At 38.9% G+C, this 72,089-nt stretch overlaps 3 protein-coding genes across 5 annotated transcripts; 1 reads left to right on the forward strand and 2 right to left on the reverse strand.

The window, feature by feature from the left end:
• The first annotated feature begins 355 nt into the window (after positions 1-355).
• Positions 356-4,454, forward strand: SPX (spexin hormone). Its single transcript, XM_052690514.1, has 6 exons — positions 356-361; positions 1,237-1,317; positions 1,443-1,500; positions 2,794-2,856; positions 3,521-3,604; positions 4,396-4,454. The coding sequence occupies exons 1-6, from the start codon at positions 356-358 to the stop codon at positions 4,452-4,454; spliced, it is 351 nt and encodes a 116-aa protein (XP_052546474.1).
• Positions 4,455-9,873: 5,419 nt separating this feature from the next.
• GYS2 (glycogen synthase 2) lies at positions 9,874-51,302 on the reverse strand. 3 transcript variants are annotated; one of them, XM_052690609.1, is made up of 18 exons: positions 51,205-51,265; positions 51,081-51,123; positions 50,706-50,935; positions 40,319-40,500; positions 37,889-38,080; positions 36,937-37,122; positions 27,085-27,229; positions 24,233-24,350; positions 23,711-23,831; positions 21,913-22,019; positions 19,008-19,067; positions 18,244-18,322; positions 17,481-17,594; positions 16,031-16,157; positions 14,072-14,167; positions 13,013-13,176; positions 11,834-11,914; positions 9,874-10,780 (listed from the first exon to the last, which is right to left on the reverse strand). In XM_052690609.1, exons 3-18 carry the CDS (start codon positions 50,824-50,826, stop codon positions 10,559-10,561), a joined length of 2,115 nt encoding a protein of 704 aa, XP_052546569.1. In that variant the 5' UTR covers positions 50,827-50,935; positions 51,081-51,123; positions 51,205-51,265; the 3' UTR covers positions 9,874-10,558. The 3 variants fall into 3 exon arrangements, with proteins under 3 accessions (XP_052546569.1, XP_052546570.1, XP_052546568.1); XM_052690610.1 differs by lacking the exon at positions 51,081-51,123 and having other exon boundaries at positions 51,205-51,302; XM_052690608.1 differs by having other exon boundaries at positions 51,081-51,249.
• An 8,954-nt stretch (positions 51,303-60,256) lies between these two features.
• LDHB (lactate dehydrogenase B) lies at positions 60,257-70,217 on the reverse strand. Its single transcript, XM_052690612.1, has 8 exons — positions 70,083-70,217; positions 69,691-69,822; positions 66,631-66,748; positions 65,991-66,164; positions 63,435-63,608; positions 61,990-62,107; positions 61,396-61,519; positions 60,257-60,603 (listed from the first exon to the last, which is right to left on the reverse strand). Exons 2-8 carry the CDS (start codon positions 69,814-69,816, stop codon positions 60,436-60,438), a joined length of 1,002 nt encoding a protein of 333 aa, XP_052546572.1. The 5' UTR covers positions 69,817-69,822; positions 70,083-70,217; the 3' UTR covers positions 60,257-60,435.
• Between the last annotated feature and the right edge of the window lie 1,872 nt (positions 70,218-72,089).

The following is a 72,089-nucleotide window of genomic DNA, read 5'->3' on the forward strand; positions in this document are numbered from 1 at the left end:
ATACTTATTGATCATCTGGCAAGAAGGTGACGTTGTACTGCAAATGCACGCAGCTGATGCTGATGCATTCAGAAAGTATTCACCTGGCTAATGGGGTGCATCTCCAAGTGCATCTGTCTTTCCATCATTTCCCTCACTTCCTGCAAGACTACAGGATTCCCTCAGGAGTCATTAGACCTTCTACTTCTCCATCTACAGAGCTGACAAAGAGATCCCTTTGGACTTCTCCAGCCCACCAGAGAAGGGGAGGGGACATTCACTCTGAAGATTTAAAAAGGTGCCCCCAAACCTTTAGGAGGTCTTGTGACACGTTATTCCAAGAAACGAAGACTGAAGATTTGCTACTGCAATAGGTATGAAGGTGAGTGAAACTCTTTTGGTGTGTGGGTAACATTTAGTTTGCAATTTAAGATTTTTCATGTGAGTATAATATTTCAGGGACTGCGGCTAGTAATTTTAACTTTGAAATAACAGCGAAGGCATATACACATAGTTGTGTTTAGTGTGTTTGAAACCACTGCATTAAAAACATGCTCTAAAAGACAGGATGGAATAAAACACTGTGAATCACAGAGCTAGATGCTCTCTGATGCCCGTCCCTGTTATCGATGCTCCACAAACAAGCAGACATGCAGTTTGTTCACAGAGGATTCATGCTTGGTGCTTTCATTTGCATGTGCTGCATCAGCAAACAAATTAAAAGGATCCAGCAAGCAATCCTCTTGAAGTGTATGTAATTTTGATTGAAGGAAATAGGCTGCTGAGTTTAAAAACTTTTGTTTCCTGAGGAAGTAGTGATGTGCTTTCCCTGCTTTTGTTTGTAGTGGCCAGCCCCTACATTTGCTTATTGTCTGATTTCTATCTTCAGACTTGGTAAAATCAAGATGTACTTTATAACATATTTCCCTGATAGTCTGTACATTATTCCTATTTCTGCAGGATCTAGAGTCCTTGCAAACAGAAGCACAAAAGGTGCTTAACTCAATGGCAGTTCTCACCTTCATGCACCTTTAAGAAGAATAGAGCAAAAAGAATAAGTGTGTTTGATTTAACATTCATCCTCCCATTAGATTGCTGAGTATTGAAGATGAGATAGCTAGAGATCATGGTGAGGTTGGGCAGCAAGACAGGGAGAAAGAAGGAAGAGGAAATACCTTCACATTTAGATTTGAAGTTGAGAAGATTTACAGATCTGAAAAGCTTTTCCTATATCTTGTGGTTCTTTGCTGTGCACAGGGACTGCGTAAACTGACAGCATCTGCATTGGCACTGTTCCTTACAGTGTCCTTCCTATCTTTTTCCTGGAGTGCTCCTCAGGTAAACAGTTGACTTGGGCTGAATGCACAGCTTCTATCTCACAGGTCGGTGCTATTTAATACTTGTAATTGCTAGTAATGTCATACAGTGCTGACATGTCTCTTTACTCTTTTTTTGTCATAAAGGCTCATTTCCAAAGGAGAAACTGGACTCCTCAGGCTATGCTCTATTTGAAGGGTGCACGTAAGTCCTAAGCTCTTTAAATTTTGAGGAGATAACTTGCTATACCGTTGGATTATTCCTGATCTGTTTGGCTGTACCCAAGCAGTAAATTCCTGACGATGCTGTGGAGGTAGAAGTTCTGAAGCCTGCCAAGATGCATTTATCGTTATCTCTTCTTGCCTTTGAAACAGTGGCATTGCCAGTACTATTATTAATTTTTAAAGGGATCCAACTGAAGAAGGCAACTATTGAAAGAATAAAAGCAAGCCAGAAACTACCGAAGATATACACAGTTGGAAGCTTGATTGTGAAACCTATTGGAAAGGCAACTTCCTTAACTGAAATAATCTCAAAGGAGATTTAATACGCACTTGATACATATCATTCCTCATCATTATTCAGGCTTTAATTAAAACATCTTCCCAAGCAATAGGATAACACATTCCTACTACAAGCATCTTGCATTATAGTCAGTATTCAGACCACAAGTGACCTTTTCTAAGAAGAAACTGGATGTCAGGCTTATCAATATTGTGGTATTAAGGTTGTGCAAATTAACTTCCGAGTTTCTGTTATTAGGACAGAGTTGAAGCAGCATTCAAAATAATGTTCTGAGTCTGAGAGACCTTGGTCTCTGATTCAGACCCAGAGCATTTAACAAAAACATTTCTAGTTTTAAAAATTCAATTCCAAATGGAATTGAAAGTTCAAAATGTACCAGGCAAAGCATATGTTAAGGGAGCAAGGTTCCTTCCAATTACAACCACGATATATATAGATATATAAACTACAAAGAACAGTGAGGTAACACCATGTGAAATAAATTCTGCTGACAATTTCTGTTCATGAAAGCAAATAATTCAGCCCCTTAATTTATTTTTTTTTCCAAACTGAGTAATGGATTGTATTGCTTGCATACCAGTCTTCTTCTAATTCTTTTTGAGTTCATGTAGAAAAATTCTTTTAAAAGCAATACCTCATAGGCCAGCAAAGAGACTGAAGGTTCTTGGCTAGCAGTTGAGGAATGACTGAAGAAAACTCTTCCAGACTGTATCTCCTTAAGCAGGATGATACAAGCATGGAAACTTTTGGAACAACACTTTCATGGAATAAAAGATGTTTTGAAGTGTTCTGGTTCAGGATGGGCTATTGCTCGTTTCAAAAGACCTCAGGAGGAATAAACACATCCAATTTTATGCTTGTAGAATTACTGCTGCAATTTTGTGTTTTGAAAACACTACTTTAGTGGTTATAAGGTACCAATTACATCAGATTTGGGAAGTTGTTTTCACTCTTTCCACACTGTTCTTTCAGAGGGACGTAGATTCATCTCAGATGAGAGCCAGCGAAAGGATCTGTATGGGAGAATGCAGCTTGGTAAGTACATGTGCACAGGTGTATATAACACCGATTTTTGCTCAGTTTAGGGGAGAAATCTTTGAGAACAGGAGAAATAATTTTGCTTTTCTGGAATCTTGGTCAAGGAAGCACTTATATGACTTCCTCTCATCATATATACTTTTCACTCCAAAAACCATGTGAAACACAAGACCGTTCTCCTGTGCCTGGTTCTCCTCTCTTGTATACCTATGTGACTTCACTTCCATAAGTGGTGATGTTCCACACAGACTGGGTGTAGAGAGGGATAAGAATCAGTCCCTTTGATTTTCTTTTTTCAGTGGAAAGAAAAATAAATCCAATTATTAATTATGCTGAACAGAAAAAATGACAAAAGTAGAGAACATTGTTCCACGTCAGACAAAGGAAATAACTGTAGCAAAATGAAGAATGCATGAAAAAAGTGAACATTTTTTTAACTTTCTGAAGAATGTTAAAATAACCTCCTTTAGCAAGAAATTGATAAGCTCTTATGTGTTACTCACTTACCAGCCTGACTTTGAGCACATAATGTTGTAAAGGAGAACACAATATATCTCCTTGGGTCTCTAGTTGTAAATACAAAAAAGAAAAGAGCAATATAAAGAAGTCCCAATAAATACAACAAACTGAATGTCTATGATTACTTTTTTTTTAATTCTAGAAACACGCAGCCAAAACACAAATCCTTTATCTCTTTCTGAAGCTGCAGCATTGTTCCTTAGTTCGTTATGGAAAGCTCAAGAAGGTAAACATATGTTTTATATTAAACTGAGCTTTTAAAGGGGAGTTATAAGTACTTTAAATGTACTTTTTAGTAAATGTACTTATAAATATGCTTTAGTATGTACATAACACTTTAATCTAAAAACTTGTCTTTAAATGAAATGTGATTCCAACAGAGTGAATCATATCAAGTTGTACATTTACAGAGTCAAGAACAAGAATAGGAGAAACAACAGTACGCAAACTTTTATGTATTCAGCTTTTCATCTGCTTTTCATATTTTTATTGGTCTAAACTCAAAGGAATGCCTATTCTAAATTAAGAAGTAGAATTAACAGAGAACATGGGGGTTTGGACGAAGTATATGAGCATTTCTGAAGATAAAACAGTGGAAGTGTCCTTTGTCTGTGCACCAAGAAAAAGAGAAAATTCTCTGAAGTTCACAATTCATAAATTTTAGTGATATTTTCCTACCTGCTGTTTCTGTTCCAAGAGAAAGGGGATGGAAACAGCCCCTTAAAAAAAAAGACATCTGAGAGATCTAAGCAAAACCAGCAGCTTGTTTGGACAGAACTCCATGGAATAACACTGAAATTGCAGTAGTAGCCTAACAAAATAATCAAATATATAATAATCAAAAATTGCTGCCTTTAAAATGACAGAAGGCATTATTATTTCAGTTTTCATGTCTTAGCTAATCAGTCACATTACACTAGGGCTGTCCCTGAGGTATATATATATCCTGGAAACTTGAAGTGATTGAACTTTTCCTTATCTACAATTTGTTTTTTCCCATTGTGTCTTGTCTTGCAGTGGAAGAAGAAAACAGTGATCATCCTGGCTACCTGATGGACAATCTATCAAACTGGTGAAATATTTGAAATTTCTTTAACATTTGTATTCCATCTACCCTGAAACCATGATCTGTGTAAACAGTGTTTAACCTCCACTTAAATGCCAAAAAGTTGATGTATATATTCATTGCAACATTTTGAATTTCAAACTGATTAAAACTTCAGCCAAAGAAATCATTTGTGAAGTTCCTGTCTTGTTTAGGTAATATTGTATGTCTCATCCAAAATTTAAGATCCACTGTACCATCTTAGCTGAAAGGATGAATGAATTGTCCTTTGGACAATTACTTCATTAATATCAATTTATCAATAGTTACAGGAAAACATTTTACACCCTTCCACCCAACTGTATATATTAAAGTCTTTTTATTGTTGATAAAGGTAGATTCCTTTACCACTTCACTGCTGGCCCTGTATGTCAACACAGGATCAGGGCATCAAGTAATGACCATGGCATACATACAGACACTTCTGTTGTCATGAGGCATGGTTCTGCTAGAGCTAGTGGAGCCACACTATTTACAAATCTAATGTCAAACATGATAACTGGCACATAGATTATTAATTGCATCATCATTGTACCATTTTGCCAGCCTGTTTTTTAAGCTTTGAAACTGAAATAAACTGAAATCATACATAAACTGGTTCCATGCTGATAAGGATGTATGGAACGTTATTTGCATAGCATTGAGGTCTTACTGGGAAGCCCTCTGTAGTTCTCATGTAATTGAAAAGTCACTACATGATCCCTGCGTCCAAGCAGTTATGTTTTATTTTGTTAGCACACATTAACTATGAGATTGTTTCTCCTCAACATAAAGACATGCATCTGAAGGTACAGGGAAATTAATTTCTACAACAGGCCACAGGCATTTTCAGTAGTTGCTTACAGTTAATATCATCTCAAATTCCCTTTCATCACAATTCCTTTAACATGATCATTTACAAGACGTATCTAGTGATCACATCTTCTAGCATTGCAGTGAAGCTGGGCCTGGAATGATGATAAATAGATGTCTACTAGCTTGATACTACTAGAACATTTTTAGGTAATGAAATGCTGGATCATCCTCAGATCATGTTAAAGCAATTGTGATGAAAGGAAATTTGAGGTGAGATGAGACTTCTTCAGTAAAGCAATGCACTGAAATGCAAGTAAAAATGCCAAGTTTCTTGAAATCAAATTTTTTTTTTTTTTTTTGGAAGAGAAGATCAACTTTCAATCATTATGACCTCTAAATGTTCTTTTGTTCAACTCTCAACCTTTGACTCTGCAAAGTAACTTTTAAAACCACTCCAAGGAAGAACATACACCTTTGAGCTCACAAAGTGCAGCTACTCTCCATTTAGTAAACTGTATGAACATTCGCCAGTACTTTTGCTTTCACTGCATTAATATGAAAAATACTCATTAATTGTAATTATTCGTTACTTTAAAATCATCTGGGACAGTAGAAACTCCTGTAAAATTCATTTCAGATACTGCAGTAAAGCTAGAACAAGGCTTCTGACACGGCATCTTTTTTCAGTGATCCAGATCAGCTTAAGAATGAAAATGCAATTTTAAAAATGATTTTACGTGGCCGAAGATACAGAGTGTGGCACTTAATCGCTTTTACTCTTAATAATCTGTGTAGGAGGACCAGTGCCATTCGGTGACAGTCAAGTGTTTGAAGGGTCAGCGTGTATTCAAAGTAGGCCATCTGACCCTACCTCGCCCCCAAAGAGCAGTGGAGGTAAACAACTCCAGAGGTCAGATCTTCCTACCTGATAAGGAAAAGGCTGAATCAAGTCCTGGAAGGGGCTTTTCTTGAACAGCGTGAGGATTCACAAAAAAGGAAAAATCTCCTTACTAATGTCTTTGTGTTGAAACCCACTTCTAAACATATTTATCCAGCCACTCTGTATCTATGTAAGTTACAGACAGTTGAAACTTGCCAGGCAAATCAGGTGTCTGTTTCTCATTCACAGATTCACTTCGTCCTCAATGCTTTTAAAAAGAAGCTTCATAATCTTTACCAAATGCCGTATGAGGAAAATATATGGATTTGGAATTATTGTAGGATTTTATTTAATGATTAGGTCTTGTCATGTTTTTGTGAGCCTTGTTATATCAGTATTCCGCGTAATAATATCACATAGTGCGCTGGGAGTTAAGTAGCTAGTAGTGCTGTTCTGTGGATTGTTGCTATTTCAGCCCTTCATCTACTGGCAGCACCGGGCCTCAGGCAGCCCAGGACACCATTCACCAAGGCAGCCTGGGCTCTTTGCTGCTTCAGCCTGGTGTCCAGCAGGACTCCTAGGTCCGCTCCAGCTGGCTAACCCCAGCTGTCATGTGCTCCGGGGATGTTCCCCCCAGGTGCAGAGATTTGCCCTTCCCCTGTCATGGGGTCCCTGTCTGGGATGCAACAGTGCCAGCAGTGGCTTGGCAGCAGGAGAAAGGGGAGAAAGCATCGAGGATGAGGAAGCAACAACGGCTGTGCCGTTAGCAATGCCAACACGTATTTTTGCGGTTTGTCTTTCTACTTTATTTGCATGGTGGAATTGGACACTGATGGCAAGGGTCCATTGGGGCCGGCGTGTGTCCCAGCTGTCAGATCATTATGATCCCTTTGATCATTATGGTCCCTTTCAACCCAGTCCATTTCCATGATTCTGTGATTCTGTGATTCTGTGAGTCTACAATTCTACGTTTCTGTGATTCTACGATTCCAGGATTCTATGATTCTGTGATTCTACGATTCTATGATTCTTTGATGGTTGGACTTGATGACCTCAGTGGTCATTTGCAACCTTAATGATTCTACAATTCCATCATTCTTAGGCTACAGGAGGAAGTCCGGCAGGCTCTCCACGTGCAATTCTGCTATTGTATGATATTCTATAGTTTTTAGGAAAGAAACTATTCATTCTAGAGTTGACTGTAAAATGGATTTGAAGAGTGCTACACTCCAACTGAGAAGGAGATTTTTGCTATGATGGGGATTGTGCTGCTTCCAAGGTAATCAGTAGTGAAATGCTGCTCCTTCCATTACCTTATCTGACAGTGCTAATCTGGATGTTTAAAGGAACAGGTCCCTCTACCCATTAGTCTACTGATTCCACTAGGATTAAGTGGTTTGTGTTGATTATACAATGACCTTGGATGGAGAACCTCAGTTTTTCAGGAATCTTAGTAGTGATCATGGATGGGCCTGAAAATAAAAATTTTGGAACATCACCAGGAGAATTATTGCGTGCTAAAGAGGTCCCATTATACAATAAACTACTAGAAAATGAAAAGAAATTTGCACTGTTCACAGATGGAACATGTTGTATTGTGGGGAAGCATCACAGATGGAAATCTTCTATATGGAGCCCTATGCAGCAGGTTGCAGAGGCCACCAATTTGCAGAGGTAAAGGCCATCCAGCTGGCCTTAGATATTGCTGAATGCGAGAGGTGGCCAGTGCTTTATCATTGTACTGACTCATGGACAGTGGTAAGTGCTTTATGGGAATAGTTATGGAAGTGGGAACAAAAAAACTGGCAACGGAGTAAACTTATTTGGGCAGCTGAATTGTGGAAAGACATTGCTGCCTGAATAAAGATTACTGTTGTAAAAGTGTGTCACGCAGATGCTCATGCGCCAAAGCACTGGGGTACTGAAAAACAACAAAATAACCATCAGATAGACTGAGCTGCCAAAACTGAGGTGGCTCAAATGGACTTAGACTGACAAAACAAGCATGAATTATTTCTAGTTATGTTGGCCCATGAAACCATCAAGGAAGAAATGCAACATGTAAATGGGGTAGAGACCAAGGAGTGGACTTAACTATGAACACTATTGCACGAGTTATTCAAGACTGTGAAACATGCACTGCAATTGAAGAAAACCAGGAGGATGAAACCTCTCTGGGGGTGAGGGCGATTCCAGAAGTATAAATATGGGGAGGCGTGGCAGCTTGATTGTATCACCTTGCCACGATCTTGCAGTGGTGTTATGTGCTTACCATGATGGAGGCAACCACTGGGTTGCTTGAAACATATGCAGTACCCCATGCTACCGCCTGAAACACCATATTGGGTCTTGAGAAACAAGTACTGTTGCAACATGGCACTCCAGAAAGAATTGAATCTGATAATGGGACTCATTTCAAAAATTCTCTTTAAATTCTTGGCCAAATATCATGGTATTGAGTGAATTTATCATGCACCTTTGTCATGCACCATCTTCTGGTAAAATCAAACTATACAATGTTATTAAAAAGTATGTTGAACATAATGGGTGATGAAACATTTAAGCATAGGGAGAATCATTTGACAGAAGCCACCTGGCTGATGGCTTGAGGATCTATGAATTGAGATGCTCCTGCCCAATCCAGTTCCCTACATACTGTAGAGTGAGATAAGGACTCTGTAGTACATGTAAAGAGCACGCTGGGAAAAGTGGTTTTGGTCTTTCCAGTTCCTGGGTCCACTTGGTGGGTGACACAGGAAAATCAGGATGTTCAATGTGTACCACAAGGGAATTTGATGTTGAGGGAGTGTAGTCAGTGATTCCACATACATATATATGTGTATATATATGTTTGTATGTGTGTAATGCATGTTAATCATTGTTTGTATATATATAGTAAGCATGATGTACTAATGTGGAATAAGGGGTGGAATGTCATGGGTTTATGATTTTTGTTATTGGCATTCCATATCATAACATCATATAGAGCACTGGGAGTTAAAGAGCGAATGCTCCAGTTTCATGGATTGTCGATAGTTCAGAGTATACCTGTCTCAGAAGAGAAAAAGAACTACATCTCCCAGAGGACTTTTTATTGTTCTGTTTCCATTTCCCATTTAGAGGGAACGATAAAACTGTTCACAAGTCGTGAGATGGTCCCCTTTCCTTTCTGCTCATCTCTGTGGTGTGTGCTCTCTAGCAGTCTTGCCTTCAGCATTAGAGTAAGGCCTTCAGTTTTTGGACACTCTCATTTCATTTGATTTATTAGCTTCAATTCCAATTATATTGTATTATATTGTGTCACCTTGCATTCCAGTATCTTATCTAGTAAATTAACTTGCATCCTCAGATCATTGCTGCTGTTCTCTTTTTGGTCCATCTCCCTACTTTTTCCCCTTTCTCACCCTCAGGTTGTGGTCCATGGGTTCCCCCGGCCCCATTAGTCACATAACTGGACCAAACTGACCCATAAACTGTTGGCAGATCTCTTCCAAGAAATAGAAATAGAGCCCAAACCAGCAGGCAATTGGAAGAACTAAAATTACACCGCTTTGAATTGTTCTGTGGCATATCTTTGTCTGCATGTGCAGCTGCTAATTAAGTTAATTTTCTCATTCTCTTTAGACAAGTCACATTCATTTCCTCTCTGAACTAGTTTGTTAACAAACTCAATGTAAAACATGATGAAAACAATTAAAGAGACATACCAGAGGAGTCAGAAAATAAACAATCTGCTGTTTATTGTGGGTCTAAAGGACTTCAAGAAGATGACTTCATTTGTATCTATAATTCAAATGACCACCTCATAAGACTTTAAATTGTTCCACAGTGTGTTTTAATCCAAGACACTTCCATGTGCTGTAAAAAATGTTTCAAATGATGCAAGTTTACAATAAGGTAAACAGCATAAGGAAAGATAAAGACCATTTTCTTCTCAGTTTTTTACCTCTGACAAGATTTCTCCAGTGTAACACTTTTTTTCTCTAAATTTTCTGAGCTCTGGCTTAAAGATTATGTTAGTTTGGGAGGAGGGAGTGAGGGACATAAATGAAGGAAGAATTCATTTGGAACAACCATTGCAGAACTATCAGCATGAACTAATATTAGTGTAGATGATTATGCAGACAAAGGTGTGATCTACACTTTAGATAAGCTTAAGGAGACTGTTACATTCTCTAAGTTTACTAAGCTTGATAAAATTCTTCTACTTCTGAGGAGCATAGAAGAATTGTCATTTAAACTACTTTCAAGATGAAGAAAAATTAGGCTTCCCAACAGTGTAGATCGTGTCATTTAAGATTCTCCTAAAATATAACATACTGTCCTTAATACAAAGCTTGCAATGCCTACTTTACTCTTAAATACATGGAGAGACTCTGCGTGGATGGAGAGTAACACATTCAGTTCCTGAACTCTCCATGCTGTTTCTTCTTTCCTTGTGGCAATACTCCAAGCGAAAATGGAGACTTGATATTTTGCCTATCCCTTTCAGCTTCCTCATCCTCATCGTATCTTTCATCCTCATCTTCATCTTCGGCTTCACTATGATGAGGGCTGGAATGCTGAGAGACAGAAGGCGATGGTGGCACTGATGAAGGTCTTGGGAACCTGAAACCTTCCGTCTGGCAGAGAGAGAATCAAATTGCATACAAATTACCACAGTGTTCCTTAATTGATTGTGTATAGCAATTTAAGACTGTCATTGCTACAAAGCAAATCATGGGTAATGGATGTAAACTAGACTGCTTTGCACTCCAAAAATAAATTCCCTTGAACACAGATCCCTTAAATCCTGCTCTGCTAGAAAGTGCTTGTATGCCAGTGATCTTTAGCTGGTGTCATAAAAGATAGGCTTTCTTTCCAGCATGGTTTCTTGTAAAATACGATAATCTTTACTGAGCTTTAAAATCCTCACTATTACATTAAATCCTTCTAAGTTCTGTAGTCAGAATGTGCTGAATTCAGAATCTGTCTGAAGTTTGAACAGTTTTCTAGTTATAATGCCAACATCTGCAGAACTAGAGCCAAACAAAGAGTTTTGGCCTAAGCCTCCTTTCTCATTCTCATTTCAAAATACAAGTTGCTCTGGTGGTTTCTGTAGATTTAGTTCAAATAGCATGGAATTTAGACTGGGTCCCTTTTCAAACTGATGCTATTATGCGTTATACATGAAGTGACTGGAAGTGTGCCTATAAACTGACCCCTTGAAATTACAGCCAGTCTCCTCCTCACATCCTCTGTTTAGATTAATGCAATATTTTGTGTCCTTTTTTTTCCCCTAGTTACACTTTCCCAACTGCTCTTCAATAGTTGAGTTTGTACCGAACTTCTCCATGGGGTTAACTGGAGGAAAAATTAGGGACTCTCTTCTAACAGAAATTGCAAAGGCCAATTCCTCAGTTAGTCTATAGTGGCATAGACCCACCCATGTCACTCTAGATCATCTGAAGAACTGCTTCTGTATTGCACACGGTACCCTTACTGATTGCATATGACACCATTATAAGTTCTGATTGGAGCTTGGGTCTATAACTAGAGGTTTTAACTGTGAGTTAACTTCCCTATAGTTAAGTAAAACCTTATTGACTCTCTCTCTCTCTCACACACACATTTTCTTTCTCTCTGTAAAGTAACTGAAAATGCAGATGAATTCATCTCTGAAAAGCAGATTTTACCTTTGGTGGAGCACATGGTTCCATCTCAAATTTATCAGGGAATGTTCTGCTGAGGGCCAAGTGTCTAGCGTGCATGTAATACTGCAACATAAAAGAGAAATCTTTACAAGTCAAGGAAGTCTTGGCTAGATTAAAAAAAAAAAAAGGAACAAAGAATGAGTATCTTCTCAAAGATGGTGATGAACAATGGCCGAACACAAGATAAGCCAAATGGTACTGATATTTGTAAAAAATGTATTACTGGGAAATAGCAATACTGAAGCAGAAGGTGTACCAAGATGGAAACCAGCACTCATGACGGTTGGTGCAGTTCAGAGTTGCAGAGTGACTAGTATTTATCTCTCAACATATAACAGGGTCTTTTTTATCCAGAGAATTTTACATCTTTAAATATACATGTGTATACACTCAAACTTTGGGTTCATCCTCGCATAGGAAGACTGTGTAACCGTTAAAAAGAAGAAATATTTATGAGTTTGATGAGGTGTGACATTAAAGGATTTGGCAAAAATAGTTGAGAATCTACTATAATCACCAGTCACCATCACCTGTACTGAAAATAATAGCTTGTGTCAGTCTTACACAGTGTTAGCAGTCATACACAGAAATATTCTCACACAGATACCAACACAGAACAAGATCTAAAATAGTTACAAAACTGATAAATGTGCATCCATCCACTTCTTTTTTCCTGTAGATTTAAGAACGTTGCTTTGCTAATTTCTTCTTAGTAGGTGGTACCGTAGTGTTTTCTACATCAAATTAAAAACTCTATTTTGTTTTAATGCACAGATTTAGTGCACAGGAGTGCTGATGAGCCACAAGGTCTAGCAGCGTTTTAGGAAGAACAGATAGAATTCTTGAAAGACTACAGAGCACAGATCCTACTCACTGTACAGTTGCCAGGGTTCTCAGAGACATAAGCTTTTTGTACTGAAGTTGGCATAAGAAGTAGAAAGAGATCACTGTGTCTGGCTTCTGCTCTAACATATTCAGTTAAGTTATGCCTATCCTTACCACAGGACAATGGAAGAATTACACCAAACTATAAAGGCAGCCATCATCTTTAGCACCTCTGACAGGTGCTTTTCAGAACAGGAATGCCTCCTTGCATTGTAGCATGATGCTGAAGACAGAGTGTCTGGAATTTTTAATACCTCTATTAATAGTTTCACACACCCTGCCTAGGTATCTCCAGTCCAACAGATCTGAGAGCCTCTCAGTTCGGTTTCTTTGGATGATCCTCTGGCGACGGGACTGCTGACAAAATCCATACAGGAACTGAGTCAGCTGGTTGCATGACTCATCAGGTGAGCGGAACCTCCTGTCAACTATGTAGATGCCTAAAGGATACAAAGAAAATGTGAAGATAAGCTGAACTGAAAGTGGAATCTGACCTCTTACATTTCCATTCTACTGTCTGTCACTTAGTCTTACAAATATTACCTAAGATGTGTCACTGCCCACATCTATGTTTTTGCAGAGTAGAGCAAATGACCCATCTCTCTACCTGTAACCTTTCTAAAGGTTTTCAAAGACATGTCTAGCCAAGCAGGTGTAGATATATTCTGCAGCTGGCCCTATCCCTTCCAGTAGGTCAGGATATAATTGGGGCTAGCGTGGAGATGTTTCCATTTGATTGTACAGACAAGCCAATGTGCTTAGTAAGATGCTTTAGTTTGGTCACATTCTCAATATTGTCTTCATGTACTGGGATTTGGCTGTACTCCTCACCACAATTTAATGAGGGATCATTTTTCTAGTTTAATGAGCAGATTCTTATCTGTAAGTAGGCTCCTTTTATTGTCAAAGGCTTATTTTTAGTGTACAAGATAATTTACTGTTTGTTTGATGAGGGCATGCCTCACTGTTCCCAAAGTCCCAGCATATCCTTCTTGGACTACTCAAAGGCATTTTCACTGCTTCTTTTGAAGGTCTCCAAGTGTTCCAGTGTAACTAGAGGTATTGAAGGGATGTGTGGGATAAAGAGGGCTGAGTTTGAAACAACAGAGCAAACAAAAGATTAAAGATAACAGACAGAGAACCTGGAAAAAAAAATGGATAAATATCAAAGCTTGAATAGCTTGCTCAACATCACCAGAGTTTTGGAGCTCTGAATGTATTTTCCTAATGCACTGTACTAGTAAAAACATGAAATTCAGAAGCTGAAGCATTGTTGCTGTGGTTTTGCTTCCTAATTCAGAGGCACTATTTTGATATGGTGTTAAAAAATTTTACCATAAGCAGCTGGGTCAGCAACATGTTCCTGCATGAAACAGCCGAATCCAGAAAGGTTTGTGGTCACACTGGGAATACCCATCACAGTACATTCAGCTGCCAAAAGAAATAGATAAAAAAAAATTTGGCAATATAAGGCAATATGTTTGTAATATAAAGCAATATGTTTTGAATGGTTTCACCCCATGAGAAAAAAAGAAAATGAAATAGACGAACAGAAGGTCCCATAAAACTAGAGCTGCTCTGAAAAAATCAAGGGAAAACTATAATGCTTTGTTGTGGATTAAAGGGAAAAGAAAAGAGAAAGAAAAATAAAGGATTTTTAAAGAGAAAATTTCATACTGTTTTTGCAAATATATTTTTGTGTTTTCCAGTAGCTAAACTGAAAAAATCACAGGATTCTAGTGTTGAAACAGAGAATCGTGATACCTGGCCTGGACTGTCTGCATTTTAAACTGAAGCCTGTTGCACACAAATGTTAATTAGGTGATTCATTACTATTTGAAAAATTGATTCTCCTAATTGCAAGAGTGTGCAATACGTTGTATGTTATTAGGTGCTTTTAAACTAGTCTCTATAGTAACAACAGAGAAAACATTAAGTTTGAATTGCTTTCAAAGTACTTGTGGAATCAGCTTTACAAATTTATAAAATGCATGCCTCTTTTGTAGTTATTTCTATCATTGTTGTGAGTAAGAATAACTTTTTACTCCTGCTTAAAGAGTTTCTGCTGATGAATATTAAGCCTAACCTAAAGCAACAAACATAGGAAGTAAAATACTCCAACTGAAATGCTGAAAGCCATCTACATGGCCTTCCTTCATATGACAATGAAGCTGATACAGCAGAGCTACAAATCCACCAAAAAAGAACACTTTCTGTTTCAGGGAGAATTAAATGGATATATCAACAAAGAGAATCTGTTCTGCATTAGCAAAAGAAATAACTCTTTTAACAAGTGTAAATTGCAGCTTTCCTCAAACTGCTAAGTAGTAGTCTAACTTTTCTGGTCAGGTTACTTTAAAATTTAATTTCAAAATCGTCCCTGGCTGCCACATTTTCCTTATACTTCAGCTGAGACTAAAACAGAAAGAGAAAGTGCCAGAATCCAAAACTTGCATTGGAATTAGATAGCTCTCTTAAGTAGTGAGAAATAGCTCTGGAGAATGATCAACTTCACAAAACTTTTATTCTGATTCACAGGCTTACCGTGAATTCACTTCAGAGGAGCATCCAAATGTTCAGATGTGTATCAAGATTACAGAAGATATTTTGCAAGACATACAAAATAAAACAGGCACCTAGGCTTTGATCTTGATAGACATTCAAGTTTATGGTTTGTACTGATTTCATTAGGTGTTAAGTACCCATTGTAAGTCTGGGTAAATTTTTTTGAACCTAAAACTAAATGTTTTCTGTATCTTTAAAAAATTTCCCTTTAAGTCTGTGAGAATATCTATTACTTCATGTAGGTATTTGTGGTAAATATCTTAGATGTGGTGTTACATACACATACCAAACTTAATTGCTATCTTGAATTAAACCCACTGAAGTATGTCTGCTGGCAGCATCAGAATTCTTGCTCTATTCTCTGTTTTTCAATATGCACATTCTTCTAAATCTTTTAAAAATCCCCTATGCAAATTAAAAATTATATTTAAAAATGACTTTTTCATTTTATTTTATTTTGTTCTAAAGCCACAGAAAATTGAAAGATTACATGTTAGTATGGAAAAGGGTCCAGCGCAGGGACAAATTTGAGTAGCTGTCAGTCAGTAGATGCCATTTAATACCACCTGGCCCCCAAATTTTTTCAGCAGTAAGACCTTTGCACTGCAGAGGAAACAGAGTCGAAAGAGTTTTTTCAGCACTCTAGAAGAAACTGGCTTTAAATCTATTCTGCATCAGCAGAACGGGTATTCATCTTTTGATACCTATTAAAATGTACAGATTGCCTACCTGGAGTGTAACCCCAGGGCTCATAGTATGATGGAAATACACCCAAGTGACAACCTCTAACAAATTCTTCGTAGTCCAAGGGCAGCAACGGGCTTGTCGAAGAAAGAAACTCTGGATGTACTATTACCTGGATATTCAAAAATTACATTAGAGGTGAAAGAGAAGCATCATCAGTGCATTGCATTTATCAGTAAGCTTCAGTAATTTTTTTCACTTTGGTCTTCTTCTGAACACTTGGACAATACCTTCCTTGTCCATCCTGTTATCTAATTCAATTTCCACACTAAAATGCATTATCTTGTAACCTGTCTGCATGTAGTCTTGTCCTGGAAATAATACTGATAATGAACACTATTTTCTGAATGGGTCTTTGGCATTGTTCTTCTTGCTCAAGAAGAGCCATGCACATTGTTGATTATGCCTAAGGCTGTAACATTTAGCAGTACTACATTGGTTTTCTTGGTCTGTTGTACCACAATATTGAATATTGGGATGTTTTCTTCCAGAAGAGGCCTCATAAGAATACAGTGCTCCAGAGCACCCAGCTGAAAAATAGGAATGCCTGCAGTTCTCAGAGGATAGCTGAAACCAGATGTATTATAATGCCATCATCATAATTCTGGACTTGGGCTAACTGATGTTGCTGAAAGACTAAGCTTATTAGCTTAGGCTAATATCCCTCTTCCAGGACCCAAGCTAATTTGTTTGCGTGACTCTGCTGGGTTTGAGGTCACTGCCCCATATTCCACTGTCAAGCAGAGAAGCACCTTGTATAGCCTGCCCAATCAGCTCAGGGAGAAAGGATTATGAGGGAAGGGTTAAACCTTCTCTGGGCCTTTCTTCCTTGCATTTACATACTCTGAACATCATTCCATGTCAGGGATATGCCTTTCTCTGTTCTTAATAATATAATCATGTTACTCTCTTTGGTAAATTGTATTCAACCAGTAAATGGCTTGTAAACTCATTATGCAAGCTTATTTGATCCCAAGGAATCAAGTAAGATTTTTCATTGGCATCACTGTAGCTTTTTCATATGCTAACTGTGTCTTCATGGACGTGTAATACACGTCTCAAGATGACTTTCTCTTTCAACTTTACAGAATTTTTATCCATGACATTCAGCTTATTAGGTGCTAAGCCTGTTGGTATAGTAGGTAATTTTCCTGTTGTAATGCCAGTTTTGTACAACCTATCCAGTCAAGCCTATTGAGAAGCAGGAGGAGGTGTCTACGGTATTACATGCAATTTACTGACTAATTATTCAAACAGTTTGTATTCTATTCTCAGAGCTCACTGGATCATTATTCCTGGAAAGGGGGCAAGAGGGAAGAAATAGTACATTACTGACTCTCTATCAGGAATTCGACTGTTCTTTCTATGCTAATGATCCAGATTCAGACTCTTTAATTCCATTTTATATCTAGAATGAGAAAACAGCAGAAGGTACCTTTACTCTGTCTGTTCGGTTGTTGAAAAGGCCAATACGTCGGATGGTATTGAGTATGGGATCATTGCCATCGTCAATCATGTTGTGGGTGGTCACCGGAGGCAGACAGTGTCGCTTAAAAGAGAAAAGACAATCCTTGAGCCAGGCAAAGCTCCCGGAAAAGTGTCCTGTTACCATTTTCTGAGGTTAGTGGAAGACACTGGGAAATTTTGCTTTTAATGTGGATGGCTTTTTACCATTTCATTTGAAGACATGAACGGAACATTGTTTTTTTACAGAGCCCAGGACACAAAATAGACCATAGAAGCTGTCACAGGCTAATTTACCTCAAAAGAAATGTATTTGCATTAACTTTAGAAATGCCTACCATTTATTTCTACTTGTCTTCTGTGGCAGAGGATTGACCTTAACTCTCCTAAGGGATTGAATTTACATCTTTCATTAAAATGGAATAATTCAAGCTTCAGAAACAATGCAAAGACTTTGAACTTTGTATAAAGGAAAAGAGTTTTCTCAGCATTGGTGTCCTGCATGTGACTGGGGGAAGATTTGCAGATTTGCCAAAATAATTATTTTGCATCAGACTTTCCTCAAAAACAATCACAGATGATCTTTAAATGTTACCAATGAAAAACTTTTGTTGTTGTTGTTAAAAACTTTTTTTTTTTTTTTTTTTCAAAGCACACATGTCATACACAATCCTTGTACACAGCTGTGCTTAACTTACACAGTAGATTTTCATATAAATAATTTGCTTTCTGACCTGAGTTGAAAAGATGGCTCTTTTCATAATGGTTATATCATCCCGGTCAAGAATCTTGCTCAAGTCTGGAATTTCTCCTCTGCGGAGGCAACACAGAGCCTAGTTTACCAAATGATTTACTATCAGTCCTTCTGAGAAATAGCATTATGAGTTTACATTAAAGATGCTTAAAAAAAAAAAAAAAAAAAAAGAAGAAATAAACAAGGTCTGATCCGAAGTCTGCTGATGTCAACCTGAATCTTTCCTTAGTTTTCCTGTCCCTTCTACGCTCCCTACAATTTATTCTCCCACAAAATTGCTATCCTTCCAATTAGCTTACAGAAAACTCCAAAAGGAATTTTTGTTTTGTTTTGTTTTTCAATCACACTTTATTTTTGCTGAAGTTTCAGTCCTCTTAGCTCTGGATGATTCACTTCCAGCTCACATCAGCTGTCTTTTGAAAGGATACGACCAATTCAGTAACCCATATTTGTCTCGGGTGCTCATTTTTGTCCATGAGTAATTCTCAGCATTACATAAACATCCCCCATGTCTCTTAAGATCCTTTACAATATGGGATGTTAGTACCTTTAATTTTTTCATCTGTGGTTTGCCTATCATACAACTATCCTGTATGCAGCACAGAGGGTCCCATACCCTTCTCCTATATCCTTTCTGTATACCCCATTATTTCTTAGACAAAGAGTAGAACCACCAAATCACTATAGGTAAGCCATGCGAATATGTGGCCCTGCAAGACAGGACAAAGTAACCTATACACTCACTTTAGTAAGGCATTGTAGAGTTTCTTTCCAAACTTTTCTTTCACAGATTGTGCAGTGTCCCTAGGAAAATAAATACATTTATGTATAAACATGAGAATCCTTTTCAAAGACAGAATAAAACATATCCCTGCTGCTGTAAATAATATTGTGCTTTTGTGTGCTGGTGGAACCAAAAATGCAGAAGCAGAGGTTTAATTCTCAAATGTCTTTTACCCAACCAGCAGCCATGACTCATTTCAGTGCAACAGAGGATACAATCTGTACCCAATGATGAACTAACTGCTAAAGCCAGAAACAGAACTCACTAATGATTATTTCCAGCACTTTGATCAGTAGGCCACACTTTCATCTCAGCTATGAAAAAGAAGACATATATGTGACTCTAAGTAGAGAAATAGACATTGAAGGCCCAGATGTTTTCAGTTTAACTTGACCTTATGAGCAATACAAGAGGTTAAAAAAATGGTGATTTTAAAGCAAGATTCTTCCTTCCATTTCAGCCCTGTTCTTTCACTTAATTTTTTTTTTTTTTTTTAATAAGGGTTGGATTAACAAGTAATTTGGCATAAGTCATTTTGGAAATTAAACATCTTTCTGGAAAGCCCTGCCCATGTTTTAAGCTAATGATAAAGCCTGTGACAGAAGTGTTATATTTTCGTTCAGAAAGAACTTGAGTGAACAACCATTCTTAAAGCAAAGAGCCATATCATCCTGATCCTAGAAGAAAGAGCTTGGAAGTACAGCTGAAAGCAGTGCTCTCAAGACAGCAAATACACTCTCAGTCTGACTAAAATGCCCACTTTCATGGGACTTTTCCTGCTTTTCTGATTTCTAAGAATTAGACTTTGGACTTGGACAAAATTTGTTGAGTGAAATTCTAAACTTTACCAAGCTCAAAAACCACATACTTATTTTTAGTTGCTCTCTCTCGGCTCACATTGATACAATAGTAGATGACTTAATTCTCTGTGAGCTGTGAAGCAGCTAAATGTCAAAACAAATTGATTCAAATACCAGCAAGCTAGCCCACTCATGGCTATGTTTTATTGACTCATGCCTTGAACAATCTCCAAAACTTAACCCAGATAGGATAGGCTGCTGTTTCATAAGCAGAAGAAATATTTTATATCCCATGTCAGCCATCATCTATTTCTTGATAACTGCCATCCCTGTACTTAACTTCTGTGGCATCCTTAAAATCAAATCAATTAATATTATTATTTAACAGTGATATCAAGTGTTTTTTTTTACAGCAGCTCACATGATGATCGTGGCATTGTTGCACTGAAGGACACAGAGGATCTTTTACTTTTCACAGAAGACAGTGGGAAGAACATCTGGAAACAGAACTTTTTGCATGATTTCACACCTTTTGGTTTACTTTTACAGTTGCCATTGTGCCTGTATTTCTGAGTATCAGAGAAACAGCCATGTAATAGAGATACAACTGGGAAAAATCTCTGCAAATTGCATTTTATTTAAACTTTCCTAATATATAGTATTTATTTAATATATACCTGTTGTATTGCATTCAAACATTACATGCATTAAATTAAAAATATGGCAGAGGCAAAAAGGGCCCATTGAAAGCATGGCTGTCTCTCACTGCACTCACATTAGTTTACTGAAGTTGATGTAGAGCCAGAATCTTGCCCTATGACAGCAACAACACTCCATCCATTTAATTCTGTTCAGGCTTCAATGGTATTTCTCCCTGGATGGTCAGTTCCTGCATACACTTTCTCATTAAAAGCTCTGGATATATTACAGCACTTTAGCCATCCACACTTGAAGATAATTGTGTAAATCCTCTGCACATCCACAGAAGGTGTTGGCCAATTTCAAAAGATGGTTTTGCTTGCCCATTTTAGACTCTTCCTGAGGTTGTAGAGGATGAGTCGTGATCTGGAATGAACCATCACTTTCTACTGCCAATGAAGGCTGCTCAGAGGCACTGCTTTTTAGTGAACAATCAGTTCCAACATCTACCTTTGTGGCATCCATTTTCAGAGTGGCAAAACTTTTTCTGAAAATCCCCAAAGTCACTGTTTGATGACTCCAGAGATAATCTAGAAAGCAAACAGATTTCTCATATCTGACTTCTTTCTCAAGAACAGTCAGAGCTAGATATTCCAATAACCCTTAAACTATTTCTGTTGCTGCGTCTGTGCAATTTCATTATTCTTTAATCAAAGGTTTCAACTTGTCTCCTGATACCCAGAAATTCAGCCATTATTATCTGCTGGAGGTTATCTGGTTATCTGCTGGAGGCAGTTAAGAAGATATATATAATTTTAAACAGTATTCTTTTCGTAATCTGTACCTTTTATATACAGATCTCTGAGTCATTTCTATTTCTATAATTTTATAACTAAGGAATTGGCATCTGAAAGAGGTTAAACACAGTGAGAAACACGTATCAAGGCAGAAGCTAGGAGCTTTTGTCCATTAGCTTAAAAATCAGCTTCCTTACTTCTGCAGTAGAAGTATTTAACTGTTTTGCTCATCTGATAGGGTGTACATTTTAATTTCCCTGATTACATAATTAATCTGTAAATACGCTGAATGAAATTACATTTTCCACTTTTTCTTTAAACAAAATTAATCCTTCATTTTCTTGATTTTCTTTGAATATCACCATTCAGTTCTATGATGTGTTTCAGTCTGAAAGTACCTCACGTATCTCCTCCTGTGTAGAATCACAGAATAGTTAAAGGGAGATGAGGTTCAACGGTTGAATTCTATTTTGCTTTTTTGTTTGGAAAGTAGTAAAATAATTTTTTTTAAAAAAAAAAACAACCTTGTAAACTCATAACAAACTGTGACAAGAAGAAAGAACATTAATCTTCATCAGAAACATCAATATGTCTCCCTAATCAAGGTTCTCAGTGAAAATGGCAATTACCAGAGCTGCTTCCGGACTGCTTGTCCTTTCAGGGTTTCCACATTGAAATTGTTTGTCTTTGCTGGCATAATGAAGAACACAACAACTGTAACATCACTCTTATGTACCTGAACAGACATGAGATGGAGAGAAAAAATTAAAACTCACCACTGGGTATCAAAGACCACGTTAACACTACAAAATAGTCACAGCAAAACCCAGCAGACTTTCACTGGTCATTCAGGAAGGCTCTGATCTTACTCTTCTCCCTTTAGCTGTCAAGTTTTTATCAAGTCAGGAATATAACTGAGAATAGATACCGATAAACAGGTATCAGTTGCTCAATTCCAGTTTGATCAACGTGGATCTTCCTGGCTTCTCATGGTTTAGTAAAGCATGGCTTAGGATATGAATATAAACAGCAAAAAAATAAAAATAAAAATAAAAATTAAAAATAAAAATAAAAATAAAAATAAAAATTAAAAATAAAAATAAAAATAAAAATAAAAATAAAAATAAAAATAAAAATAAAAATAAAAATAAAAATAAAAATAGCAAACAGATTTTCTCATGTGACATAAACTTGGTTGGCTTAAAGGAGTGAGAAACTAGTTTACTAGATGAAGAGTGCACAGATGTGGGGCAGGGGACTCCATACAGCAAGCAGAACAATCTTCTGCAGCAATGCCCCAGGTGTATATTCTAAAAGAGTTATTATCAGAAACCACTGTATATCTGAATCCCTAACACAGAACCTGCCAGACACACACACAAAAAAAACACAAGTAACCTCTTGCTCATTTCTTACATCTGGCTACTCCAAAGGCAAAAAGCACGAAATGTAAAATCCAACCCTTTGGTTATAGATGGTTTCATTTACTTCTCTTGTGCATAAACAAGTTTCAGAAGATCAAGTTCCTGAGAGACTCCTCATATGGAGCAGAACAAGACTGGACTCTCGTCAGCAGCTCTTTAAAGGAAAGCTAAGAGTAAACTACTCAGAGCTGTAAAAATTATTATGAATTGCTTCCACTCTATAAACATTGGACAAATAAAAATACTGTTGGTGTGCTTCTATCAGATGGAGGTACAAAAAAACGTGTAGTGTAAAATAATAGGATTCACTTATGATTTGAAGTTTCTTCCCTTTCTTTAGGGCAGCTCAAAAGTCTATATGCTATTATATTAATGTATATTAACAAACTGTCATAACGTATACAGTTTGTCTTCAAAGTATCAAAGTATCCAATGCTGAGCATTTCTGAGGTTCAGGCACACTACTGGAGCCTAGTTTAAGTTTCACCATCATTTTCAGGCTCACAAATAGTAAGAGTATCCTTCTGATCCCAGCCAAAATCCCCTTCAGAAGTAATTACAGAGCAAGTGTTCTTTGAATAGTTTTGGATGAAATCTGGAGCTGGCAAGCGCGTTGTAACAGTAAAACAATAAAGCCATCTTTAATTTATGGGAAAATAATTTAAGCTATTAGCATAAAAATATTTTTAAAATTGTATTATTATGTGATTTTTTTAATCTTCTTTCTGATAGGTGCACTTTCAGAGTAAACTCTTAAATCATATTTTTAGTATTTTTCTTTAAAAACAAGGGTGGCAACCACAAATTAACTTCTTGAGCTAGGAATCAATTATTTTTAAGCAATCTGGCATTGTTGTATGCTTTGATGATTCAGGGAGATAGCTGTATGAAAAGCCTGAATGTGCTATAATTATTTTCCTGTAAACCAGAGTATGAAATAGAAACTATCGCACATGACTTCTATAATACAGTAAGTTTTCTACATTTCCAGAAGCTTACTTACCCTCAGCAAAAAGTTTAGTCTTGATAAGGCTTCTAGAAACATATCAGCTCCTTTGTTGGAAAATTCATATCTCCCAGCAATGAAGAAAAATAAGGTATTTTCAAGACTGAAGTCAAGGTGGCTGAAACCAAGTGAACAAACAGACAAGCATGAAAGTATTTTTCAAGATGTAATCATACAAAAGACACGTTTTTCTATTATGGAGAAATTTATTACCCCAGGAAAATAATGAAAGAGAGGCTTTTCTTCACATCAAAGTGACTATCAATCTGATAAAGTCCATCTTGGGTAAATAATGAAAATAATCAAGATCTTCTGCCTGATCCCACAAAGTCTTAAGCAGAGTTAGAGCTGGTATCTGAAATTCCTTCAGTTTCTGTCTGAGAAATCCCAGACAGATATTTGACTAAGTTGGTAACAATTCACTTCCTTTATGAAGTATTTGATAGACATATTGGCTTGTTTTTTTGCTTTAAATAGTGTTGGAAAATCATTGCTAAATCTGGAAAAGTAAAAGCATACCCATAGAAATGACCTCGAATGAACTCCTGAATCCTAGCCTTGTACATGGAATGCAAATTCTGAAATTCATGCATTGCTGAAAACTTCTTAATGTTCAAGCCATTTGGAGTGACAACATCTGGAAAAGCAGAGAAAAGGCAGAGGCAAACATCTTCAGAGTCAGAGAAATTCTTAAGGAAAGAACAAGTGTGCCTTCCAATGGCAGTATGTGAACAGTTAATACATAGTCTTATCACTCATGGCTCGAGAACAGCACTGCCTAATACAATGGTTTTTGTTAGTTTTCTCCACAAAGCTATTACATGTTATATTCCACTCTCTACAACATTGAAGTGCCTTTCTTTTGACCTGTACTCAATGTTAATATAAACCCTGCTCGATATAAAGGTCCTTGTTGTCCTCTCAAGACTGAATTTATGCCTCCACTTAGCCATTTTTTGTGTAATATGTCCCTTACATCTTTAATCCTGATATCACCATTGCCTGCTTTATTACTTGATAGAAAGCTCTTGAAAGCAGAAATTGTGTTCTACTACATACTTACTCACTGCATGGCATAACAGAGGCCTGTTCTATCCAGACTTCTGAGGATTTAGCAGAAAAGAGAGCTTTTGCACTGGGGCAAAGGGCAGTTTGCATTCTTGCTAGATAAAGTGTACAGTCTAAATTTGGCAGAGTGACTGCTTACATCAAACTAACTTCACATGCTGCTGTTGTGCTTAATTTTTAGGAGTACTAAATTTGAATAATAATTTAGGAAATTATCTGACAAAAGCTTGAGTGTCTAACGTTAAACCTGCTCTCTGATGAATCATGTAAGGTTCTGTCTCTGATCATAAGTTTTATCCATGATTTGAAAGATAACATTGTGGGATTTCTATTATTTTCATTCAGTTACAAAACATACATTTCCTAAGCAGCAGAGAATACTCTGAATCAAAGTTCCAGGACACTTAGTTAAGATCTAGACCTAGATTTCGTAGCTGTATATATTTGACCAAAATCATAAGAGAAAACTCTGAAAAAGCCCTGAATCTTTGCAGTTTGTCAACAGAAAATATCATCCTGTGCTATTATTACCTAAATCAATTCCAGCTTCTTTCCTTTCCTTCCTGAAATCAAATGATTCTGATTTGACTCACTTGGGGCAATGTTAGAACAGAATTTTCACCAGTTCATTAAACAAAACAAAATGACCCCGCATTTAAAATGGGAGTAAAGCCCTCTTTCATCATATTTTCAGTAGGGCACAGAATTAAAATATTGTTTGTTGAGCAGAAACAGCGAACTGGACAGTTTGGGAAACCATATTCGCTTTATACCTCTGAGATTGATGTAAATGACAGATTGAACACCACTACTGATGAAAGGGTAAATGGAGCTGCATTTTAATCAAAGAATATGAGACCGGTCAATATACAGCCTGCTGCGGATGAGTGAAAATATTCAGAAATCCCTCATTCATACCAGAGAATGGATGGAAACTGTCCAGAAAGAAAAACAGTCAAAGATTCCTATGTTGTTAGGAAGAGCTTGAAAGTGGTTGCAGTATTAAATTTAAGTCCTATATGAACCAGTTCTCCCATAGTGAATTAGGAGGTCAGAGAAGAAGATTGCTTGTTTGTAAACAGAAAAAGAGGATGTTTCTGTTCTGTTGACCCCACATTCTTTTCAGTCAGACTGCAATGAAGTTAAGGGTCCAGTGGATAACTTTCTGTTTATCCTAATGCAGAAATTGTGGTGTGGCCTGTGGCACTGAAGGTAGCAGGGATAACAGTTCCAGATCTATAATTAGCACTGCAATTCACCTAAAATAAATCTAAAAAGAATAAATAAACCAAATTCAAAACAAAACCGCAAAAACCCAAAGTCCTTAAATGTCCTTAAAGAATTGCTATATTTGAAACAACCAAGACGTGAGCACATCTGCTAAACAATCTCAAAATTATGTATACGTTTGGATGGAATGCTATGGATTATCTTTCTAAAGCATTGTGCTGATTTAAAAAGAGCTTTAATGATTCATCAAACTGGGCTCATTACCTTATATGTTATATGACAAATTTTCTGATAAATTCCATATCTAATGAGAGTGATGCATAGGGCTAAACAAACTTTTGGGCACATACATTAACTATGTTTTTAAACTGTTCTGATTGTCTAGCAAAAAATAATATATCCATCTCTGAAACTTATCATGCTTAAGTCCTAAGATGCTTATGACCTCAACCACATTGCTGTTCCTGGCTGTGATATTTATACAGAAATTAGTTGTAGTGATCTATGGTTTGTTTTAGCCTTCTCATCTCTTTCAATATTAAGTAAAGAGGAACAGCATAATCACTGGAAAGTATAATACATCTAACATCATTTCACATATGAAACCTTTTGCCACATTTCTACAAGAGCATATCACTCTCTACTAGCAAAGCAAGTTGTGAAAGCTGGTGAAATGTATTACAAAGATTCCACCTTCTGTTTTCTTCAGTTGACTAGAATATATTAGCATCACCAGAGGATGATGAAATATATGTCTGCTACTGTAGATAAACTCCCTGCAAAAAAATCCTGACATCCACAGAGGTAAACTAACACTCTCCTAAAATGGTACGGAATATAATTATTGCATGATGCTGAACTTGACTTTTTCCAGATTACATATGCTACTAGAATGTGTTTCGAGTGATATTGTCTGTACATGTCTTTTGAAAAACAGTTGTTCTCTGCAGTGTAGCCACACATAGCTACACAGTGTGCCTTGCTCTTATGTTTTTATGCCTGTTGCTTTCATTCAATCTGAGAAAATGTAGGTAATGAGAGGAAATGTAAGAAGAAAAAAATTCAAGTCTTACCAGGATTTCTTTTAAGCATGTGTTCTGCTTCAATTGCTGTTATCTGTGAGACTGTGGTGAACACATGGGCACAGTGTACGGATGCCCGTTCCATACAGTATCGATGGTAAATCTGTCTCTCTCCTGCTTCCTTGTCAATGTCAAACTGTTAAATAACAAAAAAAAAAAAGATATCTATACAGTGTGCCCACCAGATTTATTACCATAAAGAAAGTCTCTTGAGTTAAGCTAGATTTCTCAAGGGAATCATTTGTGATTATAGTCTCTCTGCCTGTTTATCAAACCATTCTATGGAGAGTCAACAGATTGATGGAGAAAGTCAGATCTCAGCTCATGCCTATTTGGGAAAAAGATGACTGCTGAACAGTGGGAAGGAAACCCAGATTAATGATTCCTACATAGGTAAGGATCGATGCTGTTTGGCCTGCAGACTGGCCACGTCATGCGGCCTCTTGATTGGATTTGCTGGAAAACTTGAAAGAACAGGGAACTTGCTGATAAGGTACAGAGGGAGAGAAGAGAAACACAATGAGGATCAGAGGAGATCTGGAGGCTGGGTAACATAGTGAGAATCATGCTAGTCAGGAGAGAAACTGAGTTGTTTTAGAGGAGTGGGATGTAAACATTCAGTCACAAAGCCTGAGGGAACAAGGAAAATGGAAACTGAGGCATTTTCTGATACTCAGAGCTGTTCTTCCTTCAAGCTCACCACAATTATTTGCTGTTTCTTTTACTTCAGTTTGAAGGCCATTAATTTCCAATGGCAGATTAAGTTAAACTCCAGATAAAATCACCTTCAATTATTTCTGAATCCCCCTTAAATCTTGCAGGTGTCTTTTTAAATAGATTTAAGTAGAAACAAAACAAAACAAAAAAGAAAAGTCAGGTCTGGATCACTCTAAGTTTCAACATGAAAAGGATCAATCTTCTCCCAATATCTATTAACTACAGTTCCGTACTTGAACTCTCCACTATGGTTATGAAGGACATGCCTTACAGTATGTCGTAATGTTCCTGTGCATTGGTAAGTATCTGATAGTTTCCTAGATAGATGCGATTGCATTTCATGCATGCATGTGAATAATGCATGTTAGATATTTAGATTTACAAAAGTTGTCCAGAACTAGGAATAAAGGCATTTAAAAGGAATATTTCCTGTCCCTCTTATATGAATTTGCTGGTTCACAAAGAGGTTTGTGAAACAAAAACTGGTAAAATCTGTGCAGCGGGAATGTAATCATGAAGTTCAAAGCAAGGAAAATCTAAAATACCTACTGAGCTCATGTTTAAAGGTTCACAGAATCAAATTTTCATTACTGATGAGCACTGCAAAGTCAATACAATGAAGTCTAAAAAAGAACAGTGCTAATGAAGAGTCAATGATTACAATTAAACGTCAATCCTCTTAGTCTTACATGATGTTTCACTTCTGGGAACATCAAGGTTATTCTCCCAAGGTCAACGGCAAGGGCACCAAACAGACTGTTAGTTACATGGAGTGTGACAATGTCTCTCAATGTGCTATGTCATTAACAGTGCCTAATTTTAGGTGCACAGTCGGATTTTGATTGCATTTGACTCTGGAACTTCATTGACCGTAATGGATTTAACCACTATTATAGGCTGAGCAGATAGCACTATCTATAGTTACAACTGTCTGATCTTTGTCATGGCTAGTTGCTTCCAGTACTTTGGAATTTAGCCTGGAATTAAGCTATTTAGAATGTGAATTTCCACACAGACTACATGCTAACAGTTGGTATAGAGCATATCTTGAAAGCAGAGAAAAGAAGAAAAAAGTAATTAAACTCCTGAAAATGATATGGGGCTCTAGCATGATGCTTGGCTTATCCTAACCCAAATCTTTTACAATAAGTTCCCAACTGTGTTTCTACTTTTCTGGGAGACTATCTTGATACTTTTGAATCTGATCTGTGGAAACACTTGAACATTTACATCTGCATTGGAAATTCATGGGACCTGTAGTCTGTGTTTAATATTTTTTGGTTTTAATTAATTTTTTTTTTTTTTTTTAATTTGATAGTGCAGCTACCCCCCACACCCTGAAGTGTGTGGTAAACTAATGAATGAATGTTACTGGAACATTCATATATCACTTATAAATGCCACAAATAGCTTTCAGAAAACCACAGTTTTGATCTTCGGAGCAGAAATGTTAATTGCATGTACTAAATAAGGTAGCAGATTGCACACTGACAGAACAAACATACAGTAAGATCATTGTGATTGTTCAACCAACCTGTATACTAAAAATGCAAAATGGAACAGTTCTATACCATGCTGCGCAAAGACAAAAATGAGATGCCACTGCACACTCAAAGCTATGCAAAAGTTTATTTAAATATGTTTGACTTTAATTTTTTTTTAACTGCTAATGAAAAACATAGCTAGCCAAACTTTAAAACGTTTCTGCTCTCTTTTCCTTTTCTCACCAATAACTGTTTTTTTACTAAATGTTACTAAAAACTACATTTGGGACATGTTCACTAACTAAACACTCCCTTGAATTCTACTGGGAGAAAGATTCATAAAGGGATTGTTACAAACACTATGGCTCACTCCTTTCTAGCTTTTATTTCTTTGATTGCAATGAACACTTAACACATGCAGCATATCCACAGAATAATACATCCACAGAATGATATCTCCTCACTGATATTCATTTCTGCATCTTCTGAAAATGGGAAAGATGTTACTTTGCACATGCTTGGCATGTTTGGCATGCTTTTTCAAAGGTATGCAATTCAGTTAGCAATAATTTGCTAGTCCATTAGGTTATATGTAAACTGGGCGCACAGAGTTCTCACATTTTACCTGTAATTATTCTACAGCAGTTTCCTTCACTGATCAACACAGCAAGATCCTAACCTTTAAATTCATTTATAGTGTCAAATGAGAAATCTCATCGTGTACCTCTGAGCAGGCTAGACAAGTGACTTCAGAAAATAAGTCCTAGACAAGTTGAAGGACAGGTTGAATGGAACTTAACCGATGAGACAGTGCAAGAGACACATTTAGTCACACAGTGGAGTACTGGGAAAAGACAGCTGAGCTTGCTGTGATAGTATTAACTCCAGAACTAGGGGTAATATGGGGCACAGCTCTCATCTGACCTACTGTGTCAAACTGAAGCAGACTGTCAGCACAGTTCTTCACCTCCAAACCTCTGTTTCTACGCAGCAATTTGTTCTGTGATCTGGATGCACTGCTTGTCAGAAACAGCTCAAGCATCTATGAAATATGTTCCAAAATGCTCATGTTCAGTGAGGCCAAAACAAAATATTTGTGAAGTGAACCATGCTTACATTTGTTTGTTTGCCATTATCAGCAAATTAGAACACTGACAAAGCCACAAATGAAAGCTACAGCAAAAGGAAAACAGACTCATTGTCTCTTCCCTCAACGGCATTTAAGAACTAAGCTCTTCACTGTAAATACTCCATTTCTCTCAGTGAGGTTATACTCCCACTCTGATCTTTGGAAACCAAGCAGATTATTACAGTTTGCATGATGGCAAGGATTAGATGGGAAAATGTTTCTCAGGGAAAATGTTTCTCATATAAGGTCACTGATTTCAAAACAAAACAAGACGATGCTCCACAGGTTTTTGACTGAAATTTGCATTTGTTGTAATGAACCTCTGAGGAAAAATTCCAACTCATTTTTGTCCTTTCTATGGATCCAAGTGATGAACACATTTCACTTGTATCTTAAAATGTTAGGGAGAACAGTAGTTAAACACTGAAACTCCCAGCATGACACTGGGGTTCAGAGAGCTAAGAGGATCTTTGAAGGTAAAAGCAGGAGAAGTCTGAAGGATATAAAAATTACTTTTTTTAAAAGCTACTTTACATCAGTTTTAACTCCCATGGATTATTATTTTGTGCAAATAGAACTTGTATTGTGGTACAGCCAAATAAGACAAAAATTTGTACTTCCTGGCTTAAGTCAGATTTCATTAGCTACTACCAAAGCGGATCAGCTTTGTTTAACAGCAAGCTCAGTGACAGGTATGACAATACAGTACTAAGAAGAACATAAGCTTGTGCTCTTATATTGTCAGCATAAAAGCTCTCAAAGATTCATTTCCATTGGGATTTTCAATACTTTTCCTTTTAGACTTGATGAGGCAGAATTCTCCACTCCTTTCTGAACTATTTTCAGTCACACTTGAATGAACTGAATGTAAAATTTTCTAGGTCTGAATAGAAGTGCTACTCACTGGCAAGATAGCCTTATATAAGGAAAACCGCTACGAAGAGTGAGACTAATCTTTTATTTTTCTTTTTCATAGAGAATCCTATCACAGAAATGCAGAACCATAGAAAGACAGGTTAGAAGGAACCTTTAAGCTCATTTAATTTCAACCCCCTACTGTGGGCAGGGTTGCCACTCACTGATTAGGCTGCCTCAGGCCCCATCCAACTTGGCTTTGAGCACCTCCAGGGATGGGGCATCCAAAACTTCCCCGGGCAGCCTGTTCCAATGCCTCATCATCTTCTTAGTAAATAATTTCTTCTTAATACCTAACTTAAATTTCCTGTCTTTTAGTTTAAAGCCATTCCCTCTAGTCCTTTCTCTATCAGGCTGTGTAAAATGTCGGTCCTGCTCTTGCTTATAACCTCCCTTTAAGTACTGGATAGCTGAAATGAGGTCTCACTGGAGCCTTCTCCAAGCTAAACAATCTCAGCTCCCTCAACCTTTCTTCGTAGGAGCGGTGCTCCAGTCCTTTGATCATGTCTGTGGCCTGAGTGCATTTTCTATTATAATACCATTTATTTTTTTTTAGTAAGAATTAGCAGAGGTCAAAGCCCACAGACTTCTTGGCTATGCCAAGTGATCCAGGTCACCTTCCAGGTGAAATTCCAGGTTAGATCATTTGCCCAAAAGATTGTTCCTAGTTCATCTAGGAACCAACATGGACCATCACTGTCTCTTAGTCAATTATAAAAGGTATTGGTCTATTTAAAATCCAAGAGGAGGAAAAGGAGAAAGAAAAGGAGAAAGGAGAGGAGGAAAGAAAAGCAGATTCCTTAATGTAGAAAGATATAAAAGATTAAAATCCTCCATCTTCAGCCAATAAACCAGCTGCTCCTGGAGAGGAAAAAGGTTTAACAGGCTCAGACCTTTTTCACAGAACTTTTATTGTATCAACATACAAAACCTTATTTGCATCAGTGTAAAAGCTACACTGGACATAGGGAAAAGAGGAAAAAAAACAAAAAAAAAAAGCACTGTTGGTTGGACTTCTAGATCTGAAAAAATTTTTAAGCACAGCTAAACTTATGATAACATATGTATTGGGAATGAAGCTCATAACATATTCTGCTTGTTGAAATAAGAAAGTGTTGACTATAGAAGATTTTAGGTTCAGGTAGGTTCAGCAGTCCATGACCCCCATCTGTTTACACAGGGTTCCTCAGATGCTTGAACAATAATATAAATATCAGACACTACTAGTTACTGTGCAAATCAGCTTCTGTTTTGTTCTGCTTTCCCTCCCTTCTTCACTCCAGAATCAGAGTGATTCAAATGTGAATCAAGGAACTGAAGCTGCAGTGTTGCCTCAGGGTTATTGCCTCAGGGGTCCTCAGCTCATACTATCTGTTTGTTACATGCTGCTGAACACAACAGTTTTATTTCTAGTATTTACTATGATCCTGTGCATGCTGTTAAGGATTTAATGCTTGACTTCTCACTGGAGCAGGACCAGCTGAATTTTTCCCAGTCCAACTGAACTGAGTTACATCTGTAAGAACGTAAGAATTGCACACTCTCAACCAGTGATGCTGTATCACTGATGCAGCAGTGATGCTGACAAGGATCCTGTCTCCGACCAAGGTAAATAACAAATGGCTTGGGGAGAGGTTGAAAAGGTCTTTAGCTCCCTGTTTTTTCCAGCTATTTTGGCTCGATACATGATGACCATAAGGCTATGAACAGTATTCTCTCTCCTTAATTCCATTCAGATTCAGTTGCTCTCCTCATAACATTGGCGCTACCAATATTCAAACCGATTTTTGAATTCTCTCATTGTTCCCAAATCCTGCAAATGGTTTGCTATAGCTCACAGACTAACAACATAGGAATGCAGCCATAGAGTCCTGGTGACATATAGTTCAGGCACCTAAATGATTTCGGGAGTCTAAAGAACCATCACAGTGTGGCAACCTTGCACTAATTGTTTCTTCCACCAAAAGGAAGTAAAGCTGAAGGCCAAGTTTTCACAGATCCAGTGTTTCTAAAGACTATCAGAAGATCACATGGAGCCTTCTCTTCTACTTCTCCATCAGGTAGAAGCTGGTGACTTTTTTGTTAATAGGAGTGATAGAGAAAAATATCAGCCGGGCCACGCTGCACAGCCCTTTGCATGATCACTGATACTCCAAACAGGATGGGACTTGGGCCAAAATATTCTCACTGTCTTATTTTAGAGAATACATTTCTACTTTCTGTATTTGTGCCAGTGGTACATATTAAGCTTTCTTAGAATCTAAGTGGTATTTTTCAATGTAGACTCAAGAAAATCTCAGTAATACTTTCACATCTTTAAAAGAGATCTTTCAACTCAGCTTGTATCTTCTGGTACTGCCTGTCTATAAGAGCATAATAACACTGAGGTAAAAGAGTGCTGCACTGAGTGCATATACGTGTGCATACGTGTGTTTGTATGAGTGTGTGCAAAGAGAGAAGGGCTGATGGACAATGGAGGACAAACAGTGCATTAATTTCAGGGCTAATGGGAAATACAACAGTGAGAAAGAACATAGCTAAGGAACTGTGAAAGAAGAAAGAGAGAGAAAGGACTTTGAAGATACTGGGCAAGCATCTTTTCTCAGGCATCCAAATACCATATTAAGGTTGTATTTGTGGATCCCACTGTTAAGTTCCTCTTCAGCACTGAAGAAAGTGCTGGTCTTCAGTGCTTGGCTTCAGTGACCAGAGTAGACCCCTCTAGTATGCATTCAAACATGGCTTTTCTTGGACTGTGTTGAGGACTACAAAAGGAAACATGAATTTTCCTGTTTTTCTTTGCAGGAACTGTTTATGTCAGATCATCTCCAAGTACAACTAGGCCATACCTTTTCCTGTGGTGTTGCAACTGTTTTTCTGTTATGTCTGGCACAGAATACACCACAGTGGCTTCTTTCCCACCCATCTTGACTGCTGTACTTAAAGCTGGTTGAAAATATATTCTAGCCAGGAAACGCTGATCAAAAGTAAATAAAGTTTATTGCTATTATGCTTTAAAGAATATCATGCAATGGCACTAACAGATAAAGCAGCTATCATAATTGTGAGGGGGAGCTCACATGTACTAAAAATATTTTGTCTCATCCAAAGGTTTAATATTACAAAGCCCTGGAGAATTTCCATCACTGCACAAATCACTTGTTTGACCTTAATAGTTTACTACTGGAGGACAGCAACAATACCCTCTGAAGACACATCTGTATCATTTAATTACCAAACTCTAGATCAACTTCTTACGTTTCTCAACACGCTTTTGGGCCCAGCTGACCTTTTTACAGTGAAAGGAGCCCTCATTTAGATATCTAATCTCTCACTAAATGTTAAATTTGTCAGGGAAAGCTTTAGCACCTTTTAAGCATGAAAAACAGCAATGTAAGAGTTTGGCATCGTTTCATGTATTAACACTGCATGTAAATGTCAATCTTTACGCAGAGGGCATAAAGGAGTACGGTCTAGACATCCACAACTTTCCTCACCAAAATATTTTCTACAGCAGTTTATAATATTTTAAATAGATACATATTTTTTATTCAATATAATTTTAGAATAAAACTGGTTGTATTTATATTTATCACATAGTTAATTGTTACCAATTAGGCTTGTGAAGATTCAGAATAGGATGCACTGTAGCTAATCACATAAAGGCTGGCCATGTAATATGTGAACATTAAAAATGATATAAATACTGTGACTAGTATAAAAATATGCCAAAATCTGTATGTCTGTTTAGATGCAAGTTCATGACTTTCTTTTGAGTACACAGGTAAGGATGAGGACCCAAAATTATCATTGAGGAAAAAAAAAAAGTGCTTTTCAGAAAAGGAGTCTATTTCACAAGACTTCCTGTAGCTCACCAAATTAATCAGAATATGAAACTCTTTTTTTTTTTTTTTTTTAATTTTCTTTACAAAAGGAAGGAAATTCTCTGACAGTATTTTTAGAATCAATTTATAAAGCTATTAGCTCCTCCCACTTCTTTTTTAAACTCCAGTTTCTCATTTTAAATACCTTTTCATTTTTTAAATTGCAGCTTCCTCACTAACAAATTATGTCTAATAATGCAAGTTGAACAAATGAATTTTTTGCTGAAAAGTCCCTGCTTTCCCTGTTAAATCTGAAATGAGATGGTCTTAGTTATTTCAATTTAGCTCTGTCCAGAGAAAGATACAGTACTGAGACTGTAATTAAAATTTGCATATATACATATAAGGAGAATATAAGGGAGTAGGAATGTCTAAACTCCTAAAGTTTGGTCTGATGGCATGTTGCCTCTTTAATGTCTGATCGTATCTAATATCTAATGATATCTAATTCAGGAGAGCAGTTCTCCTAGGTGATAGAGTAAGACAGATTTTACAGAAGATAATATGAGGGAGGATATTTGGCTTGTGTTTACTGTGCTCTTGAATAAGGACAGTATCATACTACTGCTTCAGCCTTGTCTTTGGGAGACACTTAAGTTTGACACAGAGTGGAATAAACATCAATTATGTTACAAACCGATTCATTTCATTCAGTGCTTTTAGCCAAGGAAATGCTTGAACAGTCTTCTGACTAAAGCTGCCCTCAATACACACTGGAATGAAAAGAATCTCTTGTTCTTGATTTGTCTGTAAACACACTAGAAATCCCAAATCATGTAATGTGACTCCATAGAAGGCAGTACTAAAGATATCTGGGTCCTTGAAATTTTAGTTTATGTTATGCTTTGACTGAAAAGGAACAACAAAAACCAAAACCACTAAAGAGTTTACAAGAATTCCCAGAAGTGGATGTGGGTCTTTTAAACTCAGTAAATACTTCCTTCTCTGTTACAGAGAAGCTTGAAAGTAGGACTTATGATTTGCAAGAATTAATAGTCTGGGGAAAGGAAACAGCAAAATCAAAAAAAAAAAACATTTAATGGCACTACAGGATATCTCCTGCAAGCAGAGAGCTACTAGCTATTTTTTTCTAGGAACTTTCATTAAAGAAAGAATGTTGTGAGGCTGTACCTGACTACAGCTGTATGGGTTTCAAATTTACTAGTTACTCAGACTGCTAACTAACTTAGAAAATGCAGCATATATTACTTGAGTTGATCACTGCTCCTGAACATGAAGGGGAAGATTCTCAAAGCTACTTGCAGTGATGTCTGGCCCTATAACTCTCCCATGCTTTTGAGAATGTTCCAAATCATTGAAAAGAAGGTTATGAATCTCTGTGGGCAAACCTGTACAGCTGCAATATTATTCCATATAGCTGCGGATTGGACCAAAGCACTGACTTGATTAAAGACTGAATGACTTTCAATACTCTGCAGTGAAAATCTGGTAACCTAAAGTTAATTAAAGGAAGTACAAGTATTTTATACTCTACAGAAAGATGGCATAGAGACAAAAGCACAAGGCCCTACACACCTCAAGATCTTACCATTTCTTATGTGTTGGAACCGATGACTTATCACTCTGCTGTGGGACAACTTAAGTGATCACACAGCATGGAAAATGTAATATATAATGTTGCACAATAACCAGAAAAGATCTAGGAGCTGGTTAGGTGGAAAAAAAGAGAAGGAATAAGAAAACTGTCTCTTACCTGGTCAAGATTGTTGTAGAAGTCTATATTGGCTGCACACAAGTATCTCCCAAGCAGAGTGGCATGGGTAGTAAAAATTGTGGCAACTGGAAGTTTCTGAGATCGAGACAGTATTAAACCCACTCCTGCCTGCCATTCATGGAAATGAGCAACTATGTTGGGCTTGTCATCAAACTGACAGGAAAGCTGAAAAAAATTAGAAAGAACATATATTAAACGTGTATTATCCAGTTCATCATCCCAGCCTCAGAAACTTTCCTTCATATTGTCTTGTGTGTGTGCTCTTTCATATGACCAAACAGTATAGTGTTCTAAGTGGTCATGTGTCTTGATTCCTATCAGCCTTAATCCTTAGCACACAAAGCACATGTCCTTCACTTGTACCTCAGAACAGCATCCTTCCTAGAGTGCTGGGAAGCTCCAGCAAGGGCAGTCACTGTTCATTCTTTGAACTTGCTTATCTGCTATTGAAACTCTAATTTAGATAAAGAAGTCATGAGCATCTCTAACGGAGATGATTCTGTAGATTGACAAAGTTTTGTTTTTTCAGGGATGCTGTGGTAAGAGTAATGGAAGTCATGGTGTTGTCATTCATTCTGTCTGTAACATCTCTGCAAAGTACAATCTAGCAGCTGAGAGAACTTTCTTACTGGCTTCATGACACGTTTGTGAGAGTGACAACTTGACTATGGTAGGAAAGGAAAAGGGTGCTTGGGATCTTATCTGTAAGAACACCCAGTGACAAATAAAGGAGTTGGGAAAAAAAAAAAACAGGAAGAAATGACAGTGAAGACATGGCACATTTCACATAAGACTTGGAAAAACATAATTAAAGTGATAAGACTTAAGTTATAAATACAAATTTCATCCAGGTCAGGAACCACATCCCAAAACTTTTCTTCTCTGCTGACAAGGTTGAGGTTTTAAAAACTCCAGATTTTAAAAACTGTACCTCTTTTAAAAACCAGGCTGTTACTGATCCAAAAATTACAGCATCATTGGCTTCTCGGTCATGAAAAGGAATCCCTATGTTGGTAGCATCCCAAAATTCGCCTTTCCATCTGTCCAGATTCCAGGCTGCTGATCCTATATCAAACAGTAAGACATATGGGCTGCCCTCTATCAGCCATCTTCCAAAAAAGACCTAAAGAAAATAGGCAAAGATATAAGAAGAAAATGTTAAAGTGAATGTGAAAACAAATTTCCACAAGTATTTTCATCCATCAAATCATACGTATTTTACATAAGGAATGCTAAGGATCATAGTCCTCTACACCCAGGATTTGTGGCTTTCCTTGCAAAATACATGGAGTAATACTTGATCAAAGGTCGTGGTAAGTGGAAATTGCATGACATTTCCTCATTCTGCCCACACAGTACAGTTGGTGCCCTTTGCAGAGAGGAAGAAACAATCAGAAGGTGTTACAATATCTAAAAATATCAGCCCCCAAATATACAGCTTTCCATCTTTATCTGCATCAGTACACTTAAACATCTGTAACAGAATTACAACTCCAGTGATAATAACCTACCTGCACAACAAGGAGAATAAGCTGAACTGTCCTAAGGCAACACAATGCAATTTGGATCACATTTCACATTGCAGCAGTCTACACAGTCAGATTATTTCACCTTATTTCAAATTATCTCACTCATTTGGGTCTTCAACCCAAAATGGCTATAGCAGCAGAGGCATATTAACTGTGGATAATGAGGTACTATATGTAGATTAATGCAGTTTATACTCTGCATCCGGCTCATAGGAATCTTTTATGTTGTTGTTCAATTGCATTTAATTCACCAACCCCTGGGCTCTCCAGTGTGGAATCCTGTCCTAATGTTAGAGCTGGTGAGACAGAGGGCAGGTCTTGAAAACAGAGACTAAAGTTCTCAGACCTATTTGCACAAAAAATAAAAGCTGTATCAAAGATAGCTATACAAAGAAAGCTCAGGCCCTTACATACATATTTCAAGCTATTCTGATTTCTTCCTTAGGAAAATGAGGTTGATGAGCAGGGATCCTGTGTGAACCCTGATTTTAAATACGGTGTCAAGTTGTGGCAAGGAACACACCTGACCTGAGAAGTTCGGAAGCTTTCCTAGGTCCCCTGGTTTAAAGGGTTCCATTGTGATACATAAGCAAAATCCAGACACACTGATAATAGGATAAGTGCAGCTCCTGGAATCTAAAGCGTCATTATTAGAGATCAAAGCTATACTTGACGTACCTGGGATAGATCTCCTGCTATATATGAATACTCCAGCACAACGATGCACATGTCAGACTGCCAGAGCTGACTGCTTAAATTGAATGTATGCTGGAACAGCATAAAGTATATATATATGTATGTATAGCTTTGCAAATAATCTGCCCCACAAGCCTTTTGCTATTATCGAAACAAAGGAGTGCTACCTTGCAGAGACATCTCTCTGTAAGGAACAGGTGCAGCACATAAAACTTGATAATTTACTTAGGAAAGTCTGATAAAAATACAGATTTATATTCCTGTTAGATTAGACCTTTCAGTTTGAATTTCATTTTTAACAATGCCAAGCATCGTACAACAACAGCATCTCCAACAGACACTATCCCAAGCTGTGGCTCATGTATTTCCAGCAATGTATTTAACGTATAGCAGGGCATGAGAACCTAAGAACTGCCGTAGCAAAAGGAAATAACACATTGCCAGTGCCACAGCTGGTGTGCCATTTTTAGCTCACTGCTGAATAAGAAGCACTTTATTACTAGTTTATGGTTGGAGTCAAGCTATGAGATTGATCTGAGGTCCCAGAGAAAACACCAATAAAAACTGAGCAAGAAACACAGATTAACTCCCTATGTATGCTACAGCTTAAACCCTCTTTCTAGGGAATGGATAGTCAGTTGTATTGATCTGAGGAAGCAGATTCTTTATCAGTTGGGTGCTTTTTCTTAAGCACACTTGTGGTTTTTCCCTTTGTGTCTTTCAACTCAGCACATTGCTTCATAAAAAAATTTTGTGATGATGAGATGCTTTTCTTAAAGTTTCTTCAACAGCACAAGAATGCTGAAGGTAACATAAGGGTTCAGTCAAAGTAAGGTCGTATTATATCCACTAAAATCTCACTGTATTTAGATACTGGAGAAATAAGTCATTAATCCAATTAAGTAGTCTTGCAGATAAATGAGTGTTAAAACCTTTAATTGGATAAACTGTTTCTTCCTCAAAAATAACCTGTAATGAATCGACTTTGCTGTTCTAACCGTAGAATCTGAGCTTTTCCCATTGTGACATTGACCAGGACTGCTGTGTCAAGTGGAACAGTGGGAGCATTAACCAAAACTGTAATCTCCTCAAAGTCAGCTTAGTTGTCCTGAGAAGCAGAAGCACATCTGATTTACCTGACACCCTTGGCTTTTCATGGTATCCATCGCCTTCTTAATTGCAGGGTTTGGAGGCTCACATACTTCCACCTGAGTCTTCACATTGTGCTCAAAATAAGGACCAATCAGAAAATAGTTTTCACCCCATTCATCTGCTGTAATTTTGGCTTTCGTCTGGATCACGGTATAAATTCCTCCCACTGAAAAACAAGATCACAAAGAACAAAAAGTAAAAATGGGAACAGGCCTTAAACATCTGGAATAAGTTCCATCCTACCTGGGAGTCAGACAGACTAAATCACTTTGCGTATTCAGACTTAAAATGAAACCTGGAATCTAACAAATAAATAGAAATTCAGCCTCCTAAATTCTAACCAGAGCTTCACCATTTAGTTTAGGAGTATGCTGTGGTAGCAGACCATGTGTTATCCTTAAATAGCAATTTAATTCTTTGCTTAATTCTGGTTAACAGTATATGGCTTCCTTCTATTTCTCTTCCTATTTCTCCTCTTCTTCAATTTCTCCTCTAATCTCAAATGGATGCTTTCTAGCCTTAATTACCAATTCTATCTATTATTATTACTATTTTAATTTCTTTCAAGTGTATGAAGTCACATCATAAATATTCATTCAATTTATTTTTTTTTTAGGTTGTCCACTCCTTTTCAAATATCTACACTCAGACTATGGGATTCAAATCCTGAGGCTCACAGTTCCATTTTCCCTTGCCTAATTTTGATTCTACTGCATTTCAAATTCAGACTGCTATTTTTTTTATTTTTTATTTTTTTTAATGAAGAAGTCATCATTTTCAAACATGTACTTTGCGATGTGGAAATACACGTGGTAATTACTAGGCTGGCACCTCCAGCTTGTTTCACACAAATCACAGAGAGAAGTAGAGGCAGTGATGAATTTTGTGGACTATTGGCCATGAAATGGATTTAAACCTAAATCTTTGTAGCAAAAGGTGTCATGTTCATCACTAATCTAAAGAGTTGTTAAATAGGTATGAACGTAGCCTACGTTGCCGATATAAATATCTGCAGCACTTTCCACCTCAATATCGTCAATCTTAAAAGTAAATGTAGTACTAAATTTCTAAGAGAATAGAGCAGTACTATCTTCTGATGAGTAAAGACAGAACCTATTTAGTCTTGCATATGGGATGCTAGATTCAATTAGTTACTTTTCCCTGACAGTTTTCCACATTTGTCCCTGTGATCTATGCACTGGCAATGCAGCCTTGCAGCCCCCTTGGTCACAGGACCTGCGATGCAAGGCAGTGGCCATTCCACCACCACAAAAACACTGTGTTCACTAATAAGTGCTTAGATCAATCAAGTAGAAGGGAGGGCAAAAGAAGAGACTGCTGCTATATATCACAGATGTTTTTTGTCATAGCTCTGATGATTTTAAGCAAGGTAAGACAAATGAAGGCAAACAACATTTGCAGACCAGGAAATAATAGGAAAATAATGAAAGTTCCTACTCAGAAATGTCACCTTCCACTGAATCTGGAAGCATTTGGTAATACTTCAGATAAAAAGACCATGTTACACCTTTCAGCAACAACATCAAAATACATAAGGAGTCAGCAATGCAAGTGATCATTGCCTAGCATTCAGCAATCCACACTTCATTTTGAAAGGTACTTGAGTATCTAGAAGTGCAGGTGGAGTGCATAACCACTGCAGATGGCAAAAAATCTTCAAGGTTTACCTGATTCTTCTTAAAAATCTGCCCCAAATGACCATGCCTTACAGAATAGCTGCTGAAGTTGCTCAGAGCTTCAGGAGATTAGTTCCCAAACTAATTAAACTGCATCACCTGAGAAGTATAGAAAGCCTTCTCCCAAGCCTGGTATCTTACAGTCCTGAAAAACTGAGCAGCCAGAGCTATGCTTTCTAATGGTGTTCCTAAAAGAGAATTTGCATACTTAAAATCTTTTTCTTTACAAGCATGCCATTTGTTCTGAATGCCTGAAGGGTTCCCAACCTTAATGTTTTTTATGTCAAAGTGTCTCAGATTTCTAGGCATTTGACAAACAAAAACAAATGCAGTTCCAATCTAGCAGCTTGCTAAATAACACTATTTCATTAAGTTACTAACCTACATACTAACTCAGGATCTAAGAAGATTCTCATGTCTTCCTAAATCAATGCTACAGTTAAGGTGTTCCACATCATGGAGATATGGAACTGCAGAAATAAATCTATGCATTGGAAAATTCTTCTGTACTTTGGTCAGATCAGAAAGCCAGGGAAATTAAATCACAGCCACCATGAGCATCTCTTCTATGAAGAAAGGTTGAGGGCTTGGTTAGCTTGAGGAGAGAAGGCTTCGGGGACACCTTATTGAGGCCTTTTAGTATTTGAGGGGAGCATATAAGCAGGAGCAGGTACAACTGTTTATGAAGTTGGATAGTGGTCGGACAAGGGGGAATGGTTTTAAACTGAGACAGAGGAGGTTTAGGTTAGATATTAGGAAGGAAGTTTTTCACACAGAGGGTGGTGACACACTGGAACAGGTTGCCCAAGGAGGCTGTGGATGCCCCATCCCTGGAGGCATTCAAGGTCAGGCTGGATGTGGCTCTGGGCAGCCTGGTCCAGTGGATGGCGACCCTGCACACAGCAGGGGGATTGGAACTAGATGATCATTGTGGTCCTTTTCAACCCAGGCCATTGTATGATTCCATGATTCTATGATTCTATGACTGTCTACCATAGCTGCTCTGGACAGGGATTTCAAAAAGTCCAAAGAAAGTGGCTCCAAATTCCTCTGTTCATAAGCTGATAGAAACTACATGAATACCTTGTATTTGTGCAAATACACCATTTTAATAATGTGACAAGTCAGAAGATTCAATCTACAATGTCATGCGGTTACAATGACACAAACGTTGTCTGCTCTCATGGAAAGGTCATCATATGAACAGAAATCACTTTAATCCGAAACAAATAAACAAGTAGAAATCCTAGTTGTGAAACTAGTTGGTTTTTATTGGCAAAAATGTTGGTCTTATAACGGGGAGATTTTTGTGCAAAGTTACCTGGTGGCCACATGGAAATGAGTAAAAAACCTATGTACAAGAATTAGAATACTAGGTAACATGATAAAGCCACATATGACATCAATGGCATGGAGCTCTTTCCCCTCCACCAAAAGAGTGGAGATCAGTGCCTTTCACACTGCAAGGTGTTCAATGTTGGCAGCTGAGTTTGCAGATACTGCCTTTAAAAGAGATAAATGGCCTGGGACATCACTTTACAAAGCCAACAGCTGAGTGATCCTGTTCGCAAGATTTCGTGTAGCATTACTCTCTGTTCTAAAACATGCCCTATCAAAAAAGAAGGCCTGTTCTGAATGAAAAATTGGAGAGTGTGCTGTGGTCTACCACCATAATCTGTCGCACTGCAATGTAAAATACATTTGAGGGTACTATTTTGCCTGAAATGTAACGAGAATTACTAAGGATAAAAATGAAAGAGTACATTTTATGGACAGTAAAAACTCTGCAGAAGATAGCTGCGATAAAAGGTCACGGTTACTTGGTCTTCAAATCTACTTTTGTTTTCTCTGCCACTGTGGAAATATGACTCACAAGGCACATCTTTGTGTAAACTTACATTGACTGGGCGAGTGAAACTGTGCGTATGTGAAAAGGGTCAGGCTTAACTTAAAAAAAGACAATCTGAGAAGGAAAGAACAATGTCTAGAACAACACATAGACTTTGGAAAATTCACTTTCCCAAAACAATTCAAGGAACATGTTATATATTATGAAGAGACAGATTATATCTGCACAGTGGCTTTGAATCCACTGGAAATACTTATGTTAATAATCAATGTATTACACATTCTACCAGCTAACAGAGCTAGGCTGAAGTTGAATACACAGATCCTAACAGGATTCTCAAATTATTCTCACCTATATGATACATCACCTTGTTCGTCCCTAATCACATACTTTTATGTCATATTGTAGCTATAAAAAGTTCCCAAACAATAAGGATGTATGAAAATCCCCTGATGTTTTAGGTTTCTGTATGCAGCCTCTGAAGTTCTGCTATCTGAAGAATTAATAGTGAAATGTGAATAAATTATAGAATCATAGAACGGTTTGGGTTGGAAGGGACCTTTAAGATCATCTGATTCCAACCCCCTGCTGTAGGCAGGGACACCTCCCTCTAGACCAGGTTGCTCAAAGCCCCATCCAGCCTGGCCTTGAGTGCTTCCAGGACCAACTTAGTGTTCTAATTCCACCTGAAACACTTCATGCAAATATTTTAAGTTCCGATAAAACCTCCTTGAGAGAAAAAAAATGTTTCTATTATTTGTTTTTAAAATTTATTTTTAACTTTTCCATCAGAAAGAGGAAATTAAGTTAAAAAAGAAATCAAGAAAAAATAATTCTCCTCATTTATTTCCATTCATCCTCTCCCTCTTTTTTGGGAAAAATAAACTGGTAGGGGCAGGGGAAAAAAAAAGTTTTGGGGAAAGAAAGTCCACATGAGAAAGTTTGACTTCTTTTTAGTGACCTCTTTAAAAGGAAAAAGATGAAAACAAAATATTTGCTCAGAAAATATTTCATAAAATTATTTTCCTAAGTTTGAATTTTTTCATACCCTTTACCATAACTGCGCATTTATCTAAGAAGTTATCATCTTCATTACTTCAGCCTCTTACTTCTTTCCCCATTTCAAGTGTATTATTATTGCTGCATATTTAAAGTCCAAGCAGTAATTAGTGCCTTCTGAGACACTGAGACAGATATCAGAGCTACTTAAATAAATAAACAAACGGTCTGTGAGTCAGAATGGACTCCTTGTATCACACTGCTACTGAGGACAGCATTATGCAGAAGCAGAGCCCTGATTTCGCAACTGGAGATCTTTATGCAAGGTCTATCACTGCAGAAAGCACGCTATTTCTGCTGAAAATATCACATGGAAAGACCCATTGCAAATGCTCTTTGTCACCTGATGAGGAAGGACTTGCAAGATTACGCAGGAAATTCATTTCTAGAAAATGGCCTGTGCAGGTGGGAATGTTTGAGCAAGGAATGGCCCAAACTTCTCAAAGCTGCCAGAGATACCTACTGTTCACTTTACTTGCTCTCCTACCTACCCCACATTGTGGAAAGACAGAGGTAAGCAGAAGCAGACACCAAAAAGGAAGTAAAGAGACGGCACGAGAAGCTACAAAACCGAGACAGGAAGACTGTCACCTGCAGGATAGAGGCAGGAGCCCTTCCCTGCACACCTTTGCTACAGAGGCAGAGTTTTTTCCAGCCCTACTGGAAGGAAGGTGCTTCCACTCTTCATCTTTTCTATACTTCATCTTTTTTGCCACAACCTGACACAGAAGGCACTAGAGCTTTTCTGGGGGGCTGTGCTTGCCATGGAATCCAAGAAGGAAGTAGTACCAACTTCAGGATTCAAAATTGTAGAATCATAAAATGGCCTGGGTTGAAAAGGACCACAAAGATCACCTAGTTTCAACCCTCCTGCTATGTGCAGGGTTGCCAACCACTAGACCAAGCTGCCAAGAGCCACATCCAGCCTGGCCTTGAATGCCTCCAGGGATGGGGCATCCACAGCCTCCTTGGGCAACCTGTTCCAGTGTGTCACCGCCCTCTGTGTGAAAAACTTCCTTCCTAATATCTAACCTAAACCTCCTCTGTCTCAGTTTAAAACCATTCCCCCTTGTCCTAAAATGACTTCACTGCCACGATTACTAGTTAACGTCAACTATTATTTCACCCCTTCCCCTCAAAATTTGTCTCTGATCTATAGACGTAATAAAATTGGGCCCGGTCTCATTTCTTCTAATGTTTGGTTCTATTCTGAATTTTTCATTATGTGTATCTGGTGACTATCTTTGGAGTAAAATAATGTCAATCAAAAAATACAAAGCCCCTTCACATACTTTCATACTTCACATACTTTTTATGTATTTTTTTTGCTACTTTTGTGTCCAGGACTCATCAGAAGACAGAAGTTATCTGTATCCTTTGAAGTTCTGGCACTAGAAGTATGTTTTGAAATAATACCAAAACAGTGCAATTTACAGCAGATTTTCACAATACAGTCCTGCATCAGTGCACACAATACAGTGTGCATCATCTCAAATACAAAGGATTTAATTTCATATTACTTTGATGCCAAGATATCACCAGATCCAGAAGCACGATGGGTTATGATGCTGTGCTCATGCTAAGTTTCCACAAGAAGATGATTTTTCTTATGGATAACAAATATGTGTTATATGTAAGACATATGCTAGCACATCTTTACTTTCTAAAGTGTTCTGGTTCAACTGTGTCACAGATTTCATCATCCACCTTCTCCCAAAGACCTTCCACCATGGAAAAACATTTAATGCAGACAGAGTGAAATGTTGGTCCTGCTGACTTCAGTGATTTCATGATTTAATAACCAAGGGTCCAGGTTTTCACCAGGGAACCCATGCACAGAACTCTGCTTCAGGGGAAAATGAACTAAGGTTTGTTTTTAACAGAATCTTCCTTCCAGTAGGGCTGGAAAAAAATATTTAAGATTCACCTACGAGTGATTTTTGAGCCAATCTGTTCACAGCTGAATGATGATAGAAACTGGCAGTCAGACCAGCATTTTTAAGCACTCTTCTTTCTAGCTAAAAGCTGTTAAGTATAGCAAAAGATACGAATCTAAGCATCAATTGAATGACTTTAAAGGAATCTTCAAAGAGCACAGAATCAGATTTTCAGAGTTTGCAGCCCTTTTCATTATGCATATCCAAAAACTCACTAACCTACAGCTAAGAATTACACTTCTCTATCTCAGTTAAATACTCCAATTATCAGTGGGAAAATATTTAAAAGATGTTGAGAAGGAGGAATTGAGGACAAAAGATTACTGTGGAAGGTTTGCTGCAGTTGCCTCCACACTCCTGTAGTAGCTTTTGGTTCCCTGCTGACAATTTCCATGTATGGAGCTTCAGACATAAGATATACAAAGCTTGTCGCCAATTTGCTCTGTGCTCCCGTTCTTACAGTTCCATTGGTCTTTGTGTTATGAGAGAGAGAAAAAAAAAAAGCAAAACACAGCAAACAGTCCACTTTTGCAACATGCATAGAGATAGGCCCAGATCTAGCTTTACTGAAGCGTACTGGCCCCAAAAGATGGGGAAGGAAGTGTGAAAAAAAGCTGAGTTTCTCCAAGATTACCACCAGATCATGCAGCTCTGCAGTGCACTGGGGCTCTTGCCTGTTTGCTTTCGTCCCTTTCTGCCACATAAACACAGTAGATTCACTTCACAGTACGGGACTTGCCCATCAGTGGAGAGTCAAAGCGGAAGAATCTTGTATCACAAACTACATTTTTCTTACATTTGTGACAGAAGACTTTCAGTGCAAGATGGTGTTAATGTTGTGCTCACATTTTAAGCGGCAAGTTCCTTTTTGCTTTACTTGGGGGTAAGGTGGAGGGAGAGTCACACTTCCAGATGAGATTCTTTTTTTTTTTTAATCCCTCATTCTCTCCTTCAGCTATCTTATCTCTGCATGCTCCAAATTGGCTATGTAAGCTAGGGGAAAAAAGAATAACTGAGATGCTGGTGCTTTCCAGTTCTTATGTCAGAAGCTGCCACTCAGCACAGGCAGCACTGGAACACAGAGTATAAAAAGGAAGCATAGGCAAGTAGAAAACTCTGCTAGTTAGAGCATGTGTTAAATGAACTAGACTTAAAAAAGGGAGGCACCTTCACTGTGGCAGCTGTTGAGAAAGAACTTAAGAGGCTCTGGGAATAATGAATACTTGCATATCTCTGAATATTGAGTTCATGCAACTGACAAATCCTTTCCTTCCGCTGCATCATTGACCTCAGTACCAACCAGCACCACCTCCTGCTCAAGGAAATGCCAGTCAACCCTCTTTTCCTACAGGCAGTCTGGCATGTGAAAACCCTCTCACACCATACAATCACATATACTCACATATACTCACATATACTCACATATACTCACATATACTCACATATACTCACATATACTCACATATACTCACATATACTCCTGTAGTTGCAGGACCTTTCATTGTCCTCCAACTCTGAAGGCAAATGTATTTGTGAAGTTCAGAAAACTGAAGCTACTTGCAAAGGGCACTGCTTACAAGCAACTAGTGTTACATACAAGGCACATATAAAGACTTGAACTCTCCTGTACGCAGCAGCATTACACCACTTCAGCTGCATGAGCTAACTTCATGCTGAAACAGCTTTGCATTGCCAGAAAAGAAATATTTAACCATCATATTAAATCATCAAATGAGCTTGTCAGGGCAATAAGCCCAGCTTATGCTTATCTTTCCCTCTATATTAGAAATATAGATAGCAACATTAAAACTAAAACACTGAAACATGCAGAAGCATTAAATCTATGTGGGAGCAGGCTACTTAGTAAAATGAACAGTTATTCCATAAGAACTGCTAAAGGAGGATGGGGAAAATGGTGTAAGTGATTGTATTTCCTAAGCCTGTGTATCTTCTGTGAAAACTCTCCCTTTTGTTGGCTATTCTCTTTCCTTATAAGCCCAATGCCTTAACGTTTTCCAAGAACTGTTTATAAAAAGGTCACTGGGGAATCTCATCATGTGACTTTGACATTCAATTGCATGGAACACACAGGAAAAAAAGCCTTCAGCAGCAAGAATGTAAAGGCTCACAGAAAAGTAAGCTGAAATAGGCTTATTGAAGATTTTTTGCACAAACATTTCCAGTCAGGGTTGGCTGATGGGAATTTTGTACAGAAATCCAGTTTTAATGAAGACACTGTTTGCTATATCTAGCTGTGTCAGCTCCATTTGGACAGATGAGTTTGACACCTGGGACAATTAACAGCACCTTTATTTTTAACTAATTTGAAAAAATGTTCACTCTATTATAAATATTAGTTCTCCCATAAAACACGAAACTAATCAGTGCAGCCAAATCAACTGACACAGCTAGAAATAAGGTCATTAAAAGCTGTATGGATGATCAAAACATTCTCAGCATTTTTCACATAAAGACAGATACATCTAATTCTTCTTTACTTGTTCTTAAATATCTGTGTGATCCCTGTAGCCAGGGGATCCAGATAACAGAGTATGTAAATAGCACAGAGCTCAGAAATGTGAAGGAGGACATCTGAACTTTCCAGATTTCTGCTGCCATCTGCTTGCCATTGGCTTACTTACCATGCATGCGACAAAAGTAAATGCTGCATGCTCCAAATTCTGACAGTAGACATCTACCTCAAAAAACTTGACTAAAACTACTGAAAAATAAGCCCACAGGGATTCAAAGTGTAAAAGCTACTCTGTACTACCTCTGTGTATTGATCCTCCTGGGCAAGTAAAATTGCAGTTCAGTGCAGACTAAATACTGGAAGCGATCACAGAATATTAATTCTAGTTCCACCAGAGTGATAGACCCTAGCACTCTGCTCCTCTCACACATATTTCCTCGTTAGGGTTAAAATCTTAGCAGATTACAGATCCTCTCTTCAGTCTAATCTCTTTATTTATCTGCCAGGACAATAAGACACATAGGTCAATCATTTACTCATACTAATTCGCTTTTATGGCAAAAATGGAGCCTGTCCCCCCTTAGTAAACTGCACCTAGCTGAAATGATTCCATTCTATGATTCTATGACTCCATTCTATGAAAGGGGCATATTTTGATGAAGGAATTGGTAATGGACGCAGAAAGATCTTTGCGTAACAAGTAGCATAGACTTTATGTGTAACACTGCATGGTGAGCAGATTTTGAGTCTGTACACGTGTGCAAAACATGAAGTCCCTGTCTGGCACTACCTGTGTTTGCAAAAGCCAGTCCAAAAGGGTTTCAGCTGGCGTAAAGACTGTTGGTCATTGACGTCTGTTTTGTTCAGTGGTTTCAATGCGACTGTGTTTATTTGTGACTATTTCAAATTGGGCCTCTTTTCCACACTGCTATAGAAGGAGAAACTACTAACTTCTCTGAATTTAGTGTTTGTTTTGCAGCCAATTTTCATGTGTTATATTCCCAAGTGAATTTGCATAGAAGATAAAATCTAAATACGTACAAAGGAATGTCTGTATATTCATAAACATGCACACCTGGGCATAACACTTAGATGTTTGTTTAAACAACACAGCCCTGGTGGTGAATGGTGTGCAGACAAATACATGTCCTGACACTACTATGCTCCTTCCACGGAAGTACATGCAGATGCAGCCCACACACAAACATGGATGCTGCATTTGTTCCTGCCGATACAAAACACACGCAGCCAGCTTTTGCCCGGTCTCCCTTTAATGCCCCTCATGACCACATCCTACACTTCTCCTCCCACTTCCACAAAAACAGCAGTGCTGACTCTTATGAGTGTTGTACAAACCTTTGTTGGTAACTTCCCAAGAAACTTCAAAGAGCAACAAGTCCTCCACTGGTAGGTCTTCATCTTCCCATTGAGGAAGCCCATTAAGAGAGGTCATGGACAGTGATCTGGCCAGTGGCATTTTCTTCAGCCCCTAAATGCTCACCACGCAGGCCACAACAGTTGTACTCAAATGTCCGCTTAATGTAGCCGTTTCTCTGCAGTTCTGCTTGGAGTGGTCTGCCGGTGCGCTGGGTTTGGAGAAGAAAATTTACTCAGATAGCTGGCAGCTAATGGGTTTAAACTGTCTGACCACCAGCATTAAATTGGCTCAGTGAAATCCTCAGGGCTTGAGAAGCAGCTGCTGGCAGAGGTAAGAATTTAAAAAAGACTGACCTGAGGAAGGTCTTCGCTTTGGGGGCAGGCCTTTCTTCTGCCCCTAAAGGGAGGTAAAAATTGGTTTTGAGCTCCCCAGTCACAACATTCAGTATCTTCCCCCTCAGGAACAATTGAAACTCACCAGCTGTAAATCCAGCACTGCCCTGAGCAAACTCCAGGAAAGAGGACACTCTGAGTTCACCACCTGATCTGAGTCCAGCCCCCGAGTCCTCCCCTGCCTGTTACCACTCATAGACTTTCTCTACCCACTGGCCAGCAGGGTAAACAGGCTCTTTCTACATGATGCCTCTAAGATTACTTGTCAGGTTAAGCACTGTTACCTATTCTTGTTCAGTCCATCAGTCCAAAAGCACTAATTTGCTTTGCACAATTTGCCTTCCACAGTGAATTCCAGCTGTGTTCCCTCTCTGGGCAAGCTGTCGGTTTCATTCTGCCTTAGGACAGGTCTGCATATCTGAGAGTTTCTACAGACAGAGCTACAGTTGCTCTATTTACATGTTTTTGGTGGCACTCCCTGCAGATCTTGTCCCCTATTTTCCACATGGTTTCTCTTTTTCTCTGGCCTCTGGGCCTAGGGAAAAAATACACCCATCTTGCTGCAGCACAAAGCACAAAGCTAGGATGCTGCAAGGAGTGCACACATCTGCAGAGCTTGCAGCTTAAGACCTCCCAAGATCCACAGAGCAGCTGCCTACTCTGATGATACTTATGTGCTTATGCTCAGAGCCTAGTTCCTCTGGGACAGCTGTGTCCACTCAGTCAGAGTCTGAGATTAGAAAACAACTTGCCCAAAATCCAGAGTTCAGCGCTGACCAGATCTCCAGATGATATCCCAGGTGATATCCAGGGCATCACTAGCTCTATGGAAGGCAATGGCAGGCGTGGACTTCATAGCAGCACAGATGGACGGAGCAAGTCCAAGGCGATAGGTTTAGAAGACAGGCCGCCCATCTGTATAAAAGTAATACAAATATGACTTTCTTTTCTTTCCTATATAGAAACCAGTAATAAATACTGCAATTTACATAATTGCATGGAATGGACAGCATCCTGTAAAATAGAAATGTAAGGAATGCTGTAAGCCAGTAAATATTTGAACTGTGGGAGAGCTTAAGGCCCACATATGCCAACGTTGCTTTGTCACAGCATCACCATATTCATCTCTTGTTTACCATTATGCTGCCAGTCTGCAAGAATGGACGTGTATACAACAGCACACAGGCAATGTAGTACCTCAGAGCAGCTGGCTCACGTAATTTAGATGCAAAACCTGTAATACTGCGGGGGTCTCCTCATTTCTGAACCCCATTTCTGAGGATGGCACTAGATAATCTTTGAGGTCCCTTCCAACCTAAGCCATTCTATGATTCCGCCATTCTAAGATTCTAATATCAAATCTGCCCAAGTCACCCTTTTCTCTGAAAACCAAGGCGGGGCTGACAGCCTCACAGATATCATTCCAGGTGACGACTAGAGAGGGCAAATCCAAGCCAGCCCACAAACTCATCTTAACCGCAGAGCCCCGTGCCACCCCAGAACCAGGCTCTGTTTCGCATACCGCGTGTGCTGCTCGTTGACCACTAGGGGGCGCCCGCCTCCCAACGGCGCGATAGCCCGGCCGCCATGTCAGGGTACAGCGTCAGCCAGCAGTGGGATAGCGGGGGTACTGACCGATGCCAGATGGACGATGGCAGTCCGCTGCCCCCAGGCATTCAGCAGCTGTAACAAACCTAAAAGACATGTGAACAGTGAGCTGAGGTCAAAATAATAAAAAATTTAAGGTTTTCATATAATCTGAGGTTTTCAGACTTTCCAGCTTTTTTTTTTTTTTTGGTAGTTTGAGGATGCTTTCACTTTTCAGGGTTGGCAAAAGATGGTAGAACTCCTTTAGTCTTGGCAAGTGGGTTTGCAAGGATCATCAGCTCAAAGAGTATCACAGAATTGCAGGGGTAGGAAGGGTTCTCTAGAGATCATCAAGTCCAACCCCCTGCTAATGCAGGTTGCACAGGTAGACATCCAGGCAGGTTTTAAATATCTCTAGAGACTCCACCACCTCTTTAGGCAGCCTGTGCCTGTGCTCCATAACCCACACAATAGAGAAGTTCTTTAGAAGTTCTTTAATGCTGGTACCTGTGATCCCACAGAAAGAAAACAGCTCTCCAGGAGCAAGGGTATATTCTGTTAGCAAGAATGGGCAAATCTACAGCATATGCAGTGGGGGTGACGTTCCAAGAGCAGAAAGGAAAAAAGTCACTGTCTATCCTCCATGCAAAGTGCATTGAGAGGCAAGTAGTGAAAAGGGGACAGTGCTAATACTAGAAGAAAGTGCCATTTTTTTGTTGTAGAGATAGGAAGTCACTAAACTTAGAATAGCTTGGACTGCAATGGACCCACCTGGTTCCTATCCCCAGCTGTGAGCAGGGTTGCCACCCACTAGATCAGGCTACCCAGGACCTTATCCTACCTGACCCTGAACACCTCCAGGGATGGGGCACCCACAACTTCTTTGGGCAGCCTGTGTCACTGCCTCACCACCCTGTGTAAACCTTTCCCCTGCCATCTAGTCTAAATCTCCTCTCCTTTAATTTAAAAACATTTCCCCTTGTCCTATTGATATTCACCTGTGTAAAAAGTTGATTTCCCTCCTGTTTATAATCTCCCTTTAAAGACTGCAAGGCTGTAATGAGGTCTCTTCAGAGCCCTCTCTTCTCCAGACTGAACAAGCCCAGCTCCCTCAGCCTGTCTTCATAGGAGAGATGCTCCAGCCTTCTGATCATCTTCCTGGTCCTCCTCTGGAGTTTCTCCAAAAGCTCCACATCTTTCCTGTACTGGGGATCCCAAGCCTGGGCACAATACTCCAGATAGGGTGTCAAGAAGGCAGACAGGGACAGTTCCCTGCTGGCACTCCCTCTTCTAATGTAACCCAGGATATCGTTGTACTTCTGGGCTGCAAGCGCACCCTGCTGGCTCATGTTAACGTTTTCATCTATCAGGACTCCTAAATCCTTCTCAGCAGGGTTACTTTCAAGAAGTTCTTCTCCCAGTCTGCACATATATCTAGGGTTGCCCTTACTCAAGTACAATACTTGTAGATTTTTTTTCTTCTTCTGTAATATAACAGAAAGGACAACTGCTGAATTGGAAAAATGGAAACCTACACAAAACAGTAGTTTATAAAAATACTTTCCACAGAACTGAAACTGGTTTTGAGTCCAGTCTTTATGTTCCCATATTACTGTTATCACCAAAGTACACAAACACCCTCAGGTAATGCATTATACAACATGGCTCAGTCTGGCCTGGCATCATAGGTGGTTGCACCAAGTTCTCAGCTTGTGGACTTGAACTAATCTCACTTGCAACATCTTGGACAATAAGAAAGCTGTGTCTGAAAAGTCTCTGAAGAGAAATGGCACAGTATGTGTTTTGTTTTGAAATTTCCTACAGTTCTCTGGATATTGACAGGCAGGGATAATAGGCAGATAAGAGCACACTGCCCCATATAAAGCTCTTTTCAAAACTGTTACATTCCAGGATGTGGTCATCTCTACTGGCTTTAATCTAACTCCTTCTGGTTGGGACCCCTCAGTCCCTCCTGTAGAACCACCTCAAGAAAGTTGGAAAATCAACTTCAGCTTCTCTGGCTGTAAGAAAGAGCATGTTGGGGAAGAAATACTCAATACTGTTTATTGACTGAATTTATAATGAGAAAAGTGCACCTGGGTCAGCTGTAGAAATAAATTATATATAGATATTAAAAATGTTCATAAACACGGGGCTAAATTTTACAGGTTTGTAGCATCAGTTACTTGCACAAGCTGTACTCTGGAAATCGAGCAGTAGGTGGCACTGATGGTATTAACAGGAGTTCTCCAGTGTCTACTGTGTTTTGCTTTTGACAAAAGGCCGTTTAATTCTTCTGACTAAATCTTTGTTCATGACAAACCTTGGTTTTATAAACACCGTGGAAACAGAATCACAACACAACCAGCAAAATGGGGATCCTCTGCCTGGAAGAAAAGCCCCTCCCTCAGGCTGAGTTGCACAGGGAAGAAGGGAAAAGAAGAGCAATGAGAGGATATTTAATAAAGTGAGCTCTCTACTGTACAGGGTGTTGTGCTCCCATCTAGGATGCAAACTCATGGACAAAGACACAAATACTTTCACAGATGTACAAACACAGCTCCGGGTAGTTCTGAATTCTTACTCTTTTATCTTGTGTGACATTGAAAGAATTGTTATCACAGCTAGCAGCTCGGTTTCACAGAGCTTATCTGTATCTTCTCAAGTAGGCAGGAGTGCATTATTTTACTTCTCTGTCTGCAAACAGTGGCTTGCCCAGCTTTGTGTGCTTTGAAAGACTGTTGTGCAAACTCAGAGATGTGGTGCTGAAAGAGGCCTTTCCATTCATTCAGCTATGGCATAGTAAGGACTTAATTAGAGAAAAGGAAAAAAAAAATGCTGTGCCATGATCAGAATTAAGATACTTGCTGAAATTTAACCACATTCAATGATCCTCATGAACAGAAATTCGTCTTAATGGAATATAGGCACTACCCATGAGTATGGTCTTCTTTTTTGTCTCTTTAAGATCCACACTATTGACTTTGAATGCTTTGAAATGTCCAAAGATTTGTTTCTGTTTATTCTTCTGACTCTTATCTTAAATATATATATATATATATAAAAATATATATAGTTACACATATATATACACCAGAGCATTCAGAATCAGCACAATACAGAAGTCATTTTAAAAAATGCTTATTTCCTTCTAATGCAAGACCATTCACCACTGGAAAAAAACAAATTCAGTGTAATGAACAGGAGCTCAACAACAAATAGTCTCCCAGACTGATCTTCACTCCGAGTGTATCAGGGACTACTCTACTGTCATATGTGGGTAGGAAAATGAGTTTGATATAATTCTAAGGTGTACTGCTCGTGTCTACACATTCCCAGTGACGCCACTGGAGATGGCTGAATGAACAGAGGCTTTGGAAATCATAGCACTCCTGTATCATTGCCTGAAATGTGGAACTGGCAGCACAGATAGAAAATGTACTTCAGAAAAAATGTCTTTTTTATTCCCTTTGCATGTTCATTTAGTACATCCCACTATGCAAGAATTACAGATATTACCTTCCAGAAATTGCTGCTGATAGGTGCCACCTTCACTTTATTTTGAAGATTTTCTGGATTTTTTTTTTTAACCTCAGATGTTGAGTGTGTAAACAGAACTAAGTAGGGTTTGAAGAGCTCTTACAGAGGAGAGCATAATGGAGAAAATGTTTGCATAGAAATCATAGTTTGCACATCCAGTACCTGGGCCATACTGTGCATTGTTGCTCATGTTTGCAGGTAAATTACTCATTTCAGACACTGAGCAAATCCAAGCCTTGTGAGTCTGACCTCTCTAGTAGACCATTGAAGTTAATGATTTGCATGACTCTTTTGCTTGCATAGAATGACTCACAAAGCAATGGCATCACAGGAAATCATTTACACAAATGGAGTACATCACTGTTGTTGGTGTGGGTTTTAGAAAGACCCTAACTATTGTAATATCTGGAAAGCTTTGGAAGTTTTGACTTACTTAAGGTTGTGATCAGAGACATGAATTAAAGAAGAACTACTCATAGATAAAGAAATACCCAAAATCAGACATTGTCCTGAGAGGCCTTGTTATGCTATGGCAGTGTGTCATTATAGACCACAATATATGGATGGGGCTCTTAAATATTTTGGGGCTCTTAATCACACTGACACTAGTGAAAGTTCTGTGGTTATATACCACTGAGAATGTGCAACATAATTGTAATGATTTATATCTGTAAATTGAAGTACCATTTAGTTGCTGCATAAGACTGATGTGAGTTGTATCAACACAGTGATAACAGCAATTTGATGAGGAACTGAGGACACAAGTCACCTACTTACCACAAAATACAGTTCTAAGTTAGATTCTATGAAAGTCACGTAAACACTACCAGTCTAGGAAAAAACTCTGTACCTACCCATATGTTCTGTTGAACACCATTCTACTGTTTAATCCTGCCACCAACTCTCTGACCTCTTTTTGTCCTCTGACTACTAAAGGAGAAGCTGATGGAGCACTGCAGGTAAACTCAGAACAAGCCCACCTCTTGCTTAAGTGATGGCTGATTACCACAAACATCAGCTTTACTAAGCTTGCAGTTTCTTGCTATACAGACTTACAAATAAACAAAGGATGCAAAGGATATTCGAGTAACAGAAGGTGATAGTTTGCTGTTCTGTAAGCATACATGAAGAAGCTATTCTACAGCAACTGTAGTGAAGATACAAGACTATGTGACAAGCCTCCTAACAAAAAATAATTGCAGTATAGTTGATGTATGCATACCCACTTACCTCAAAGGTTTGAATGCGCAGAAATTCAAAATTCAAGCTCTTTCTCCTTAGCATTTATTTTATTTATAAATCTATGTTACAAATACAGTGGTAATAAGCATATATTCGAGGTTAAGTGTAACATGGAGGATGACATTCTGGCCTTCTGGTATCACCATGCCAGTAATATCCCTCCTCTCTCCATTTTCCAATGGTATTTCCTCATCTCTTGTCTGAAGCTTGCAAAGCAGTCAGACTGACTTCCTTTTCTGTACTCTAGCTATAAACCTGCAAATACAGGAGGGTTAGGTCCTTACAGCACTCAAAACTACCTTACTGCTCTTACCTCGTGAGAGTCAAGCAAGCTGTCCTCAGTGCTTTCTGAAGTGTTCTGCTTCTGCATGCTGGCTTTTCTTGCTTATTTCAACATAAAGTCCAACAGCACCATGATGTTTTCTCTTAGGCCAAGGTACCTCTTGATACACAGGAATGTGTTTAAAGACCTGCATTGCCTTTCACAGGAGCAAAGTTCATGTATCTATAGGGCTGTAAAAGCAAAACATAGACAAGATAAGGAGGAGTCTGCTATGTACAAAAGCCACAGGTATCTGTTAGGTGAAAACTAAGGCAATATAGTCATTAAGAAATTTTTATGTTTGCTGTTTAAGTTTATATTACAGACGAACTCCAGACGAACAGAAAGCAATAGGCTGCTATTGTGGAAGCATGCATGGGAAAGCTATTCTATAGCCATCCAACTGCTATGAAGATCTTATGTGATAAGAATCCTAACAAAAAATAGTTATAGTTATTAATGTACTTGCATACTACTTACAAATATCAGTAATGCCAAAAGTAATCTGAAGAGTTTATTAATAAAATCTGAAAATTTCCTAGACTGAGATAGTTGTTGATGTTTAACAATTTTGAACCAATCCCCACCCATTATGCACACAAGGCCACTTTATTGTTATTTCTTAGAATATTCCTTTGTGACATCATTTCCCTAGAAGTAGAAATAAGTAGTCAGGGTGTTCTGACAGTTCAAGAACTGCTCATCTTGCAGACTGATGAGATTTCCTCATTCTTTCAATTACGTTTCTTGTTTATATACAGCCACTCTATCTTGTCACAGGCTGCACCTTCTTGTGATAGGGATGGTTTTTAGCTCTCTGACAAGGCACAAAAGATGCTGTGTTAATGTTGAATTTATGATCACTTAAAAAAAAAAGAACATGTGGATACAGAGAGTTTTGAACAGACAGACACTAGGGTGACAACAGCTTCCCAGCACAGGCAGTGATTCCTGTGTTAATTTCAAGGCATCACAACGTGAGGTACCAGTTTGCTGATCTCAGAACACAAAGTAAGACCCTACTCTTTGATGAGTGAGGATTGCATGCTGATTTAGTCAGGGACAAAAATCAGTTTTATGGCTGAGAACTTCAAGAATAATCAAGATTCACAGACAGAAAGGAAAACTGCCCACTCTCTGTCCTCTAAGACAGCTGATGCCTCTTCTCACATACCAGCCTTAATAATCCTAAAAAAGTTAAATTCCACAACATATTTTTGAATTTTATATCATTGACCAAAAACAGTACAAGTATGAACAAAGTGGAGAAGGATCTATGCAGTTAACCTACTGAACATGCTGTGGATTTTAATACTCAAATGCATTCAGTTTTTATGGATTTTCTTTTTAGGCATCAAAGGATCACTGAGCAGTCAAAAATGTAACCTTGATTCTCACTTCAAAAATTAAAGAGGAAAAACGAGTAAGGGAAAGACCTTCCCCACCACACATTTACAAAACTCTCAATGCCAAATGACAGAGTCTAACATCACATAATAAAACACAGCTGCCTCCTAAGCCTCAGACAAGCAATTTAGTATTAAGCCTGAGTTTTATCTTTCTGAACACAACTGTCCTGGCAGTCAAAAGGGCCAAGTGAACAGCACAACATGGCTAACCAACCAAGAGAAGAAATTGCCTGGCTCTCCACAGAGTGCAGCCTCACCTCAAGTTTCAAGTGTGTTGTCAGTGCCACAACTTAAGGATGTAACATTCGAGTGTCCGAAGGAGAAATATAAAGGTTGTGAAGCATCTAGAGGAAAGATATGAGAGCACCTGAGTTCCCCTAGTTTGTTAGCACAGAGGAGAGAGGCCTCTTGGTGGCCTACAGCTTCATCACAAGGGGTGCAGTGAAGCAGACACTGATCTCCTCTCTGGCAACAGCAACAACAGAACAGTGAGGAATTGCATCAGTGAGCCTCCTCCATTTTTATTTTTAATTTATTGATTTATTTATTTATTTTTAAGTCCCTACACCATTCATTTTTGAGATATATTGGTCAAAGTGAGAGCAAATGAAGTTGTGTCATTCTCAGCAACTTACTCTTTTCATTATTTTATAGTTATAGTTATTCTGCTCTATAGAGTAGAAAGCATCAATTTAGGTAATAAAGCTTCAGGATATCTACAGAAATATTTTTCATAGCAGGTTTCCAGACCTACAGATCAATTTATTTTACCCAACAGTTAAAATACCAGAAAAGTTTCAATTCCCAGGCGCTTAAGTCAGCATCTGGATTTCAAGTTTTCTACTGTACAGAAATTATTTCCAGTAAGATTGTATTACTGCAGTCCCTCCACAGGTAATTACTACATTTTTACTAACTTTATGTTAGAAAATACATGTGTCTACACTGTCACGTATCAGGTGGCAGATATTAATGGTGAACACTATGGTCAGGATAAGCTGTAAACACCAGAAATAAGTCACTAGGACACCAAAACATGCCTTAAAGTTGCTTTATTTGTTCTTAAGGTCTGTGCATTACAGCAAGCTTATGCTTAGCTACTGTGGACAAAAGCTCAGTCTGGAAGAGCATTAATGTTAACCATAGAGATGGATAGCGAGTAGACAGCCCACATTTGTACACGCTGTTTTTCTACTGCTGCAATCTAACACAGGAGTTACAGATCTTTAAGATCTTTCTGGATGCTCCACAATGTGTCTGCACTCTTCTTCAACTGAGCCACTTCATCATCCTTCAGCTTTTGGTTGATGACACTTGTCAATCCAGAGGCACTCAGAACACAAGGCAGGCTCAGGAAGACATCGTTCTCAATGCCATACATGCCCTGTCACAAACAAAAGAGTTATTACATCACTGATGCGAATCCATAACTCTAGAGCTGTTTTTAATTTATACAGCAGGAAGCCTTCTGACATCAGATCTTAAGACCACTACTCTGCAGCTTGCAGAAAATTTTCAGTCTGCGTATTTGAAAATAAAATACTTGGTTTAAAGCAAACAGCAATAATGAAATTGATTATTTCATAAATCGTAACTCCAAAAATCCCATTTATATCTAACAAGTAGGCTGACAAAACTCAAAAGCAGTAGGATTAGAGCAAGCAGAAATGGCAGATCTTTTTTCTGACTATAGAGGATGCTGTGAAATCAGCCAGCTCAGAGCCCATTGGTCCACTAGAGGTTATTCAGCTGGCACAGACTAGATACAGATATATAGACAAAAAACATGCGTTCTGCCCCAGCACCCTTAGCAAGGGAGTGTTTCATGGAAACACATTTGGGCTTCCACTATTTTTTTTTTTTTTTTTTTTTTTTTTTGCACTGACAGCCTCTTTTAATGAAGCTGTATGCCATACATGGCAAATTTCACACAAAGGTAATACAGTGCTGGGCAGTATAGTATTTGCTCACCCTTCTTACAAGTATGGAGCAGAGAACTAAGAAGTCAGGAGATAAAATTACAATAGGATGCTCCCTTTGTAACACCTGAAATTCAGAGTAGATTCTTAAAAAAAATAACAAAGCTTCCTTTGTTCACCGCCTTGCTAACTGACAGTGTTCAATTTTTCCATAACAAAATCTGTGCTACAGCATCCAGTACACCAACATTTCTTACCTTCACCAGTGTTGACACAGAATGAACTCGGCACAAGTTCTTCAGCATTGTCTCACAGAGCTCAGCAACGCTAAGGCCAATGGCCCAGTTTGTATAGCCCTTGAGTCTGATTACCTCATAGGCACTACAGAAACATTGAAATATACTAGGATTAGTTAAAGAGCATTCAAAGTATACTGAAGACAAAGTCTTAGATAAGCAAACATTCGCTATCTAAAAAAGAAAACACAAAGCCACAACACACTCCTATGACACACTGCAACTTTTAGAACTATAAATGCCAAAGAAGAAGTCAAACATTCCAGCATTAGAGCATAGAATATAGAGCTTACGTTAACCCAAATGTATAACAATAAACCCTATTGTTCTCTCAGCATTAGCTGAAAAAAGAAAAATAGCTTCCCCATCCGAACAATTCTGATAGTGAAAAACAGAAAGCCATGTACAACTAACAAATTCTCTATTCAAATCAGTGAACAGTGTTTTAAATTGTCATTCTGAATACACAAAAACTGAGGTGGAAAGGAGATGCAGCATGCAGAAAAGCGATTTCCATTATTACATGCATCCACATTATTCCTTAACTCACTGTACCTTTCAACAACCTGCTTGTGGACTTCCTTCCAGTTCTCGCTGTCTTTGTCAGTACCCATGGCAGGATTCAGCTCCTGGAGAGAAACACCTGCCACATTAACTCCACTCCAAACAGCCACTGCAAGAGAAAGAGAATATAAGCTCCACAGCACTCAGCAACTCCACCTGCTCTTGGTCTAGCTAGGATATATTAATGAAACAAAACAATAGCAGCCAGAACCACAATAAAGTTTGAGGCAGATCCTGTCTTCATTAAACAAGAATTAATTCTGAGAACACTGGGTGTCAGAATATTCTGAAAATACTTCAGTACTGACACTGAAATTCATCCGTACACATGAAAAGCAGAACTTTCAGTCCTTCAAAGGTTTAGGGAGCTATTTTTTCCAAGTCAGAAACCTCAAATTCCTACAGACTGAACTGTCTGAACTATTTACTCAGCTTTTTAGAACAAATTTTACAGAAGAATTGCTGTCTGTACATTTGCTGCCCCACTGATCAGTATGAGTATTAGCCTCCAAGAACTGTACTCTATTTCCCTGAACAAGTTAGCAATATGCAAGCTTAGAATACCAAGAAAGGAATTTGTCAATCTCCTTTCATATCAAAAGCTTACAAGGAGATTCATTCTGCAAACTCACTAGGAATTTTTCTAGATACTTCAAAGCAAAAATAGATGAAACAGTGAAGCAGAATAAGCTCTCTTACTGTAGAGCTGGCTTCAGTTAGTACTGTAGTTGATGAGACACTACTTTGATCAGATGCAGTGTGACACTGTGAAATGTGGATCTCATAAAAAACACACAGCACTAAAATTCAAAGCAGTACCATCATCCATATAGTTGTTTCTGCTGCATCCTGTCAGACTTTAAATAAACATAAAAGCTGAACTAAGACAAATTTAAAACCATGAAATCAAAGAAGCTTCTCTTGAAGCTTCTATTGAAATAGCATGGAGGAAATTCACAAAATAAAGGGATTTTTGTTTACTTCAATCTGGATTACTAGGCTTTTAGACTATTTGCAACAATCCCATTTACTGACGTAGTAATAATACTAATACAGCTTTCAGTGGAGAGCCTTGCTGCAGACAATATAGATGATGGAAATCCAAAAACTACAAGTAAAGGAAGAGAACTGGAATTCTTAGGATTCATTTAAAAAAAAAAAAAAAAAATGGCCTTTTCAAGTCAGGATTTAATTATACAGCCACAATAATGTTAGCTGAAAAAAAAAAAAAAAAAAAAAAGGAAAAAAAACAGTAGCAGGATTTCCTGGAATTAATTGCCTCAACTCACTACAAAGACAACAAAGTGCTGCTAGCCACTCAAGCCCAGCTATATCTGTTCATTCAGGATTTTTAACACATGCAGCTTCAACCTCTAGTACTGTATTGTTTAATCAAAAAATAAAAATAAAATAAAATCTTCCATAGTGCTCCTTACCACTAGAATCACCATGTTCTCCTAAAATCCAGCCATGGCAGCTGGTCGGGTGGATATCAAGTCTCTCAGCCATCAGGTAGCGGAATCTAGCTGTGTCTAGATTGCAGCCACTTCCAATCACACGGTGCTTTGGCAGGCCACTCAGCTTCCATGTGACATAGGTTAATATATCCACTAAAAAAGAAGAACATGCATAGTGAGTTAAACCGTTCTCGTACACCAGAAATAACACACCAAGTATTTGCTGCAAGTGGTAGGGCTCTCAGGAAGACTCGAAACAGAAGTGAACTCACTGGTCACTGTATTTTAGGTCTGTTTATTCACAAGACTAAGGTGAGTAAATTACCAGAAGTTTAGGACCTGTCTAGCTACCTTTCAGAAAAACCAAAGGTCTTTGGAAATTAGTATCCTGCCAGCTAGAACTAAATCTCTCAAAGCAATCAGAACTGGGACTGAAATTTTTTCTCTGGTCAAAATAGTCAAGCAATATCCTGAAGTAACATTACGTTCACTTTTTCACAAGCAGCAGCAAAGCAACTTACAGTGGGGAAAAAAAAAAAAAAAAGGATCTTTACATGTACATACACTACTCCTACTCCAGGTTCACTTATTGAATGCATCTGTTCATTAAACAGTTTCTACAGTGGTTACTTCTGTAGCATGAAAAGCTAAAGGAGCTCTGTGTTTTGGCCGCATGTGGCTCTAAAAATAGATTTAGAGAAAAACAAGCCAATTAAGGCTGGGGCAGGCTGAAGGAAAACTCAAATCCACAGCTCCAAGCAAGAATAATCATCAGGCCACAACACTGAATACTGACTCCAAAAGTCTCGAAAGAAAACTGGCTCTCCAGAGGGATTGTATTTATATATAGATCGCTTGCTTGGGCAACAAGAGCATGCAGTCTCAGTGCAGCTTGCACCTTCATGTTACAAGGGGCGTTCCCATTAGCACTGCTTTGCTATAGCCACAACTGGTACTGCTCCTACCAGGGCCACAGTGATCTATGTGCAGACTACAGAATTTAAATTACCTGGCTTCTCAAACAGCTACATTTCCCCTGGACATATCCAAGCTTTGAGGCACAATTTAGTCTCACTGCTTGCCAACAATACAGTTTTTTTATACAGGAGAGAACGTGGGCAGTGCTATCTGTGTTGAAGTCCAGACAGCTCTGGGCAAGTCACCAGGAAGGACACAAAGTCACACCAACACACAGCTAGTGGACACGCCTGATAGCATGACACCTCTGAAGTCCTTTCTAAGAGGCTTACAATAGCTACATTATGTAAAACTAGTGAACACAAGTATTCCACAGATACTGAGTTAAAAAAAAAAAAAAAAAGAAAGTAATTCTGGAAAAAGCAACACACTCAGTTGTCTCACACAGCTGCTCTACTGGAAAGGAGTCTGTAGTTTGAGTTTGAATTCAGCCTTGCTAGAACAAGAACAATTTTATCTGTGATCTCATTTTTAGATAAGTTTAAAATTGCCATGTTATTGTACTTGCACAGAAGTCACTTGCTCAGTATACCAGTACTCAATAGTACAATTTGTACACTACCTAATTACTTAGACAGCAGCTGACTTGCAAGTTCTACACACACGTACTGTACTGTGTTTTAACTGTTAAGGTGTTTTAAAAGCAGTCTCACCTCATTGCCAGGGCTCTGTAGCAGCTGCTTTTCTCTGGTGCTGAATCAAAGAAAAACCACCCCACAGAGACTTCCTACAAAGCATACTGGAGTTTATACCCCTTCCTCTTACCATGAGCCTCAGCATGCAAATATTATTTCCTGAATATATTGCTGTACTAATACAGCCATATAACAGTTGTATTAATACTTATTTCAATGTTACTACAGCTGTTCAACAAGCATGGTTGATATCTTAAAGGGCAGATCCTCCATTCTCAAGAATGGCCATATCCAGTCTTATCCTATCCCTTGACAGGACAAGGGGGAATGGTTTTAAACTGAGACAGAGCAGGTTTAGGTCAGATATTAAAGAGGAAGTTTCTCACACAGAGGGTGGTGACACACTGGAACAGGTTGCCCAAGGAGGCTGTGGATGCCCCATCCCTGGAGGCATTCAAGGCCAGGCTGGATGTGGCTCTGGGCAGCCTGGTCTGGTGGTTGGCGACCCTGCACACAGCAGGGGGATTGGAACTAGATGATCATTGTGGTCCTTTTCAACCCAGGCCATTTTATGACAAGCCCCAGTCAAGGAGTTTGATTTGCACACTACTTACAAGCAAGTATCTCCCAATCATTCAAACCTTTTGAGCTAGAAATTTAAAGCTACCTCCTGATTAAGCTGAAGTAGGTAAGAACTCAAGTATTTATCATTAGAAATGCTTTAAAATACAAATAATGAAGAGTCCTGAATAAATAATATCAAATTCCTAGAGCTCTAATATTTTCACTGTTAGCAACTATACAGCAGATGTCCAAATAAAGATAAGAAATTTCATACTGGAAATTATATTTGAGAAGATTAATGAGGCATCACTAATATTCTAAAAACAGAAAACGTAGGTGTTCTAGAGATCTTCTTTACCTGGGTTGGAAACCACCAGGATGGTGCAATTGGGGCTGTATTTCACAATCTGAGGAACGATGAATTTGAAGACGTTCACATTCCTCTGAACCAGGTTGAGACGACTCTCCCCCTCTTGCTGACGAACACCTGCAGTTACTACCACAATCTTGGAGTTGGCTGTGACAGCATAATCTACAACCATGTGTAGAGATAAAGACCATTAAATATGTTTATAAGAACTTCAACAGCATCATTTTCATACAGGTATTCCAAGTAGCTGCTGTACTGTACCAACATTCAAGCCCAAACATAAGACGTCGCCCTGATGTATCAGCACACAGACCTCTATCACATTCAACTCCCCCCTCCAAATCTCATTTCTACCATCTGTACAGTAAGAAAGGTATTAGTTCTTCATTACAGAGGTACTAGCATTTCATTAAAATCAATTTTAACTGTTGCCCAAAATAGTAAAGCGACCATTAAGAGATATAGGAAAGCTTAGATTAAGGGCCACTCCCCATTGGGATTATGAGAGACTAAAATCTCACCCCAATTCATTAATTTAAATCTTTTGATGCCAAACCCTGAGAGTTCTGATCACATGAGCAATACAATTAAGCTTACAGAATATTGTTACAAAGAATCTGAAGTTCACCTTTGTCTGCCACAATCTTATGAGTCTGAAGGAACAAGCTCCCATGCTGTAGATCCATCATTTCTCCTTTTAGTTTGTCTTCCAGAACATCAACCAAAGCAAGCTCATCACAAAGACCCTGAAGAAATAATTACATTTAAGGAAGTTAACACATTATTAGCTGTTAACTCGCATTTAAAAGTCGTGTCTTCACATCTGAAAGCAACTGTTCTGCAAAGGCTAACCAGGACAAAACTATCTTGGTGCTACTGTGAGATGCATCAGAACAGAGCCACAGGCTGCTTCAGCACAAGCTTGCCAGCCTTATTCAGACCTTCTGAAAAAGTTATCTGTGGGGAATGTGAGTGCACAGCTACCCCTCTACTATTAATGCATTTGGTGCTTTTTTATAAAATAAAAAAAAAATTTAAAAAAAGGGAAAGACATGCTGTATCTTTCAGAATTGTAACGAGTCCTCTAAGCTCATTCAATCAGAACAAAAGTTAGAGCTGTTAAAATGTACTGCTTTGCAAAGCATTTAAACATATATGCTTGTTGTCAAGTCACACTGAGTCAAGAGTTAATATTATATGGTCTCAAAATAGGAAGATGGTGAAATACCATGGATGGAAGATGCTCTTGCTTTAACACAGAGCACTACCATCTTCTGATGGAAGCATTAACCACCCTTGTAAATTCTACTGTAATTTGAAGTTTCATCATTCATTAGGTTACATTGAAAACCAAATTAGTAGTTGTTTTCCCTAGGTATCTACACCTGACAGCATCCATTAGGCCACTTCTATGCTATTGAAAGCATTATCTTAAAGCTTCTCTTAAGCTTTATATAGAAGGGTAACACTCATTGGAAATATTGGCATCAACTAAGCACACCACAATATGCATCGTTTTCATTTGGAAAAATCATTTAACAGCATATATATTTAAATTTTTCACTTTAGATGTAAAAAAATTGCACTGGTCTGTTGCTTTTGTGCAAACTGTTTACGTTCAGAACAGTTAATCAGTCACTGGAAGAAAAATTTAGTAGGAGTTCATACTCAGCACTAATTGTACTCTGCAGATGAAAAGCAAAAATCTCACTTGTTTCAACATTTAAAAAAATCCTAATAGAAAACACTAGTGTTAAGCTAAGAAATTACTGAAATTGGAATCTGAAAACAGCCTGTGTACAGAGATGTGATTACTTATGGATTTATATATACAGCATAACAATGTGGGCCTCAGTCCAGACCTTGCACCAAATGTTCACCAGACTTTGCAGGTGAAGGAGCCAGTTCCCACTGAACCGTGGGAATACCTGGAATCACTCCAAGAACTGATTTCATGGATTTGCATCATTGTTGCCTGGAGAGAAATTCAGCTTGCCATTAGCACACACAGGAATGAAGTCTGCACAATCACCGCATCAAAAGCAGCTTAAAATATTCCCCTTAAAAATAAGCTGCCTTGAGACTGAAGAACTTTCCATTCCCAGAACAGTACAGTAACATCAGTAATTTGTTTCTGAGAGCTAAAAATAACTGATGTGTAAATGTAGTGTCACTGAAACGATGTATGAAATAGCACAAGTATGAAGTAAACTTAGTATTAGCATTAGGATCCAAAGGTATCTGAATACTAACACATAGAAAATCACACACAAAGCTTTATACTACAGTTCAACAAAAAGCAGAAGGCATTTCAGGCAGCCAGTCATCTTGCAGAAGTCAAAGCCACATCCAATTCAGTGACAAGAATCAAGTGGTTTTGCTGTTAAGCAAAGCAAAGCTGTTAAGGTGGTTTGTACTGTAATTTACACATATGAGAGAATGAGAAGAGCAGAACTCTGAGGAAATTCACTCCATTACGTCATATTTCAAGACTGAAAGATTAAGTTCAATTTCCACTCTAGGTTTGGAGCAAATATTTTAGTAACGTAGTAAAAGCTACATTTCTGTACACAAGATGATCCTGCTTAGAGCAGCATATTAAACACAAATGCAGGATTGTAATGAAGCTTGCAGTCATTTCACCTGGCTTCTATTCTGCCACCCTTGAAGGCAGTAATTTGTGAATGGTCTTCCCCTCCGTCAGTTACGTTTCAGTTTCATTTACTTATTAAAAAAAAAAGTTACCTCCACATCAGTACCTGCCTCACAGTAGCCTTTCCTTGCCATTATCCTTTCTTGCTGGCAAGGTTTAAGTATCAGCAAGTGAAAAACCTTCAACATTTTTTTCCCACAAATAAAATTGGTGCTTTAACACATATATCCTCGAGGTACTACAGGATGGACTGTCTCCAATGAAATGACAGCTGTTTTAGCTGTATATGCCAGATTCTTGATGCCAACCCTGTGAGCTATTTGACATAAGATCTGCCATTTCAAGGGGGTTGGGCACATCTGCTTGTCCTCTTGGGAAGAAAATGAAGACCTGTGGCTCCCACTTGTCTTTTCAAAAAGGCAAAAATAAATCAGATTTAATTCATTCACCACACTCTCTAAAAGCAAAAGGCAAAGATCCTCTTACACATTTAGCCCTTGTTTTGTTCAAAGACAGCGGCTTGAAATTTGCCAAAAAGAAAAAAAAAATATGCAGGGCAACCTCCAGTTAGAGCCCTGATTTTTAGTTTCTTACGCTGCTCTGGACACAGCATTATGCAATCAGACAAGAGCAGCTTAAAGCAAAACAAGCAGCCCTTGGAAGGCACCCGTAATCGTTGCCAGTACCTTCAGAGATGAGACAGTAGGACACAGATGCACGAGAACAAAAATCACGAAGTTACGGTTCTGTTTCCCACCCTGCCCTTCGCACTGATGTCTGGTTTGCCCGCATTCTTTGCGGGCAAAAGAGCTCCGCTGGGCAGAGTCCAGCTGTGTTACGGGAAACTCTTAATTCAAAAGGAAAGAAGAGCTTGAGAATGGCCTCAGAGCATTTTCACAACGAAATATCCCTCCAGGACCAGCTGATAGGACAGAAAATGAAGGTGACCCCCGCATCCATCCCGACCCTCCCCCCGCCCCGCCGCTCACCACGTGCTCAAGCACGAGGAGCCGCCGCGCCGCCCCGCGGCCGTACCTTGCCGAGGATGCTGATGGCACACGCCATCCCCACCTGCCCGACCCCCACCACGGTGATCTTGTTGTTGGGGACCGCGCTGCCCGCGGCCACGGGGGTGATCAGCTTCTCCTTCAGGGTCGCCATAACGTCCTACAAGAAGGGGTTGAAGGAGGCACGGTTTAATGGGGCCGCATTCCAACACCCGCCCGCGCTCCCCGCACCTTACCGCTCGCTCCCGCGGGGCTGGGGGCCGCTGCGGCAGCGCGAAACGCAGAGCCTTCCCACCAGCACAGCCCACAGCCTCCCCCGGACCACGAGGACCCCACCACCCACCCTCGGGGGGGAGGGGAAGCGAACCGCCGCCAACACCTCCCTCGCCGCGGAGAAAACCTCGCTCTCCCGCTACCCACCGGTTCGGTGCGGAAAAAGGAGAAACGGGAACAGCGCTGCGACTCCGGCGGAGCTCGGGCAATCTGCGCTCTGCAGCGGAAGGGGCGGGCTGGGTTGGGTGGAGGAGCCCCTCACCGAGCCCTTAGGGCGGGCACAGCGTCAATGGGAGGCGGCGGCTGCCGCGTTCAATCCGCGTTGAGGATGAAGGCTCGGCTGTGACGCCTGTCCGCCCTCGTCCTCCTCCCCCCGGTTCCCCGCCACGTCCTCTGCGAGAACGTGTCGCGGTCGGGATGGAGGCCCTTCTGGTGTGGCTGTCGGGGATCCCTGAGTGAGGGCTATCCTCAGAAAAGGGTTATTGCAACGAAAAGTTAGTGCAGTGAGGGTTATTGCAACGCGAGCCCACAGCAGCCAGGCATTGTTTGCAGGATAAGGAGAGCAGGAAACCGGTCAGCATGGCCTGTAGCATCGCTATGCCGTGCAGCTGCGTAGCAGCCTCACAAAAAGAGAACACTACCTCCTCTCCTTTCTCCCCCCACCTCCCCGCTTTCTTCCTCCTTCCGCATTCAGGTGGTTGAATGATTTTGTTGGCTACCAGCCCAAGGGTGCCTGCAGCAAAGCCGGGAGCAGTGCAGTGCAGTACTGGATTCCAGGGAGCACTGTGTTTGTTGACAGTGCTTTAGGCACCCAGGTTGCAAGATGGCTGTCGTCTTGCTTCTAGTTTTTCACACGTAAATGGTAGAATCAGAATCACAGAATGGTTTGGGCTGGAAAAGACCTTAAAGATCATCCAGTCCCAACCCTGTGCTGCAGGCAGGGCTGCCACCCACCAGATCAGGCTGCCCAGAGCCCCATCCAATCTGATGCTGAGCACCTCCAGGGATGAGCATCCACAGCTTCCCTAGGTAGTCTGTTCAGTGCCTCACTGCCCTTTGAGTACAGAATTTCTTCCTAACATCTAACCTAAATCACCTCTCTTTTATTTTAAAGCCATTTCTCTTTATCTGATCACAATTAGACTGTAAAATGTCACTCTACCTCCTGCTTGTAGCTCATCTCATGTAATGGAAGGCTGTAATGAGGTCTTGTCAGAGCCTTCTGTCCTTCTAAGCTAAACAAGTTTAACTCCCTCAACCTTTCTTTACAGCAGAGGTGCTCCAGCTCTCTGAGCATCCTCAGGTCCTCCTCTGGACCCACTTCAACAGCTCTAGCTCTTTCTTGCACCGGAGGTCACAGGTCTTGACACAGCATTCCAAATGGAGCTCATGAGAGCAGAGGAGAAGGCGATAATCACCTTCCATGCCCTGCTGGTCACCTCTCTTTTAATGTAGCCCAGGGTATTGCTTGCTCTGTTCATGAACACAGTGACCTTCACATGAGTTTTCCTTCACAATTAGCTGATAAGGTGGAGAAGCTTTCTCTATTTCACAGAGCCATAGACTTAGCTAGGAGAAATTTTAAGAGGATTCACTGCAAGCAGGGAGTTGTGCATAACTAAAGCGTTTCATGTTATTTTATGTGGGGGCAAATTTACTCAAACTGTGGTATGTGATTTTTGTGCAGTATGGCTTTTGCCCCGCAGCTGTATTCAGCTAAAATTTTGCAGTTGAATAAATCCTGGTGAGACAACGGCACGTCTGAAGTTACACACAAATGCTTTGGGAAGAACAGGGAATGTAACCTGATGCAGTGACACGATGACAACTCCTCCTGCTCTTGCAACAGGAGCCACAACCCACATCACAGTATCTCTGACTATTATACCGTATCCCAATACAGCACTTTAAAGCTTTTTTTCTCCTTTTTTCCTTCTTCTTTTCTTTTTTTTAATTGTGCACAATTTAGTGTTCTGACTCTGCTTTCTCCTTTGACAGCTACAAAGAAATAGTGTTACAAAATTAGGAGAAAATAATGTTTGCTATTTCTTCTTATCCTTTCTTTCTTCCATGCTCAGCAACACTGGCAAATTGCGTACCCAAATTTCAATACAGCTGTCCCAACGTGAAGCAAGAGAAAGGTCAGAGGAAAGT

This window comes from Tympanuchus pallidicinctus, unplaced genomic scaffold (genome assembly GCF_026119805.1).
Source record: "Tympanuchus pallidicinctus isolate F22 unplaced genomic scaffold, pur_lepc_1.0 scaffold27, whole genome shotgun sequence".
NCBI lineage: Eukaryota > Metazoa > Chordata > Aves > Galliformes > Phasianidae > Tympanuchus > Tympanuchus pallidicinctus.

Excerpts from the sequence above, each read along its gene's own strand:
- SPX (XM_052690514.1), top strand. Across the intron at positions 1,318-1,442 it reads TTTCCTGGAGTGCTCCTCAG|GCTCATTTCCAAAGGAGAAA; the intron begins GTAAACAGTTGA and ends TTTGTCATAAAG. Across the intron at positions 1,501-2,793 it reads GCTCTATTTGAAGGGTGCAC|AGGGACGTAGATTCATCTCA; the intron begins GTAAGTCCTAAG and ends CTGTTCTTTCAG.
- GYS2 (XM_052690610.1), bottom strand. The coding sequence starts at position 50,826 with ATGCCACTGGCCAGATCACTGTCCATGACCTCTCTTAATGGGCTTCCT. Across the intron at positions 27,230-36,936 it reads TCTACAACAATCTTGACCAG|TTTGACATTGACAAGGAAGC; the intron begins GTAAGAGACAGT and ends GTTATTTAACAG. Across the intron at positions 13,177-14,071 it reads TGCTGACCCAGCTGCTTATG|GCATCTACATAGTTGACAGG; the intron begins GTAAAATTTTTT and ends TGTATCCTTTAG.
- LDHB (XM_052690612.1), bottom strand. The coding sequence starts at position 69,816 with ATGGCGACCCTGAAGGAGAAGCTGATCACCCCCGTGGCCGCGGGCAGC. Across the intron at positions 63,609-65,990 it reads CCTGGTGGTTTCCAACCCAG|TGGATATATTAACCTATGTC; the intron begins GTAAAGAAGATC and ends CTTCTTTTTTAG. Across the intron at positions 61,520-61,989 it reads CACAAGCAGGTTGTTGAAAG|TGCCTATGAGGTAATCAGAC; the intron begins GTACAGTGAGTT and ends ATGTTTCTGTAG.